The sequence below is a fragment of the Enhydra lutris genome, unplaced genomic scaffold (assembly GCF_002288905.1).
Source record: "Enhydra lutris kenyoni isolate GAN:26980312 unplaced genomic scaffold, ASM228890v2 scaffoldscaffold14, whole genome shotgun sequence".
Taxonomy (NCBI): Eukaryota; Metazoa; Chordata; class Mammalia; order Carnivora; family Mustelidae; genus Enhydra; species Enhydra lutris.
In genome coordinates this window covers 29,878,372-29,950,460 of record NW_019154098.1, presented here as the reverse complement: position 1 = coordinate 29,950,460, position 72,089 = coordinate 29,878,372, and the positions used below count along the sequence as shown (strand labels likewise).

The following is a 72,089-nucleotide window of genomic DNA, read 5'->3' as shown; positions in this document are numbered from 1 at the left end:
TGAACTGCATGGGTGCACTTACACACAGATTTTTTTTTTTATGGTAGTTCTATATATGGATTTTCCTTATGGCTTTCTTATTAATATTTTCTTTTCTCCAGCTTACTTTATGGTAAGAATACAGTGTATAATACATATGACAAACAAAATATGTATTAACTGCCTGTTTATGTTATTAGCAAGGCTTCTGGTCAACAGTACACTGTTAGTAGTTAAGTTTGGGGTGAGTCAAAAGTTATGGATTTTTCCAGGGCAAGTGCACAGAGGTTGGTGCCCTTAACTCCCAAGTTGTTCAAGAGTCAACTCTACTTGTAAAAATTCCATTGGCAAGTTCAGTTTAATTGTGAAAAACAGGATCTTTGCTCCAACCTTCATCAGATTCTCATAAATTACTCAGAGAAAAATATCCCATCTGTCTATAAACAATATTTCAAACATCACTGATCACTAACTTCCCTCCACTTGAAGCTTTTCCGTGCTCCTGCACTTTATATTACATGTTTGTACTGAGTTGAAAGAGGAGCATTCACACTTTGCCATGTTTATTTTCTTCAGCTTTTAATGTGAGTAATAAATATTTTCATTTATTTTTTAATTCAGTCTTGGTGACAACCCACCCAATGGCATGCTAATCTTTTCACGTGTTTTTCCCCCCAATGTAAACACATGGCCATTAAAACGAACAACTGTTGTTTTGCTTTCTTTTAAATCCTATAAACAATTAGATTTACAGATGGAAACCCACTAGTGCCAGTTTTCTGGGGACTTTCTAGATTTAAGCACTGGAAGTCCCATGTCCAGAGAACTCCTTTGATCCTGGACAAACCAGGACACTTGACTCATATTGGACAAATATATTGCAGTTGTCTTTAAAATATCCCAAACCATGGGGCGCCCGGGTGGCTGAGTCAGTTAAGTGTCTGACTCTTGATTTCAGCTCAGGTTGTGAGATCAGGGTCCTGGGATCGAGGCCCATGTCAAGCTTCATGCTCAGTAGGGAGTCTGCTTGAGGATTTTCTCCCTCTCCTTCAGCCCCTCCCCCATACACTCATGCGCATGTGCTCTCTCTCTCTCTCTCTCTCTCTCTCAAATAAAAATAAAGAAACTTATTAAAAAATTATCCAAAATCATTTAATAACAAAGCATAGTGAAAGTAGCACTGGACTTGGGACTCAGAATTGCTGGTTTCAAGAAAGTATGGGGTTTGGTTTTTTTTTTTTTTTAAGATTTTATTATTTATTTGACAGACAGAGATCACAAGTAGGCAGAGAGGGAGACAGAGAGAGAGGAGGAAGCAGGCTCCCTGCTGAGCAGAGAGCCTGATATGGGGCTCGATCCCAGGACCCTGGGACCATGACCTGAGCCGAAGGTAGAGGCTTTAACCCACTGAGCCACCCAGGTGCCCCGAAAGTACGGGTTTTGCCTTCCACTCTCTCTGTGACTTCAGCAAGTCAGTCCCAACATTCAAGGTTCTCATTAATAAAACGAAATTGGACTATTGGTCTTTGTTACAGTAGGACTGTTGTCAACGCTATCTTCATAATGGTCATGCACACAGAGTCTTGATGAAGAGTTGCACATGTTTTCTCACCTGATTTTAAAATTTAGTACAGAAGTTGCTAAATGGTATGAGGTAGCCTGTCTGTGGTGGTTACTAAAATTTAGAAGTTAAAGTGAGGTATTATACATGAAGTTTTAGTTCTTTTCTGTAGATATTTCATGTCTAAACATATCCATAAACAACTCCATTTTATGTCTAATCAATAATAAAAATTCACATCTCTTCTAGTATTCAAATATTTTTTGCTGTGGGAGTTTCCAAACCCTCCCTTTAACTTTTGTAGTTCAAATGTCTTCTTAGTTCAAAAAGAATTCATAAGAAAAGAACATTTTAAGTGCTTCTTTCATCAGTGAGCATTTTCATGTATAGTTCTACAGAAACTGTTTTTCTGGGATAACCCATTTCTTCATAACTACACAATATGCTTTTATACACCCAGCTTCAGAAAATAGACTTCTGCTCATCCCTTTACAAGCTTTCTGACCTTGAGCCAGTTGTATGGTCTCGTGGTGCCTATATCTTTACATTTGTAGAGCCCAAATAATAATAGCACCTACCACATTGGATTCTTGTTGTTGTTGTTGTTGTTGTTGTTTTAAAGATTTATTATTTATTTGTTTATTTATTTATTTATTTGTTTGAGAGAGAGAGAGAGAAAGTGGGGGGTAGGGGGAGGGTCAGAGGGAGAGGGAGAATCTTAAGCAGACTCTGCACTGAGGGCAACCATGTTTATTTTCTCAAGGAGCATTACAAATGCTTTGGGGGAAGAGATCCTGGGTCATGGGTCAAGCAAGGCTATCCTAGAGAACATTGTGTTTATTCTCTGCCTTTAATTTAGGAAAGGGACCTGACCTTTCTATGCATTCATTTCCTTATAAGCTTCACCTATGATCTGCTGTTGAAAACCTTAATCCCAAATCATTTCCAGATTTCAGATATGTTTAGTCTTTAATAACTTCTCTTCGCAAATAGGACATCAGAACTTTTAACATTTCAGGCACATACCAGGGTCAACAAAAACAGCTTCTGTCTCCATCTCAGTGCCTTCTATTTTGAATATTTGTGTTAATAATGTGCTTCTTTGGTGCTCTAAACCAAAAGATTGTTTTTATCCTAACCTTTTCATAGGTTGTCTTCAAAGAAATGTTGCCAAAACATCACTATTTTCTCCATTAGAAAACTGAAGAGTTGTTTTCCATGTAATTCAGTAAAAATGTGGGTATATATATTTTTTAAGATTTTATTTGTTTATTTGAGAGAGAGAGAAAATGACAGAGCAAGCATGAGAGCAGGGAAGGTCAGAAGGAGAAGGAGACTCCCCACTGAGTGGGAAGCCTGATGTGGGACTTGATCCTGGCACTCCAGGACCTGAGCTGAAGGCAGTCACTTAAGCAACTGAGCCACCCAGATGCCCAAATGTGGGTATAATTGAGGATATCTCAACCAGCTACACTGTGGTCAGGTGAGATCATGGTGACCATTTAACACAACACCCTCCACACACACACGTTCAAGTCCTGTCCCCCTGTCCCTGCTCTCCCACCCTCTCTTTAGTCCCTCCCAAATTCTGCAGTGTGAGTCACCTTTCACCCACAGGGGAGATGATTAGTAATGTACTGCTGGGTACAATCATTAAAAGTGCAATTTTTATTTACACTACACGTGCTGAAACAAAGCCCATCATATCTCACTTGGCTTTATTAGTTGCCAAACTTCTCCTTTAACACTCTCAACAACATGGTGCCTACTACTCAGTGTTCTTCATTGGAGAAACAAAAGTGTCTTAAAGAAGGTAATGAGATCTTTTCACTTTCTCCTACCTTGTGTATTTAATCATTAAGAGCAGATGGGGATGGCATCTAAGGAGCGAGCACTGGCTGCAGGGAAGCGTGCATGGCGTTTGCCAAGCTTGGAGCCCATTCCCAGAGCCACTGAGATGTACCATTAGCCACAGTGACCCATGATTCAGCTGAGTCCCACCACGACCCAGGCTATCTTCCTGATCTTCATGGTCCAGTTCCCATACCTGCAGAAGCATCATCCCAGAATCAGAAGATCATGGAGTTATACAGGCCTAGAGTTGGGTCCTCCAAACAAAACTGACTCAGGCTGTCAATTTTCACCTGTTTAAATTTCCTATTGGTGCACTTCAGGGATTCAAGTTCAGCAGTGTACCCTGGGTTTTGTCTTATGGACGGTTCATGTTCTTCCTCACGTTCATTTCCACATTTCTCTGCCACATTCCAGACTGCTTTATCTTGTTTGATTCTCCTACTTAATGAAGTTTTTCTTTTACTCTCTTACTAATATGGAGAACCATTTCTTTATTTTCTTTAAGTTCTTTGCATTCTGGAGGTTAGCATTCCTATCCCATTAATGCACCCTCTCTTAAGTAACAAGCATAATCAGTTACTGAGTTCTGATTCCTCTTCATGGGTTTTTATCACATCTCTCTCCCTTTTTTAATCCCTCTGGCACAGTCCTAACAAAAACAATAAAAACCCCAGTTTACAGAAGGACTATTCTGGGTCAGGCACTTGGCCTACATTTTCTCTAAATCCTTGCCATTACCATGTAATGAAGGGAGTTACTGTCTCTATGTGTTTCTTCTCTATTTCACTCATTATGATCTGATATAAACATATTTGCTTTATTTATATGTCTATTGGTTGCCTCAACCAACCAGAATATAAGCTCTATGATGACAGGGATATTTGCTTTGTTCATTGCTACATCACCAGTACCTAGAACTGGTACCAGGTAGACAAGAAGCCATCATTTTAATTTAGAACATTGCACAGTGTCTGACATTTATGTATCACCCAATAAATATTTGTTGAATTAATTAACAAATCAAGAATGACGTACAAGACTCCTTTTCTACTTCTGTCTGCTTATATTCTATTTTTTACTTTTCAGTACAAATTGGCCCATTCTGCATTTACTTACTTACTTACTTACTTATCGAAAGAGAGAGAAAATAGGAAGGTGCAGAGGGAAGGGAGAGAGAGAGAATCTTAAGTAGACTCCACACCCAGTATAGAGCCTGATTCAGGGCTTGATCTCACAACCCTGAAATCATGACCTGAGCCAAAATCAAGGTTTGGATGCTTACCCAACTAAGCCACCCATGCACCTCAAGGTCTATGTATTAAGCTTCTGCAATAGTGGCAGCTGGTTAAGTGGTCTCTGCAGGGTTTTTGTCTTTGCATCTTATGTTAGAGCTTAAAGTCCAGTCATTAGGCAGCCATTCCCAGGGAGGGAAGATGGGAATAAAGTAGGGGAAAGCAAGAAAAAGTTGGAACCCATGAATATGATCTAGAATCCACAAGGAAAGACTGAAACCTGTGTCATTTCCTATTGCATTTGACCTTGATGGTGTAGGTATCTGCAGAAAACAGGGCCTTTCTTCATGGAGTTAAATACACACAAGTGACCCAGGATTCAGAGATACTGAAGAAGGATCCAGAGGAAAGTGGAGTGCGTGCAGGCCTGACAGCTACCTCACGTGAATGATTCAGTCGTGTAAGTTACAAAGTGGCCCTCCGTATTGCCGACAAGGCTGTCCCTTATGGCCCACCCCATCTAGAAACATACAGAAAAGGGAATTCTAAGAAATGTAGTTCAGTCTAGCAACATTGATATATTACAAAGCTGCTTCTCATCTCTTCCAATTAATTGCTCATGATAGTTTTGAGTGGCATTTCCTATTTTGCCAGTGGTTAACAACCCACCCTAATAAAGACTAGAAGCTTTTCTTGTTCTTTTTTTTTTTTTAAGATTTTATTTATTTATTTGACAGACAGAGATCACAAGTAGGCAGAGAGGCAGGCAGAGAGAGAGAGGGAAGCAGGCTCCCTGCTAAGCAAAGAGCCCGATTCGAGGCTCGATCCCAGGACACTGGGATCATGACCTGAGATCATGACCTGAGCTGAAGGCAGAGGCTTTAACCCACTGAGCCACCCAGGTGCCCCTTTTCTTGTTCTTTTATAAAGATCATAAGGCATTCCTGAATTCCTATGTCTTGCCCCTACTATGCCACTTAAAATTTAATTGGACACTCATTAAATTAACTTAACTACTGGTTAGAATTGCATTTGTCTACAAAAAACATTAAAACAAAACAAACAAATAAAAAATAATGCCTTAAACAAAATAGAAAAGTATTCCTTTTTCACATAAAAGACATAGGAATTCTAGAACTGGTTTGTGTATGAACATTGGAAACTCAGTCTTTCTTTATCAATAAGATAAGGTGTAGCATCTTTTTTTTAAATCTTTTTAATTTTTTTTTAAGATTTTGTTTATTTATTTGACAGAGAGAGATCACAAGCAGGCAGAGAGGCAGGCAGAGAGAGGGGGAAGCAGGCTCCCCGCTGACCAGAGAGCCCTATGCACACCTCGATCCCAGGACCCTGAGATCATGACCTGAGCCAAAGGCACAGGCTTAACCCACTGAGCCAACCAGGCGCCCTCCCTTCCCAATTTCTTAAAGGTTTCCTGGAAATCCTGAAGAATAACTTCCACTTGCATCTCAGAGCTTCAAGAGGAACTGAAAATTATAGCCCAGAGCTATGTACATTGTTCAGGGAGAAATTAATATTTGGAAGGAAATAGCAACATCTGCCACAATTTCTAAGAAACGCTCCCCCCACAAGTCATACTTACCTAGATGAGATATTGCTTCCTTCCCTAGGAATGAGAAGAGTATTGAATATGAGGTGGGCTTTAAAACAGTTAATTTTGTGGCAGGAGACTTTATTCAGCTTTGTCCACAAACGCTTTTGAAGCTCTGCACTTACACTATGGGTCTTACAGAGAAAGTTCTGCAAACTCTTAAGCTGAAGCAGTGGAGATAATACAGAAACCCCAATTTTGCCGTCAAACATATGAAATGTGAATTACTGTAAAAGGTGTGCAGAGTGTTAGGAGACCTCGTGGGACACTGGGTGCACGTCAGAGGGCCGTGATCATTAGAGGAGCGGGAGGCTGATGCAGACAGGAGTGTGGGTGGGGCCAGGCTGCACTTTGAGATCTCCATGAAACCAACGTGGTTTAAACCAGCTGGTGGAGACTGCAAGGGTCAATCAGAGGGGTTCATTAGTTTACTGGAGGGCCTTTTCTCAGTTGCGGGGTGGAGGGGGCCCTGAGAAGAAAAACTTGATAAGGATCCAGAGGTCCTGCAGAAGTGGAGGAAGTAATGCAGAATTTACTCTGGACACAGAATTAATGTCTGTTTTATATCATAGCACGTGAGCTGGAGCTACCCACAATCCCTTGCAGGTATCACTTTAAAGTAGTTCTTCATTCACCTGATTGTACTATTGTCCAAACACTTTCCTGTCTTCATCATTAAGAGTGTTATTCCAGGCAAACAAACTATCTTTGTTTGTACTGCCTTCCCCCTTAGCATTAAAAAAAAGAAGTTGGTTTGTCAAAATTTGCTTGTCATTAGCCATGTTGATTTTATATAAGAAATATGACCACGCTCTAATGAGACTAATACCTTACAAATACAGTGGCATTTATGCGTCCTAGTGAATGCCAACTACTTCAAAGCGTCATGGAGGGAGAAAGCACAATTATGGATGCTGCTATAGTTGACCACACTTTGGGAGCCCCCGTTCTAGAATTCAACAGACAGTGTGGCATTTCGGGGGTGAGGGGGCACTCTCAGGTATGCTTCTTGTTTTCCATCCTGCTTGGGTCAAGGAGACCCAAGGAATGGGTCTGTTCAAATGGGAGGTGGTACAGAGGCCCAGAGCATATGGTTAAGAGCACGGGCTCCAAGGACAGAGTGCCCAAGTTCAAATCCTAGCCTTGCTCCACATGAGCTGGGCCACTCCAGGTGAGTTTCTTAAAAGTGGGGATACTAAAAATAGTTCTACACCAAAGGGTCTGGGGCAGACCTGAGGCTGCAGGTCAGGTTCAAGTTATTTTACCTGTGAGGATAAAGTCCCCGGGAACAACCAGAAGAGGAGTATGGTTCTGCTGAACAAAGAAGTATGAACATTAAACTTCTATTTTTTCCTCAACCAAATATTCTTAAGCAATTAAGTTAAATATGAACAACCAAGTACCTGCTTTAAAAAAAAAATAAAACAAAAATGGAGAACTTCTCGTAATTAATGTCTTAAATCATTTAAAAATAACAGATTCTCAATAATATAAAGAAAGAGCAGAACAAGGTGTTTCTAAATTAGCATTCCTGATTGGAAGACAAATTGAAAGTTGTTGAGAAACAAAAGGGCAGTCTCTAGTTCCTCATTTAGCTTGCCTCCAGGAGTGTGGAGTCTGAGCTCTAGGCTCTGGAATGGTTTTATGGCCTCCCCTCAGTTATCTAGGTACCTGGAGTTGGGTCAGCCTGACAAGTCAAATTTAGTTTGAGGGAACAAATTGTAAAAGTAGAACCAGTTACTGGTTAGTTTTAAAGACTTCAATTGCTTAATTACAGTCTTTACTGAATTTATCGAATCTATTTTTATTCCTCATTAAGAACTGAGTGGTTATCACCACACACAGAAACAGGACCGCCATCTGTGTAGTTAGAAGGCCCTAGCGCAGATGGATCCACTGGGCTCCATGACTCAGAGAGCAGGACAGCAGACCAATCCAGCATGCCAGCCAGCACTGAGTGGGTCTTGCTGTGAAACTGTTCGTATGCTCTAGAAATCTTCATGTGCATTTGGGGTTTGCATGAATATTTAAGTTCAGACGTGTGGGTGACTATGGAAACAATAGTTTTAGCCAAAAGTGTGTTTCTTTTTTCTCCGATAGACCCAGATTTGAAGAAGTCACAGGGGTCCTTGATTGTGTGTTTGAGTGCTTTGCAACTCATGGCCACCGGTAGAATATTCTATTTCTTGGCCATGGCTGTTTCCTTCATTCATCTTCAAAAGGATACATTTGTTTTCAGGCAGTGTATCCCTATTTATGCAACATGCATTCTCTGGTTGTGAGCATTGTACAAGCAGTACCTGAAAGTAATTGGTACAATGAGCTTGAATCAGATGGAGAGGAAAACTTTATTAATGCACAAAACAGAATTCTTTCAAATCGAGATGAAAGACTATTTTCAGAGTACACATTTGTAATGGATTTCAACTATCACTCTTCCTCTTTTCCTATTATTTGCTTTCCCCCCACCCCATTTCAAAATGTTAATCTGATGCTTCGAGAAAGTTTCCTTTAAAAACATTTTAAGATGCTCTTAGGAACTCACTGTAAGCAGTTCAAAGGAAAATCTCTAGGACTCCTGTAAGTTTCAGGAGATGTGAAGAACACCGTTATGTCTGGCATGGTATTATATTTTGACCATCAGAACACCAGCAGGAATGTCAGTAGGAGGTAGCAGACATATATGAGTATTATATGGGTGTATAAAAAGATAAAGCATAGTTTTCCAAAATTAGTTTTGCTGGACTTGGGCATGAAATACACACACACACACACACACACACATACACACACACACGGGGCAGGGATCAGGGAGAAGAGGGAATTCCATGATCAAATACATTGGGGAAATGCTATATACTCTATCCCTTCATAGAGACATCCAATACACTTATTATCTTAAACGGTATGAAATGCTCTGTAGAAAAGAAATCTGTTTAACCTAGAATTTGTCTACATGTTTGAATCACAGAATCCTTCTCATTTGGGATTAGCAGGACTTGAGTTTTCGGAAAACACTTTGGGAACCATTCTCTTAATAATCACCAGTTAAGGCCTATATTAATGATTAGCCAAGGCATTCATTTTAAAATTCATTTTCATTTAAACAATTCATTAAGCAATTAAATTCATTTTCATTTTAAACAATTCTCCTGGAAATATTTTTCCTGTGAGCTAAATATTTTATCTCTACAACAGTCATTTGTGTTGTTTGAATCTCTGTACATTTAGAACACCGGAATGTTGAAGTTTTTTCTGCAGAAGCCAGGAAGTAAGGCCTTATTTAAATCAAGAGATAATTTCTTTTCGAACCTGCGTACAGTTTGGCAATGGTCGTGGCCTCCTCCACTCCCAGCTAATAATTATGGTAGTTTCCACATGCCTCCCATGTGCCCATTGGGGAGTGAAATAATATTTCCCAGGAAGCAGACAGGTAAGATCCGCCCCAGTCCATGAAGAAGAAAATGGAGGGTGTCAGATGCTGAGGAACTTCACTAGGAAGAGCAAGGAGAAAGCCCAAAGCCAGGTCTGTTTGGCTTCATCAGTCCCCTCCAGAGCGGTCAGCCTCCCTCCACTGTGAGCTTACCTGCCTGCCTGTGAGCTGCTCCCTTAAACTAAACACTGCCGCCTGAGCACACCTCAGTCGTCACCATGGTCACACCATTGGTTGATTCATTCCCTTCTTTACCAGTCTGTGGAGTCTGCCATGTTGCCTCTTAGTGACAGCGTCTCTCATCTCAAAACACCCAGAATTTACCACAGGACCTTGGCAAATTACAAATATAATAATATAATAACAAATATAATAATAGTTAACACTGAGTAGGTAGTTACTTTGTGTCAGGACTTGATTTAGAGGCTTTAAATGTATTAACTCATTTTCTCAAGCACTGTTATGATCTTTGTGTTATAGATGAGAAGCCTGAGGCTCAGAGAGGGGAAGCAATGTGTCCAAGGCAACACCGCTGATAAATGGAAGGGGCCCAGGTCTGAGCACAGGAGGGACAGACGAACTCCCTGATGAATAGTAAATGAATAAAAAACAAACTATAGCATCTTTTGAATTCTTTCTCTGGGCTAGGCACCATTCTAAAGACTTTATATGAATTATGGCTTTTATTCCTTACAATTCTGTGTTTCTTTGAGAAGGTGGGTAATTCTTAGACCCCCTATTTTTTTTTTTTTACAGAGAAGGAAATTGAGCAGAGAGAGCTTAAATAACTTATTCAAAGCCACAAAGCCTAGTAAGTGATGAGACAGGAATTAGAACTGACTCCAGAGCCAAGGTTTTATGAATGAATAATTAAGTTTTTAAACGCCGCACTAATTACAACATAAGTCAATAGAGAATCACACGCCTAAAAATTTTTCATTTTTAAGAAGCAATAAAAAGTGTTGTCAGTGGCCTCCATTATGAAATTCTCCCAAATGACGCCTGGCTTTCCCCAAGCAAGAGAGTATTTTAGCCCAGCATTCCTTCTTGTAGCTTGTGTGTTTGCAACAAAATTAATTAAGATTCTGATTGGGACTCTCTTGGGAGAACGATTTGAAATCTTTGAAACCGATTATTGAAAAAGAAAGCAAATCATCAGGAGGATAGCCTCTAGATATTTCCAAAATTCATCTGCGTAAACATGCCTATACTATTCTATATACTTTACGCTCCCCCTCTAAAACAAACATTCCTCAGCTCTAAGCTGCCCCAAAGGAGGAGGAACCAGTTAAATGAGGAGAGAAAACAACAAGCATCATAAGAAAAACCTTGTATTTTCATATACAACTGTGAGAGGACAGTTGTAGGCTGCCTGACAGCTGTGTAATGTTCAGCAAAAATTTGCCTCTCTGGGTTTATGAAGTATAACAAAACAGGCATCATAAGATGTGAAAATGATGAGACCAGTCCTGAAATCACCGTGTCAACATTTAGAAAGTGCAGCGGGAGGGAAGTAAAAATGATAAAATTATGGGTGACAGAAGGTGCCGGCTCGCTGCACACAAACAGCCTTTTCCAGCGGGAAACAGTCATCGTCAGTGGGCTGGAGGGGGACGGGAGGTGGTGACCAGGGGCAGGCACCCAGGGCAGGGGGACGAAAGGAGTCCTCTACTACTTTGGCAACTGCTGAAGAAAGGTAGGACGGTCACATTCTCTTTCTACATCACCTGGTTCTTAGGTGACATCAGATCTGGCTACTTCGGTCTGGTCCCAATGATGACAGAGCTGTTCCCACAGTGTCCTGAGCCCTCCTGCGAGGTGATAATGATTCCTGTTTGGGAGCATTTCTTCTGCTAAGAACATACTTTATCTGTCCTCTTACTCGTTTTTGTTGTTACTTATTTATTTATTTGGCTTAACCAATCTTTATTGTCTCATGGTTCTGGTGGCCGCAAGGATGAAATCAAGGTGTCGGCGGCAAGATGTTGGCGGGTTGGTTTCTTCCGGTTTGTTTTTTTTTCCTTTATGGAAACCTTAAAGAGCTCCGTGAGTAGGTACCATCACCAACTTTGCTGTACACATAAGTAAACCAGATCGTGGAGAAATTAATTGTCCAAGGTAAAACAGGTAAAAAGGAAGAGACTAGAATTCAAAGTGAGACTGTCTCTCCCGAGATTCTGTCTTCTTAACATGCTATGCCGGAGTTCAGCCAACAGCAAACAGCCTGCTGGCCCGACAGGCTCCCCTGCCCGCTACTTCAGTGGCCCATGAGCTAAGAAGAGTTCTTGCATTTTTAAATGGCTGGGTTAAAAAAAAAAAAATCTAAAGAAGAATAGTACCGTGGAAAATCACAAGCGACTCAAATGTCATTGTTCGTCACCGAAGTTGGTTGCAACACAGGCTCAGTGTTCATTTCTCCATCATCTATACCCGCTTCTGTTAAAATGGCAGAGCTGAGCAGTTACAGCAGGCATGGAGTGGACTGCAAAGCCAAAAATATTTCTTCTCTGGCCCAGTACAGAAAAGGAAAAAGTCTCCCACTCAAAAACAGAACAAACAACAACAACAAACCTTTGAAGAAGGTTCCCAGTGCCCGGTCTATGCAATGCTGAGCACGGGCTGAGAAGGATTCTCCAGCTTTGTTATTCCCAAGGGATGATCGGCCTCACGGCTGTCCTGGCTGGCCTTCCGATCCAGCTACCCCCCAACTGTTCATGCTCAGATCGTTGCCGTGTGTGTGAACGTGACGACAAAGCACCAAGTTTCTGACCTACCGCCAACAGGCTAGCTTATTGTGTCTCAGAATGGGCGGATGGAAATACAAGCTTAGCCCACCAGCAACATGGGTTGAGGGCTTTCTACTAAATGGAACTAGATACAAAACCAAGTGTCCAGAGTACAGTTATTGTGACTTTAAAAAATACTGGGGTGGGGGGAGCTGGATGGCTCAGTGGGTTAAAGCCTCTGCCTTCGTGGCTCAGGTTATGATCCCAGGGTCCTGGGATCGAGCCCCGCTTCGCATCCAGCTCTCTGCTCAGCAGGGAGCCTGCTTCCTCCTCTCTCTGTGCCTGTTTCTCTGCCTACTTGTGATCTCCATCTGTCAAATAAATAAATAAAATCTTAAAAAAAAAATACTGGAGCCAGTGTTCAGATGAGTGGGGAAAGAAACATTTATGATCTCTTTTTAAGCAGAATCAGACCTAGAAATATAAAGAAAAGACTGGTGGTTGCCAGAGAGCAGGGGTGTGGGGAGATGGGTGAAATGGGTGAAGTGGAGTGGGAGGTACAGGCTTCTGGTTCTGGGGTGAGCAAGTTCCAGGGATGGAAGGTCCCACACGGGGAATAGAGTCGATGGTACTGTCATAGCTGCACGGTGACAGGGGACAGCTTTGCTTGTGCTGAGCCCAGCATAACCTGTAGCATTGCCGAATTACTGTGTTGTATGCCTGAAATGCAAGTGACATTGTGTGTCGACTGTACACAAATAAAAAGAAATAAAAGAAATAAAATCATAAAATAAAATAAAGCCTTTTTTAAACTAGAATGTTCCCATCAAAGAATAGGTTAAATGGTTGTCCATCGCTCAGCCGCCTTCACTGGGGCTCCGCGGTTCTCACCTGAGCCCAGGAGAACGCGGGCCGGCGCTGGCCCCGGCCGAAGATAGCTCCGTGCAGAAAGCAGCAGAGAGGAAGTAGCAAAGGTCATCGGGAAAGTAGTGCTTCAGCCTCCCTGATCGCTGGATTTCAAATATTTTAATAAATAAAACCCACGTTTAATCTAAACATGAATTGGATAAAAATTTCACCTGAATACTTCATGCTTGGCTTTTCTCTCTCAGGAATCGCTATGGCAACAGCCAGGAGAGGGGTTTGGCATTTCCCTCACCACAGTTACGGGAGTCACCGATAAAGGAGATGAACCTACAACAGAACAACCATAAAATATGCATCATTAGACCAGCAGAGCTCTGGTCCACTTTCTCTTGCATTAATATGCATTCCTTAAGAACAAAAAACAGGAAGGTAGATAACATTATTATCTCCAAAGAGGCCATCTCACCCTCTCTCTTCTCCAGGGGACTTATCTGCATATGTACAGTGGGTTTAAAGGTCCCCGAGAGCCCGATTCTATGACATCATGTGGGTTTTTCTGCTCTGTTCCCTTATGCAGCTCTCGCCTTCCGCAGACGCTATAAGCCAGTGGCATTAAGTCTATGATGCAGAAGGGCTTTGGGCCTTTTCCACCCTGGAGGGAAACCAACACAGGAGAGCCAAACAGAGCTGCGTGTCTACTGCCAGAAGCAGGCAATGCAGTGTTAGAGATGGGCTGAAATTCCAGAGGCACAACCAGAGGGTTCCACTTCCCCGGCTCGGTTCAGAAGGCAGCTTTGTTCAACTTCAGGGAGGAAGCTGAACTTCTTCCATTTTGGCTCCTTTGAGGTGATGGGGGTAAGGGAGATGCAATAGCAGGACTCTGAGCCGCCTGAACTTGAAACGTCTCTTGGTTCTCACGTAGCCTAGAATACTTAGCCTAGTATACTCTCAAAATCAGACTTTTAAAACTAGAACACATCAGTTATTCCCACACCTTTAATTTTTCTTAATTTCATTTATTATTTATTTATTTATTTATTTATTTACTTGAGAGAGAGAGAGAGCAGGAGGGAGAGGGAGAGAGATTCCGAAGCAGACTCCCCACTGAGTGTGGAGCCCAACTCAGGGCTTGATCCCACCACCTCGAGATCATGATCTGAGTCAAAACTGGGAGTCAGGGGCGCCTGGGTGGCTCAGGGGGTTAGGCCTCTGCCTTCGGCTCAGGTCATGATCTCAGGGTCCTGGGATCGAGCCCCGCATCGGGCTCTCTGCTCAGCGGGGAGCCTGCTTCCCCCTCTCCCTCTGCCTGCCTCTCTGCCTCCTTGTGATCTCTCTCTCTCTCTCTGTGTGTGTGTCAAATAAATAAATAAAATCTTTAAAAAAAAAAAAAACAAAAAAAAAACAAAAAAAAAAAAACTGGGAGTCAGAGGCTTAACTGACTGAGCCACCCAGATGTCCCCCCAAAACCTTTATTTTATTGACCAGGAAATTGAGGCTCAGAGAGCTGAAGCAAATTGCTGAAGGTCATCCAGCTGATTTATGGGATATTCAAATCCTTTCAGGACACTCAAGGCTTTCATTTCCACAGCACAAACCACCCTGCTTCCCTGTTCTTCCAAGCACAGACTGATTCTTTTGAAAAATGGCGCTGGATGACTACACTGTGCACTGAGCTCTGGGTTGCCAAAAGCTCATGTTCCTTGTTGAAACATGTTGTAAAAAGCATGTGTCTAGAATGAGGAGAAAATATTCTCATGGCTTGTTGTGCCCCGGAGAGGTGGTGAACACTTGCCATCATCTAACCGACATAAGCAAGAAGACTTTAAAGTTGCTGCAGGCAGCATCTCCCTTGAAAGGAGGACAATCAATCAGCAGAAAGTGTTTTGATCTCTGAAGTACGCTCAGCCCTTAGGTAAGCCAATTCAACCAGGATTTATCAGGGACAGGTATAATATTGTAGAAGCTGCACTAGTACTCCGTTACACATACTCAACAGAGCCGGGAGAATGCTGCTATCTTGGCAAGGTCTGTCATTTCGTCAATGATTAGGATGTTATAGAAAAATATAAAATGTTTATTCCCAAAGACATTCTCATGATGGTGAGGCAGATGAAACCACCCCTCGTTCTATAGACATGCTCCAGCCTTCATGCCTCTCCCCGCAGCCTGAAACCCCCTCCTCTTTCTACTCTCAAGAATCAGGACAGAGATTAGTTCCTCCTGGAGCCTTTTGAATCCCCTAGGTCAGGTTGGTGGCCACTCTCACGTACAACTGAAGAGCTCACTGCATTTCTTCACATTCTCTCGTTGAACTTACAAGGTAATATTGTAGCTCATATCTTATGTTTGTTTGTCTCTCCCATTGGACTGTAAGCTGCTTGAGAACAAGGGACCTTGTTTTACTTATCTTTGCTCCCCGTGGTGCTTGGAATAGGTTGGTGCACAGTAAACATTCATTTTCTGAAATACTGTTTCACAAACGATACTAACTGAATTTTTTAGGACTTGCACATTCTACTAGTTCACCATTTTCTCTCTCTGAAAGCACGCCCTTGAAGACTTGGATATCTTATTTGTTTGCATACACTTTCATTCCTCTTTCATTCTTAAGTTGATTAAGCCATCCAGCTAAAACTCAGAAGACACAGGAGCATTAGAGTGACTTTCAAGCCGGTAGAAGTTCTGCAAAGGCAAGACACTTCCCTAGGGATCCTGGGAGGGGGCAGCTACACATGTCTTTGTCATAATGGCTTCAAAACCACAGTAAGATGTACATTTTCTATTATACTCATGTACCTCATAGCTTCTAAGAGCCGGACTTCCAGGTCCGCACTCCAGGCTCTGAAATATATCAGCTCTGTCCTTATAAAGTTGGTTAGCCCCTTGGTTACCTCATCTGCAAAATGGAGTCGATAATAAGATCTCATAGGACGTATGCAAATTAACTGAGTAGACATCAAATTCTCACTATCATATATACAGTGTTCTCTGTTAGTGTCAGCCATGATGTTATTACCTATATGAATAAGAAGTTTATGAAATAATACCCATATTATCTGCAACCTAAAAATTTTTTTTCATGAAACTTTAAATTGATTTCACAACCAAATATTGGTCTCAACTGCAGTTTGAAAATAAAAATGCTTAGCAATTTCATTTTCCTTTTAGAAATTCATTTGCTGGAGTTTGGTAAGCTCCAATTGCTTTAAAAAAAATCCCTTGAGGGTGCCTGGGTGGCTCAGTGGGTTAAAACCTCTGCCTTCAGCTCAGGTCATGATCCCAGGGTCCTGAGATCGAGCCTCGCATCTGGCTCCCTGCTCAATGGGGAGTCTGCTTCTCCCTCTCCCTCTGCCTGCGAATCTCCCTGCTTGTGTAGGTATGCTCTCTTTCTATCAAATAAATAAATAAAATATTTAAAATATAAATAAATAAAATAAATAAAAAGTAATAAAAATCCCTTGACAACAGGCAGAAGAACCATAAGGCTTCTGTCAGAAGGAGTCATGAGAATGGACACTCTAGCCTCCATGACTTATTTCAAAATTATTTGTTCAGCACGAAAAACCTACACTATCCATTCCTTTCATCATTAAATAGACTTGAGTCCTGTGTTTTCTCTGGCATTACTCTGCAGTATAGATTAAGCATTCAGCTTCATAGCTGGCCCTGCCTCTTCTTGAAACCAATAAGTGTTAGCAGGGTACAACTTCGGAAGCCCATGCCTCAAAAACCAGTGGAATTAGAAGACAATATTTTTCTTATACTTTAAGGATGGATCTGTTAATGTTTACTCAGTATACTCTTTGTATGGGCATAGTTCTAATAAATTTAACTCATATTATTTCATGTAATCCTTACAAAGAACACAGGACCCTATGAGAGCGCTACTATTGTTATCCCTACTTGGCAAAGGAAAATATTGAGATGCAGAAAAATTCAAGGATTTGCCAAAGTCACACAAAGAACAAGTGAGTTCAGACCGAAGATGAGTCGGACTGAGGAGAGAACTCCAGGCTTAGCAGATGCCTTTGCTATAGGGCTCCACGTTCAAGGGTGAGGCAGTCAGGCCCTGCGTGTTACAGAATAACATTCACTGTGGGACATCCTCAGAGAGAGACCCGGTACCTGCTGGTCTCCAACTGAGAATATTTTAGATTCCAGACCTTCTGTAGTCCCTAGACTTTGGGCCAGGGGCTTTTTTTTTTTTTTTTTCTCCCCTTCTCCTGGCCCTGAGTCCTCTGTTCATCTTCTTGGCCTTTGAAATTGCTCCACACCTTTTCACATGGAATTAGTCTCTCCTAACACTGTACGTCTTAAAAATGTGTATATACGTCAATTATAGCAGCTAACAGAGTGCAGTATAATTAGCAGTTTATGGAAGTCACCCTGCCAGGCTGGGAGCTGCTCTGTGCCTTTCCTATTTACATTCCTATCTATAGTGTCTGGCACAGAGCCTGCCCAACAGGCGGCACATACTAAGTACCCACTTAACAAGCGTGAATGGAGAACAGACAGGAAAGTTCAAGAAAAAAATATAATAAAATATTTCAGAAACATCTTGCCTTAGGAGAGACTATGATGATGATTTCACAAACTAAAAATTCATTCCACATTAGTGCCTCCTTTTTATTTTTTTTGTTTTGTTTTTTAATCATTTCTAATGGTAGCGTGGCCTTTCATTCTCAAAGATTCTATACTTCTGATTTTGGCAGATCTCTCTTAACTCCTTCAAAGAAACCTCCATTCCTATTCTATCCTATCCTATTCTATTCTATTCATATCTATCCTAACTCCACCATGGCTTGGAGTCACCATGGGACTGTCACAAAACTTTTTCTCACGGAGACGTGATCCCTTCTGCACCTCAGTGCCAGGATGATCTTGTCAGTGACACCAAATATCCCACTGCAACTACCAACCTGATAATTAAGTGACCCAATCATTAAATAATAATTATTATATACAACTTCAATAATCTGTACTCTTCTTTCTGTCTTAGAATACTCTTTAAGCCAACAATTCCTAACAATGAAAACAAATTACTTTTCCAAAGTTTTCTATATCACAATCCTAATTTCAAAGGCATGAGTAAGAATTTCAACTCCCCAAATTCCCTAACTTGCTATGATGAATATAATTATGATGAATGAACAAATGTTTGTATTTTTGTTGGTAAGTTAATACAATTACTGAGGCATAAAAACATTCAATGTTATATTTTACATTAACTTGGTTTTAAAGAATAAAAATGATATGGCACTAGGATCTCCACAGAGACATAACTTAGTCAAACCCCTAAACATCTCCATTGGATGCGGCAAGATACCCTTTATCACTTAGATATTTTAAAGGCGCTATGTGATGTTTTTGTCAAGTTTAATAATACTAGTTTTATATTCCACAAAAACGTTGTGCTTACAGAGTAATAAATACACTAATCTTTTACTCTGTGCCAAGGACTGGACTGAATGTTTGATGTATTATGTCATTTCCTCAATCACCTCTATTCTATGAATTACATTTTAAGTCAATAATTTGAGGAAATTGGGACACCTGGTGACTCAGTGGGTTAAAACCTCTGCCTTCCGCTCAGGTCATGATCCCAGGGTCCTGGGATTAAGCCCCACATCGGGCTCTCTGCTCAGCGGGGAGCCTGTTTCCTCCTCTCTGTCTGCCTGCTTCTCTGCCTACTTGTGATCGCTGTCTGTCAAATAAATAAATAAAATCTTTAAAAAATAATTTGAGGAAATTAACTCATTCATGTATACACCCATTTGTGTTCCACACAAACTGCCTTCTCCAGGAGCTCTATATGTTCCGTCTGCTGCACACGAGTGCCTAAAACAGAGTTCACCCTTAACGCGTATGGTTACCCTCTGCTTTGAAGTTTTTGCATCCAGCCATTACGTCGATTTGTATGAAAACAAAATATTATGTAGCTTTGTATGAAAATGGTGCAATCATTTTTGGAAAACATTTTAGCAGTTTCTTAAAAAATAGAAACATATACTAAATTTATGTCTCAACAATTTCACTCTTGGGGAATTTGTTTATGCTTATCCAAGAGAAATGACAAAATATGGCCACAAAGGTTGTATTTGCATAGATATTAGTAAAAGTTTTATTCATAATAACCAAAGCCCAAAGACAATCAAATTATCGACAAATAGGTGAATGTATTAAAAAAAATATATCTCCATTTATCCTTACAATGAAACAGGATGCATCAATAAAAGGGAACAAACTACTGATTCATGCAACAAATGGATATTTATAAAAAATTATGCTGATTAAAGAAGCTAGACACAAAAGAGTACATATTGTATAATCCCACTTACGTGAAAGTCTTCGAATGATAAATATAATCTTGACATAGAAAGCTAAAGGACATTGACCTGAGCACAGAATTGTTCAGGGGATACAGATTTGGCTGGGAGAAAACAAGGAACATTTTAAGATGATGGAAGTTTCCTGTATCTTAATTGTAGTGGTATTTGTTTAAATTCATAAAACTGTATACTTAAAGTGATCTCCAGCTTATAAAAATTGTACCTCAATAAAACTGATTTTTTTTAATGATATATACACATCTGGGAAGCATTGTTTTGTGTCTGCATTTGTGTGTATGACATCGTAAGGAGAGAAGAACAAGAGGAACGGAAGGTCAAACAGTAAGTTGATAGATTTAGTAGACAAAAGAAAATTTTATTGGGATGCTCCTATACAACTATTTATGTAAGGATATGTATTTGGAATTGAGATCCCTAGCAGCCAGAAAGAAAGAATAAAACATGACCCGCTACAGTTGTAATTTTATAATAATTTAATTGAAGTACATTTTTGAATTATGCAAATGTTTAAAAATAAGCTTAGTGTTTCATAAAACTTGCAATAAATCAAGATTAAACACAGGCTCAGATGTTAGATGTTTTGATTACAATTCTTATTCTTAAGCCTTTCGTTTAGGTCATGCTTCCAAGTGACACTTTGGGGAACCTTATAAAGGGTGTTAGTTCTTCTTAGACATACTTCACCTGACCAGATTACAAATGGTACAGACTATGGAGAAGGAGCTATGTGTTTGTGTTTATACTTTTCATTTTTAGATATTTTCAGGTTGAGTTCTACTGCGCTTTGTTTTTAAACTAAGGTCCTATTTTCTCCCCAAATTTGGACATTAGGTGATATAAAAGTTTATATGATAGAGAAACAAAAAGGAAGGGCAGTTTATGCCCAAAAGACCCATTACCATCCCAACCTGCTTTACCATAAAGGGCACAAAGATTTCATGTCTTTTCCAATTAGCACAAACACAACTTCATAAACTCATTACGTAAAGTATTTCCTTTTGTTGATCAGCAGCCAACAATTTTCTGTAGCTAGTATTTAAATTACAGCAAAAATAAATTTGACATTTTCCAGAGTTTGCCAAATGCCTTCTCCAATTCAAGGCTCCAGGCTGAGCCTCATACCTGTGCACAGGAACCCAGGGAATCCTTACTGCAGTACTTAGGTTAACTCAGCACCAAATCCTGTTTTGACTTTGTTTCTTGCTCCCAGAACTCAGACCTTATATCTCAGTTCCAGTGACTAAGCCTTTGCCTTGGTTTTGTGTCTGAATCTTAACTTGATAGACTCTACCAGGTTCAGCAACGCTAAACCTAGAAACCAGCAGAATTGTACAGTTTCACTCAGGAACCCAAGTCCTGAGCCAGTGTCCTGTTGCCAAAATGTTCTGATGGCATCACCTTTCTGAATCATTGCACATTCTTTTCCTCCAGTTTATCTCATCCTCCCACCGCCTGGACCACCAAGGACCACCAATCCTTCATCCCTAGAGACCAACATCCATTGGTCTAGCTCAGTGATTCTTGACCATTGTTGCACCAACCAAGCTTAGGCTTTGCTCCCTGACCAATTAAATGAGAATATCTGGGAAAAAGACCTAAGTTTCTCATTTTTAAAAACCCTAGAGGATTCTGAAATTCAGACAGAGAAGAGAAGGCTGAGAATGGGCTAAGGCAAGGGAGAATGCCAAACTTAAGGGGCTCCAAGAAAACAGGAATCAATTAATTTAGGATTAATCTATTAAATCAAATTAATTATTTAATTTTTTATTTAGAAATAATTTATTTATAAATAATTATATTTAATTATTTAATGTATTAAATTAACTTAATCTTAAAAACCAAAAGGAGGAATGCGTGGGTGGTGGCTCAGTTGCTTAAGCATCCGACTCTTGATTTTGGCTCAGGTCACGATCACGGGGTCGTGAGACGGAACCCCCATCTGCTCCAACCTCCACAGAGTCTTCCTGTCCTCCCTCTGCTCTTCCCCCTCCCTCTGCTCTTCCCCCTCTGCTCTTGCACTCTCTCTCTTGCTCTCAAATAAATAAACAAATAAATAAAATCTTTTTAAAAAGGAAATGCAAAGTAATCCATAATATGCAAAGTATCAAAATTTTAAAATTTAAAAAAAGGCTCAGTACTCAGAGCCTGAGATGGAAGGGAAACATTTGTAATACTGACAGTGTCTTTATTTAAAATTTTGATATGTTATTCACCATTGACTTGTTGGCATTTATACTAATTTAAAAAATAGTCCATGAAAACATTGATTCTATTAATTACTGAGGTTTTGGGTGCTCCTTGAAGTGTTGCCTTCTGCTCACGCTGGTCTGGGTCCTACAAACCACTGACCTAATCACATGCTCTGCGTCATCTCTGACCCCAGGGCCAGCTGAATGTAGTGAGCACAGATATTCCCTTTCCCAACAATTTCCCACCTGCCAAGCCAAGCTCCAGTTATGACAATATAAGACAGAGAAACATACATATAACATATATGTTGTATGTAGTATACATTATACAATTGAAGAACAAGTCAATTGTTTTTGTCCAAAGTCCCAGTCTCTTTCCCAAACCTGAGCCCGATTTTAGGAATAGACCTATATGCAAAATATATAGGAGGACAAAGCTAGTATGTACATTTTAAAAATTCTGTCTAGGTGACTCTGATCTGTCTTTGCTCCCTACCTCCCACAGTAGCACCATTGAGCTAGGTCAGTGCTGCTCCAGGTGTGGGCCACAGACCAACAGCATCAGCATCACCTGGAAGTTTATAAGAAATGTTGATAAGAAATGCTCAGGTCCTATCCTTGAACTACTTAAGCAGAAGTTCGGGGATGAAACCAGGAATCTAGATTTTAATAAGCTCTCCAGGAGACGCAGATGCATGCTAAAGTTTGAGAAAGACTGATTGTATAAAGAATCATCCATCTACTCATGGATTCATGACAACCCATGGGCAGTCACCTCCTCCCCAGATAGCTGAGCTCACCTCCAGAGATAACAGTGGGACTTGGCCTAATTCCTCCTGTGCAGAGGCAGGCAGGTCAGGCAGGCATGATATCACATCAGCCAGCATGTCCCTGGAACGGAGAGTCACCAAGCGAATGGTTTCCCGGGGTACCCAAGAAAGGGAAAGCCAGATTCCGAGAGTAAGCTGTGACTGGAAATGCCGGGGGTCAGAAGCAGAAGTGCCAAATCTTTCCTCAAGCTCAAGGAGCAAGTCTGAGTCCAGACCAAAGAGAACGTGCCAGCTAGAAGTCCAAGGACATTCTTACAAAGGAGTCTGGGAAGTCTCGTGCTTGTTTCTATTGACTCTAGCCAAGTGGCCCATGAGAGAGAAGGCCTGACTAATGGCATCAGGTCAGAGAAAACAGGCTGGGACTGAAATGGCCCTGAGCAATGCGTGTGGCGTGTGGCGTGTGGGTTTGCCGTCTACACGGCTGTACTCAGGACTCAGCAGTCTTTTCCAAACAGATGCCACTGGACTGTTTTCAAAATTCTCTCTAGTCAGAAGTACTCAAAAGATATAAAAACTGTGGCTGGTTATAACGTAAGATGCTATTATGAGAAAAAAAATGAAAATGTAAGGTTTAACTGAACCCCATTTTTGTGCAGTTCTTTACCACAGAGAACATTTATTTGATATGATCAGATTGAGGTGTACAACTAAAAAGCCTAGTTTATGAAATCACAGCTACTTTGAAAATGTCATTTTGCAGAGAGCATGGAGTGGACTGAAAACAGACAGAACCACAATGAATAGGCAAGTCCAGGATGGTGAAGTCAGAAGTTTGGACTCTCCCGAGTTGGAAACAACAAGGTCAGGGGCAGGGGATGGGGGTGGGATGGGGAAGAATTGTCTGAGAACAGTGGAGAGGACTCCTTTCCATAAAGCCTGCGTGTAGGCATCAGTGGCTGTCTCATGATCAGCTCTAACTCCTCATGGCCAGAGCCAGATCATAAAATTGCCCGCTCCTTTCTCCGTCTGCCATTTCACACAGCTGGGCCTTATATACCCTGTCAACTCCAGGCAGAATATCTTGCCTTCTTCCACTTATCAAAAAGTACCTGTTCTTTTCTTCAGGAATGTCCTCCTGAGTCCCTCAGTCTAGGCCCTCACCACCGACAGATGCCTTTCCCTTCACACCTGAACCCTTTTAACATAAGCTATTAGTGCATTTATCCCTGTAACTAAGTCTGCTTCTCCCAACAGAAGATTAGAATTTATCTCCTAATTGAAGATAAAAACAGAATTTCACATACTAGGTGCCTGGTACATAGTCAGAATGTAACAATTACATGCTCAAAAACGAAGGGAGCCTCGGTGGCTCAGCCAGTTAAGGTTAAGCATCTGCCTTTGGCTCAGGTCATGATCCCAGGGTTCTGGGATTGAGCCCCACATCAGGTTCCCTGCTCAGCAGAGAGCCTCCTTCTTCCTCTACCTCTGCCCCTCTGCCCCACTTGTGTTCTCTCTCTCTTGCTCGGTCACTCTCTCTCTCTCTCTCTCAGATAAATAAATAAAATCTTTAAAAAATGAATAGAGATACAAAATGGAGACTCAGAATGATGACTTCACAGAAACAGTGAGGAATGTGAGAAGATCTGGTGAGGAGTTGGAATTGCCGGAGTGGAGAGCATTATGACTGTTCTCTCCCTCACCTTCATGACCTCAGAGTAAGACTTGCAGTAAAGCCTTCTCAGGAGTCCTGAAAGCTAAAATCCTGGGGTGGGGGGGGGTGGGAAGATGTACTTTCAAAGTATGACTTTTCAAGAGATATTCTGGGTTGGAGGTGATGGGGTTGGGGTGGAGAAGGGAGGCAGTGTCTCTCCTGGGAACCATTTTTTTTTTAATTCCAAAATGTAAAGGGCTAACTTATCAAGAAAAGGGGTGTTCAGAGTAATCTCTGTCCTCCAGCCCAGAGAGAGAGGCAGGAAGGGCGTCCGCCATCCAGTGTGCTAAGCCAGTTGGGGAGGAAGCTAGAAGAACTCCAGCAGAAATCCTACTCGGGGTGACAGACACTGTCTACTGTCTCTGAGGAACTTGCACGTGTTAAGGAACCAAGACTCAGATGGTTACAGAGGCCGGTTCCGTGTGATGACCAAGTAAAGCTGGCACATGTGACAGACAAAAGAGAGGAAGTAGAGGGTGAGGGAAATGGAAGAAGGCACATCCTCTGCGAAGGACCTCCACGTACTGCAGCCCACAACCACAACTCAACTTCAGGTGCTTATTTCTATTCAGGAATAAAGACCCAGGATTGCCCCCCATCTCTCTAATTTTTATGAGAGACAGAAATTCAGAGTTAGTATAAAATCTCCCAATTTTTGAAAAGCAGACAACCTTCAAATTATTTTAGATCACACTTGAGCCAGCATTGTACACACCAGAGAACAAATGTCTCAGAGCTGAATCTGGGTCGTGGGCCATTCATTTGTAATATGATGCTTTGAAAAGAGTAGATAGTCGAGGAGCCCTCTGGGGATTCAGAGGGTGGAATCACTCAGTGTGATCCAGAATTCACCTTCATCTTGTTGGTACCTAGCCTTTCACAGGGTTTTGATATCCCCATGATTTTAGGTACTCAAACTCTACACTTCCATCAACGTCTAGAAGGAAGAACGTCTAAACTTCTAAAAACAGAGAATCAAACTATTCACCATACAGAGAATTTGGTTCAGAGCTGTTTTTTGGCATCAGTTCATAAAATAAAAGTAGAAAAACATTAACATTCATTTGTTTGGTGCCTATGGAAGGGAGACAGGTTTTCTGAGCCTCTATAAAATGGTAAGGATTTGCCCATGAGCTACTTTAGAGTAATAAAAATCAAGCTAATTTTTAAATCTTTTTTTTAAGATTTAAGATTTTTAAATAATAAATTTTTAAATCTTTTCTAAAAAAGAAGCATCTATGACGTTTCCCTTCAGATATGTGGTACAGAGTGGCCCTGGCCTAGATTTCCATGGGATGTTTTCACCTAAAGATAAATATACACAAAACATTGCTGGGTTGGACCCGTGGCTCGTATACCAGACGTGGGGGAAGAGGGAAGAGGCATCCAGAACAGGTAGAGAGATTCTAGTAAGTGATGCAGAGCCAGAATTTAAAAACAAACTGAACAGATAATATGTAGATTTAAGTCAGTATTCCTAGCTCAAAGCGTTTTTAGAAAAATAATTTTATAAGCCTCAGAAGAGTGCAGCTGAAATGGTTTAAAATCAATTTTAACTCATTTTCCATTCATATACCATGAGAGGAAGGAGCGCGTGTCTGTGGCTCCCTGGAGAAATGGGTTTAAGGGTTTCCATAGTAGAGGAAGAAGTTGATTTCAGTTCAGACAGATATTTCAAGCTTCAAGGGCCGTGTCTGGACTGAGAAGGATTTGCTTTCCCCAAAGTCCTATCACACAGGGTGTGTAAATACTTATTTCAGGGCTGCTCAGGTCCTAGAGTTCCTGTAGGACTTAGACTAGAAGCAAGTGCCGTCCCCCACTGCTCTGGGGGATTCCTGCTTAGAATTTCAACCTTCCAGACTGAAGACGGTGTCTTGAGCACACTTAAAAGGAAATCCTTCAAGGCGAGAAGATAATGAATGAATCCGTGAGAAGGGACGGGCAGTTGTCAGTGGGGAGGTGGGGAGGGGGGACGGGCGGGGGGCGGTGATGGAGGGAGAGAGGGAGGGAGAGAAGGAGAGAGCGAGTTTGCTCATTAGGGGACGCTCTGTGATTTGACAGCCTCGCCGCGCTGCTCCCGCGCGGCTCCCCTCCAGGCTGCGGCTGTGCGGTCCCCCAGCACTTGCAAAGGGCCGCGAGGGTTCCGAGGAGCTGCGGGGCTAAGTGGTCTCCCCGTCCACAAAGTAGACGAGACCCTCCTGCGGGATTGGAAACTTGCACTTATTACTGCTTCATCCACCCGGGAAAAAGCAGGCAGCGCCACAGAAGAAAAGGTAAGAGAAGAAATTGGTTTCTATGGAGAAGGTAGGGCAGGGGGCAGAGGGCAATGGGGGCTCAAAGACTTGTTGTTTTGTAGCCTGGTGATCCCACTCTCTGAGAGCAAAGGAGGCAAATGCTAAATTCCTCCCAAGCTTCATCATTGAGCATCTCCACTCCCCCTACCCTCCTCCCCATTCCTTTTTCTTCTTTCCCCTTTTCCCAAGCATCTGAGAGGTGTCTGTATTTATTTTTCAGCTAGCAGATATCACTTAGTTTTTCCTACTGGGCACCCTCTCAAAGTAGGGAGCTTCCTCTGCTTCTCCTCCGCGTTTTTCACCAATAAGAGGAAACATATGCCTCTTATTAAGCTGGTCAAAAAACGGTACCTCCAACCTGCAGTAGAGTTGCAATAAGGAGTTTTCAGAAGTACACGTGAGCCCAGTTACTGGAGAAACACGGGAGGTGAAAGCAGAGGAAGAGAGAGCTGCCCGTCCAGGACTGGTTCCCTTTGAAACTGGGAGGCTGTGAATGAATTTGGACTGTAACTCTTCACAGGGGGAGAAAGCACGGAGATAAAGGCAGGCCACTGGGAAGAGGATGTTTTGAGAAGTGCTTCCGAGAAACATCAAGCCGGTGAAGATGGAAAACGAGACAGTGAGTGAACTGAACCAAACACAGCTTCAGCCAAGAGCGGTGGTGGCCCTCGAGTACCAAGTGGTCACCATCTTACTTGTGCTCGTTATCTGTGGTCTGGGCATCGTGGGCAACATCATGGTAGTGCTGGTGGTCATGAGAACCAAGCACATGAGGACCCCCACAAACTGCTACCTGGTGAGTCTGGCAGTGGCCGATCTCATGGTCTTGGTGGCTGCCGGCCTCCCCAACATCACGGAGAGTCTCTATGGCTCCTGGGTCTACGGCTATGTTGGCTGCCTCTGCATCACTTATCTCCAGTATTTGGGCATTAATGCATCCTCTTGTTCAATCACAGCCTTTACCATCGAGAGGTATATAGCCATCTGTCACCCCATCAAAGCCCAGTTTCTCTGCACATTTTCCAGAGCCAAAAAGATCATCATCTTCGTCTGGGCTTTCACATCCATTTACTGTATGCTCTGGTTCTTCTTGCTGGATCTCAATATTAGCACCTACAAAAATGCTATCGTGGTGTCCTGTGGCTACAAGATCTCCAGGAATTACTACTCACCTATTTACCTAATGGACTTCGGTGTCTTTTATGTTGTGCCGATGATACTGGCCACTGTCCTCTATGGATTCATAGCTAGGATCCTCTTCTTAAATCCTCTTCCTTCAGATCCTAAAGAAAACTCTAAGACATGGAAAAATGACTCAACCCATCAGAACAAGAATTTAAATACAAAGACCTCTAATAGATGTTTCAACAGCACAGTATCTTCAAGGAAGCAGGTAAGCAAACCTGAGGCACCAAGTCCAGGGGGAAAATGTGGGATAGAGTTCCTTGCAGGGTGGGATCAACTTTGCCCTACTTAGCTGTTGGCAAAACCAAAATACAATCATGCCAATGTTTCACAGTGTAAACTTCTGCTTTACCTATTAAATCCATCTCTTAAGTAACCAAAGATCTAAAAATAAGTGGGGAAAATGTGATAGCACACCAGCAGTTCTCAGTGTAGGTGCTGGGATGATACAAGGAAATATAAACAGAAACTCTAGAAATCCACTTTTAAAATGTGTGTGACTCTCTGGGAAATGTTCTCGAAGTACGTGCACTATTTGTGTCTTCTCTGGGGAGCAGCTGGATAGCTTTAAGTATTCTATGGCATGACAAAGATTTGATAAGATAGTTGGAGAAAAGATGAGTCAGAGCCGTAATGAAACTTTTCTACCATTCTACAGCTGCTCACTGAGATAGATAACTGAAAGGGGTCCCCGGTCCTGGACTTAGTGGTTTTAGTGGGGAACGAGTCTATCACCCTCTTCCCCAGCTCCCTACAAAGTGTCCCAGCATGCAGAAACTGAAAATGCGCTCTGCTCTGGAAGTATTCTGGTAAAAAGCCTAATACCAAGCTCAATTCTTTTGTCACAAAGAATGGTTACATTTTTTTTTTAAATGTGTTTCTCCTGGCAACCGTAACCGAAAATCTCTTTACACTTTCAGATGGCCAAATGTGGATGTGGTTACAGCTAGACAGTGGTTTTACTAGTGGATGAAGTATAACTTTGTTATAGTAGATACAGTTTATAAGACAATATAGGAATAAAACACTTCTATATCATATACATTTTCAGCTATATTGACACAATTGTCCCAAGTTCTTTAATGGACTTAGCTTCCAGTTCCTTTTTCTTCTTTGCAAAACAGAATAAACACATAGCAAACAATTAGTCTCATATCTGAGAAAGAAAACTTGAAATCAGCAAAACTGGCTTTTTCTCTTTTTTTTCCACTGCAGGGAATACAGTTCTTCTTGTGTGCACAGATAGAAACTGAGCATACTTTTTTAAAGTATGCATGTGGATTATATACATGTTATTACTTCCTGAACTCTAGATTAGCTGTTATATGAAGAATCTTAACTGTACTGGGTGTGGTGCATAAACAATGAATTTTGGAACACTGAAAAATAAATAAATAAAAATTTATTTTATTTATTTATTTTTTAAGATTTTATTTATTTGATAGACAGAGATCACAAGTAGGCAGAGAGGCAGGCAGAGAGAAAGGGGGAAGCAGGATCCCTGCTGAGCAGAGAGCCTGATGCAGGGTTCGATCCCAGGACCCTGAGATCATGACCTGAGCCGAAGGCAAAGGCTTAACCCACTGAGCCACCCAGGTGCCCCGATAATATTTCTTCTTCTTTTTTTTCCCGAATGCCAAAAAAGTCTAAATTTTATTTAAAATGTTGAAAATATATCATTAAATAAAATTTTTTAAAAAAGAATCTTAACTGGACATATGGGCACACACTGAAATGAGCTACTAATGAATGTGGGTGTTGTAGATATGCATGAAATGAATAAGAAACTATAACTTAAAGGGAGTATATAGACCATTTTAAATGATACTCTGAAGTCTGATTTAATAGGACATTTTTTATGAAAGATATCTCAATACTAGACAGGGAAGACCTGAGAACCATTGCCACCTCTTAGATTCCTATCACTTTGGGTCTAGCAGTGCTACCTAATACAAGGCACGTTTGGGCATCCATTACTCAAAACTTGATTAAGGAAAATTTAGAGAGAGCTGTTGACCATCTGCCAAGACAAACATTAACAAATACAGTAAGAAAGTAAAGAATATGTACATCTCAGAGATCAAACATGGGTTAATGTCTGCAGCAAAGAAGGTCAGTGAGTAAATTTGTTCATTAGACTCCAATTTATATTCTTGTTATAAATTCTAAAATAATTGTTGGTCTGGTCTAATGTCCTTCCTCTCAATTATCATCATTAGTACCTATCAGCATTAATAATGTGCTTTAAATTGGCAATTAGGTTACATGTTCAAAGGTTCCTGTTTCAAACCTGTTACAGATAGGCTGCCTTTAGAGAGGTTGGTGACAGAAGAAAAAGTCAAAGATTTGGCTCCAGACAATCCTGGGCTTACATGCGGGGGTTCCAGTCGAATAGTATGAGCTTGAACAGGTAGAACTCTCTGAGCCTCAGTTTCCTAATCTGGGAGAGGAAGATCAATAGCGGCATCCAGGGTCACTAGGAGGGCTCAGTGAGACATCTTATGAAATGGAGTGGTGATTGACACCTGACAATTAGCTCCCTTCCCAGTTTTACAGTGCGTCGGCAACTGTAAGAGAAATACAGGTTCATTCTTTGAAATACTATATACAGTCACCATTTAAACAGATTAGTTGTTGAACAGATGTGTACATGTTACAGTAACTTCTCTAAGGAACTTTTTAATAATTAAGGCATTTGGAAATGTATTCGGAGCATTTGGGTTTGTCCCCATAGCATCGCTGTCAGCATTCAAGAGGGAGGGGAGCCAAATGTCCTGAAATGAGCCAGTCAGCCCCGCCCTTTGAAGAAGTGCCCTGTGACACATGCCAATAACGCGCCCCCTGAGAGACACGGGCTGGTGTATAAATCAATGGAAATGCACTGAAGTAATATGTCATGAAATTCAGTCTTGATTACAGATGGGATAGGTGTTCAGAGAAGAGAAAGGAAATTGTGGGGCTAAAGGGATCGGGGAAGGCTTCATGGAAGAGGTGGCATTTGAGAAGGATCTGAACAGATGGAGCTAATTTGGAAAGTAAGAGTCACAGACAGAACCTGGCTGGAATGAGAATGTTACAGGTTTGGACAGGAGACAAGGAAGGGCCCTTGGGTGGGATTTTTATAGTGTCGAGTGATTTGGTTGACTACAATGAGTGATGTATTTGGGGGAGCAGTAAAAAGAAAGATTGGATTAATTAGGAGTGTGTGTGTGTGTGTGTGTGTGTGTGTGTGTGTGTGTGTGTGTGATGAGACAGAGAAGGGGCTGTGAAGGATCCCAACCATCAGGCAGAGAAAGGAATTTTTACTCGGTGTGGGGACAGCCGACAACAAGATGGTAAGCAGGAAGTAGTGAGCAAACTGGTTCGGGGGGTGATCAACATGGGGATGAGGCAGATTTGGAGGGCAGGAGACGGGGAGCGGAAAGGCCGCCTTGGACATTGTTGGTGGGTGATTCAGGCATGAGGTAGGAAGATTCTCTATCAGGAGGAGGACTTAAAGGAAGGTGTGAACCAGAGACATGTTTGAAAGAAAGAAAGGGTGAATTGTGAACGTAGCAGACACACCAGCTGAGACAGCACGGCTCCAGGGCTCAGAGCTCAGGAGACACAAGCGCCCCGCCTTGCCTTGTGAGTGCCAGTGAGAGCCACGCAAGGCGAGCACTTTTGTCCAAAATCAATGTGCCTTCACTTGGCCTTTTTCTCTTCTAAAATTGTTCTTTTCTCAAATCTTCAAAAGGTTCAAACCTCCACCTCCTAGAACCGAGGGCCTTTTATTTCACTATGTTCTCTGCATTTTTTTTTCTTCCAGGCAAGTTTAATTTACATTTTAATAAATATTCTCTGGGACAAGTCTTCCTAACCAAGTTAGTAAAGTCAAATGTGCACAGCCTAAGAGAACTCCATTTAAAAAAGGAAATAAAAGAGCATTTATATGTAAGGGACAAATGAGCATTTTTTGTTTGTTTTTAACTTTTATCCCCCATGCAGAAAATCCAGATCAGAGCTTTTTCTTTCCCTATTACTTAGAGATTCAATTATATTTTAGGAAACTGACTGAATATTTGGTAAATTGAATCAAGGAAATTACTCAAAACAGTGGCTTGGAACTGTGGAGATAAAGGATTTATCTGATTGACTAAACCTTTGGCTTTATAATTGATTGTTTTGATATCGAGGAGACCCAGAGTAAATGAGCCCACTTGCCCCATTTCAGCTCTCTTCACACAGTTGCAGAAGAGCTGTCGGTTTTGTCCATTCCAATGCAGAGTTGGGTGGATAAAATATTCAAATTATTGACTGTCTATTTCGAAGCAATTGATTGGGTCCTTTGGTATTTTGGAGGCACAAAAAAAATCTTGGTAATGGACTATACTACAGATACACACAGTCAATGCAAATATTTGCTTTCCACGGATCCCGGGGTGTGCAGAATATCGTACGGAGCAGACTACCGTTTTTCTTTTGCACCAAGTCTCCCTAGTTCATTACTTTTTTTCCTCTGGTGGGGGAACTGTGGAACAGAGTCCAAATACAAACTCCATGAGTTTATGGCAAGTTTTTCATTATACGTTTTATTTGACTGGGGAAGCCTTTAAACTATCAGTCTTTGTTTCCAGAAATTTCTTACAAGCCTTCTACCTTACCAGAGGCACACAGCATGCCCAAGAAACAAAAGACACTTTCCTTTCTAAAGCAACCCATGCCTTTGCTGCTGTTGCTGTTGTTACCGCTGATGACAATTTGAAAGCAATCATGTGTATTATGGAAAACTACAGAAAACCAGGAATAAGAAAAAAGGCCTCCTTTACCCCACCTCCCCAAACCACAGTTTATTAGCATGGGCTTATATTCTTTTTCTTATGGTTTCACTTGGTCTTTTTAATATGATTACAGTCATATATATATATATATACACACACACACATACACATACTATTTTCCTTGAGAATAGCAGAGTAAAAGAAGATGGGTAAGATTGTATCAGTTTCGCTTAGCCTTGATTTTCTCATTAATAAAAGGGGAATAACAATTACTCATAGACTCTTTGTTCAAATGCAATGAGATGCCTGTGACCAAATTCGCGTTTGCTCTCTTCCTGCCTGTCCCTGTCCCGTTCGTTACCCTTCCCTCTGGCCGGTCCTTCTCACTGATCCGAGACCCCCTCTGCAGCCCCCTAAGCATGTTCCACAGGTGCAATAGGCTCCTGGAAAATGAAGAATCCAGATCAAGAAAGGGCTTAAATGTGTCTTTTCTCTTCTCCCCCTGCCTCCCTCCAACTCCTGCCTCCAGTGCTGCTTGTTTTTCAAAGAAATCTTGAGCAAGGAAACCCCTCTGAGACAGGAGGGAAAGGAGGCATAACAGTGTAGTATCAGGCTGTAAGCTGGGATATGAGAGGAGAAAGTCCTTTATGTTGTATGGGGGGGTTTCATCAAATGGTTCATCTTACCGACAAATTAATGAAACTAAACTCTTCCTCATCGGCCTAAATCAGAGGTCTCTCGAGTTTACTGGGACTGTTTTCACAAATCCATTTTTCATTTCTAATGGTTTTTGTTTTGTTTTGTTTCATTTGCCTGGGTTCACCTGTATCCTTCCTAGTAATAAAGGTCACTAAGATGGAAAAAAAAATGTGATTTTTTTTTTCACTTAGCACACAGGTATCTAAGTGAGCCATCTTATCTTTATCGTCAAAGAACAGCTTTCCATGTTCCCTTTCCCATCCTGTGTAAGGAAAGACCCTGCACATACCCATAAACTAACTCAGCATAAAACCCCTGGAGTTATGAGCCTTGTGTCCCTTGGTTAGATGAACATTGTTTATTTCCAGTTTTATATTTGTAGCTTTGAGGCATAATTTCACCAGTACAGAAAAATACATTTTCCTACGTGCTTACAAAAAAGGAGAAGATGTACTCCTGTAGTATTCTTAATTTGGATACACACACACACACACACACACACACACACACACATCCCTTAAAATCAGCTAACCTTGAGGTGCAAGTGGGTGGCTCAGTCAGCTAAGCATCAGGCTCTTGGTCATAACCTCAGGGTTGTGAGTTCGAGCCTTTTGTCAGGCTCCGCACTCAGGAGGGAGTCTGCTTGAGATTCTCTCCCGTCTCGCTCTGCCCATCCCCCTGCTCAAGCTCTCTCTCAAATAAACAAATAAAGCTTTTTTAAAAAATCAGCTAACCCAGGGGTGCCTGGGTGGCTCAGCGGGTTAAGCCTCTGCCTTTGGCTCAGGTCATAATCTCAGGGTCCTGGGATCGAGCCCCACATCAGACTCTCTGCTCAGCAGGGAGCCTGTTTCCCCTCTCTCTCTGCCTGCCTCTCTGCCTACTTGTGATCTCTCTCTCTCTGTTAAATAAAGAAATAAAAATCTTTAAGAAAAGCTTAAAAAAAATCAGCTAACTTTGAAAATGACAAACCATATTTCTTTACATAGCTTTTTGCGCATTCTTCAAATAACGAGCAGATATCCCGGGTTCCAGACAGAGGACGGCTTGCGTGGCTCCCTGTCTTTAGGCTCCTTTATGAGCTGGGGGAAGGGTGAGAGATATGAAGCTAGAGTGAGGTCAACGTTAAGCAAAATTGGGCAGTAGGCATTTTATATTCAATATCCTCCTCAACTTAATGAAACGTCCACTCACAATCCCGAAAAAGCACCTAGCACTGCCGTAAGTGTGGGGGCTGCAGGGACACGGAGAGACGAACTCTTCATCTTCCAGGGAGCTCACCGTTGGTGAAGTGCACAAATAATCCTGAGCTGCCCACTGTGTTCTGGATAGAGGACAGGGCTTTGGGAGGGAGAAGCAAAATGGAGGAGAGGGGAGGGAGGCTTCATGGAGTCCCTGACGTTGAGCTGAGCCGGTAAAGATCGACAGAACATCTCAAAGCAGCACTGAGAAGACACAGGGAGAGGGGGGAGCAGAGCTCCAAAGAGGAGAGGCTGGGAGATGACGGGGCAGGCTCAGGGTCAGAGCAGTCTAGTCTCCTCACAGCGGGCCCACGAAAGGCAACAGTCCAGTGAAGGCCGTCTACGCCTGCTGCATCCGACTCCCTTCTCGCTTCTGCAGCTGCGCCCTTTGTCATCCACCTGCTCTGTGTCCAGACCCGCGTACGAGTCTCTAGCACAGGGCTCTAGCAAACACTTCATTGCTTTTTGGACATCACATAAGCACATCAAACCCAATGTGTCTAAAACTAAACCCGTTATTTTTCTTTGTAAATCCCGACTTTCCTCTTTCTTATCTGATAGTCCCAAGTCAAAAATCTGGGAGTCTCTCTAAGGTGCCTTCCACCTTATATAGCCAAATACGAGTGATCCTAGCTCATCACTGTCCTGTTCGTTTACCCCACTCACACCACCATGGGCCTCACGCCCCACTTCTCCCCCGCTCTCATCCAGCACACACCTCACCAGCCTCTTGGGCTCCAATTCCAATCTCCCCAAATCATTCTGTACATTGTTCACTAGGGGCTCCCTCTCCCAGAGATATATTATCCAAGTGATTTGTATGGTTCCCTGAGGCCTACAGTTGAAACATCTTAGCATTAGCAAATAGGATCTTGCCTCCTTCCTGTGTGTTCAGCTTACTCTCCTGTGGCTCTTCTCACTTACACTTCATGCTGCAGTGATCCTGAATTATTTGTAGTTCTCTCAACTTGTTGTGTTCTCTCAGCCAGAATGCCCTTCATCTGGCCAACTCTCAGTGATCTTCTGAGTCTCAGGTCAGATGATGCCCCATGCACCCCCCAAGCCTTCCCTGAATTTCTCGGGCAGACTTATATAACTAAATGCCTAGCTATAGCTATGAATGTTAGGTGTTCTACCTATGTTTCCATAATATATAATATATGTTCGCATATACTGCTAGTTTAGTAGTCCTTAAGTTTCATAATTGGTGGTCTGTCTACCTCCCTACCACCATTAATATCCTTAAGAGCAGAACCGTGTGTCCTCAGTGAGCTCAGCACAGTGTCTAGCACATAGCAGGCTTCCAAAAGTGGGTACACACAGTCGTGTGTTGCAGCCAGAAAGCACAGGCTTTGGAAGAGTGGGTTGTTCGCATCTCTTCCTAACTCTGTGTTCAGTGATGACACATTAGTTGCTTACAATTGGCCATGGGTGGAGTTTTGTAATCTATGGAAATCAGCAAATATGACAGTTCAGTGCCTTTCTCCTTTTGGTGGAGAGCCAGTGGTTAAATATTTGTCAGCACGTTCCTATGTGTGTGTGAGAGAAAGAGAGAGAGAGAGACAGAGCGAGGGAATTTTACACGTATAATGAATGAAGGTATAAGAAAGTACATGCCTGGCTTCCTTTGGGGCTCAGTCAATTCCAATACTATTTTGCTCTGTGGAAATACTGTTGTTGATTTATGACCTATACTTCTCTGATTTTAAATAAAATTCTCTTGTCCTTTATTAAATCTCTCTTTTAACCCCTTTAAAAAAAAGATTTTATTTCATTTTATTTCAAGTAATCTCCACACCTAACATGGGGCTTGAACCCACAACCCCGAGATCAAGAGTCCTGTGCTCCACTGACTGAGCCAGCCAGGTGTCCTTGTTGAATCCCTTTTTTATGCCAAAGTAGCCAAACTAGCAACTACCCAATATAACAGTGACTATGTAAGTAGGAAAGACTTTTTATGGAGATTTCCTTCTCCCAGACAGGACAGGCTAACTTAGAAATATGGCAGAACCAAAAAATAATTCACTTTTTATACAAAATCCTGTTGGCTTTCCAATGAGCCTTTAAAATACTGTCTGTAATGAGAGAGCTGCACGGGACAGGATGGAGAGAGAGGCAGAGTGATGGCAACTCAGAAAAGGAAAACAACATGAGCAGAAGTATAAAAATGAGGGCTCCTGGGTAGCTCAGTTGGTTAAGTGACTACCTTTGGCTCAGGTAGAGATCCTGGAGTCCTGGGATTGAGTCCAGCATCAGGCTTCCTGCTTGGCAGGGAATCTGCTTCTCCCTCTGACCCTCCCTCAAATAAATAAATAAATAAATAAATAAAATCCTTTAAAAAGGTATAAAAATGAGAATAAATCTATCTGAGTACCCCTATGTGACTCATTTTCCTAAAACAATTTGTACACATCATCTTCTTTCAAAAGGAATATCCCCAATCTCCTCTGACTCGCTTTTCAAACTGTCTAACATCTGACCCTTTCGTTATTATTTTGGCTTTGTTTATACATTATTTCTTTAATTCAATAAACATTTATTGAGTGCCAATTTCAAGCCAGGCATTGCTCTGGAAAACCAGTGAGAGTCACTGTCTTTCAGTGCAATATGAAACATTGCTGTTAAAAACAGAGGGCACCTCAGTGGCTCCGTTGGTTAAATGTCTGCCCTCACTTGTGTCATGACATCGGGGTCCTGGGATTGAGGCCTATGTCAGGCTCCCTCTTCAGTGGGGAGTCTGCTTCTCCTCCCTCTGCCCCTCCCCCTACTTATGCAAGCTCTCGCTCTCTCTCTCAAATAAATAAAATCCTTTAAAAAAATGAAAAAAATGTTGGGCTGTACAGTGTGCAGAAGAGGCAACGGGGAGGGGCAAACACTGTACTTAAAGCCTCCAACACAGTAAGAATCGCTTCTACTCTGCAACGATGAGTGGGCGTTCACTAGCCCAACAAGAAAAATGAGAAAACCTTCAGACCAGCAGAAGTAGTCATTTATGTAACCAAGCTGAGCCCAAGGCAAGACCACAGAAGTTCTGGTGTGTCAACCGAAGGTGTCTGAACTTGATTCTGTGGCATTGGGGAACCACCGAAGGCCTTGACCTTGGGAACTTGGCTCATAAAATTGTACAACAGAGACAGCCAAGAACTAGGGAGAAGGAGATGAAGCTTTTGCTATCCAGACAAGAAGCAAAAAAGGCTTCAGTTAGGGGGTAACAGCAGGGATGGGTAGGAAGAGACGTGTATGAGAAATATTTAGGAGGAAAAATCAGTAGGATTTAATGAGTAATTTTACCAATGAAGAAAAGAGAAGTTCCTGAGTGGAGTCCCAGATCCTCGGCTGGGGTGACTGGACAGGTCGCAGCCTTAGTAAGCACAGCACCTAGCAGAGAGGAAGAGGGGGCTTACCTGTATGTATTCCTTCCCCATAGAGTCAGGCACGTCAAACCACATTTCTCCACACCTACCAGGCTCATGTACATTTTGCAACGTTGCTCATGTAATTTTCCCCACCTGTAAAGCCTCCCCATCTTGATGCTTCCACACCTCTCTGTGAAAAGTCCCCAGCCCAGGCAGCAGCTGGATCGCAAGGTCCCCTACACTGGACATGTATTGGAAGGCAGGGGAGCACGAGCTCTAGAGTCCGAAAAACCCAAGTCCCAGCTCTTTCACATTTACTCTTGGTTTCCGCAAACCGATCTTCTCCCTGTCCCCAGCACACCGTCCCACGGAGAGTTTCCTAAACTCGCCCCACTTTACCCTGCGTCCAAGGCAGGGTGCACACGCCCCCAGCTGCCTGCGCCCTGCAGCCGCCCTTGGACCCGGACCTGTTCCAACCCGCGCGTCCTGACTCACCGCTCAGCGCAGGCTTCCCCGAGCCGCCCTGGCCACCGCGCTGGGGCTTCTCCCTCCTCACCAGCACTTTGTTCCCACAGCCTGCGGCACGCCCTGTGGCCGCAGTACTTTGTTCAAGGGTCTCTCCCACCGGCTCGTGCCTCCGCCAACCCCAGCGACATCATCCCATTCGTTTCTGTGTCCAAGTGCCTCCCACGGTGCTAGGGACACACTGATACATAACGAGGAAACACCGGGTGTGAGGAGTGAGGAAGACAGGAGGGTCCAGTGTGACTCCTGCAGTTCCCTCCAGAAGACCCGCAAGGGATGCTTGAGGGAAACCTCAAGGGAGGGACAGATGTCAAAAGCACCATCAGAAACCTTCAGGTTAAGGAGAGGATTTGGACATTGTAGATTGTAAGTCTTCAGCATTGGGAAAAACTTACATTGTAAGCTGGATCAGATCAGATATGGGCCTTTAGGGATCATTAAGATAATGGAAAGAAGGTATAATTAGGATTAAATGTAAAGAGAGGGAAGGAGAGGTGGACAAAAATCGCGCTCTGGAGGAATCTCTGATTAGGAGGCTGGAAGAGGACCAGGGTCTTTGCTGGAGACAGAAAGACCTATTTTCCCCTCTTGGAACACGGCCAGAGGGCCAAAGACGGAGTCTTAGTGGCTGCTTTCCCTCCAGGTGGGAGGGAAAATAAAAAAGGAAGAATAAGCCGGGAAGAGAGAGAAGGTTCAGGGAGAGAGAAATTTCGGTGAAAAGAATAAGTGGATTTCTCTAAAACTGGGAAGTCACGGCCTGGCGAACCAGAGTCAAACGCGGCTCTCCGTAGCTGCGTGTGAGGCGCACGAGAACTTAAACTACGAATTAAATTTGCTCTGAAAATTACACAAGGCTAAATGTGCACGCAAAATAGAATGGATAATGCAAAACACCTGACAGCCCTGTTTCATTGCAATAAAAATAGATAAAATCATCTTGGAAAAGAGAATCCTGCAACCTTTCCTTTCGTGGACAGCCCTGGTGACTTTGGGCTGTCCCCCTAGGATAGCTGGCCTGAGCAGAATTATCCAGTAATTGCAAGTAGGCAAAGTGTCCTGTGCCTCTCCGTCCTGTGCCTTCATCGTTTTGAGTTTTAAATGGAATTTATGGCTCCGGGAGAACTCAGCAGATTTTCTGCAAGCCAGCCGCTCTTAGCTTAGAGAAGGAGACTGTGGCTCAGAGAGGCAGCCCCATCGTGAGGGTGAGAGAGAACAGAGGCAGGGTAAACGCAGAGCACCCCACGAATTTTTAAAGATCATTTGTAAAGTCAAGTAACTGGAGCCTCCAGCAATGGCTGGGACTGATACTCTGCCACGTTTCCTCTGACAGGAGTTCTGCTTAGTGACTGATTCTACTTGGCAAACCTTTGAAAGATGACGCATGTAGAAAATTAGGGTGGGGGAGAGCAGGAGAAAAAAAAATGTGCATGGATATATTTTCTGCTCTACAAAGAAAGATAGGAATAGGCTCCGATTCTGGGTGAATTTATAGGAGAAATAGAAACTAGAGATTATGAAGTGCTAAGTGGATCTCCAGCTATTTCTCTGTTAATCAATTAGAAGCAATCAAATCAATACTTTTGTATAAACCAACTGTAGCACAGTTGTTCAATAATTCCAGTCCCTTCCAGGGTGTTATTATATGGAATGGGAAAACAGCGGTAAGGACAAATTTGCACCTACTTGTCTATCGCTTAATTGAAAACCTTCTGTGTATCAGGCACAGTGTTAGGTACGAGGATACAAACATGAGTAAGTTAGAACTCCTACTCACAAAAAGTTCACAGTCTAATAGGAAACACAGGAAAGTAAACTGATACTTACAGCCATAAAGGACTAAGTGTTATCTATCAGAAGAAGCTCAGAGTGGTGTAGTTCTAGTTCTACTGACCTAGATGGCTCAGGGCCAGATGGACATCAGAAAGGCTTACTGGAAGAGGACTCCCAAGCTGCACCTTGCAAATTAGTAGAAATTTTGTAGGTGAAGAAGGGAAGGAAGATGGCTTATGCACGGGGAACTCTACTGGGGAAGGCCAGGAGTCCAGAAAGAGCACCATCAGTCTGGAGAAGGTCCCATAGCCCATTAAGACTAGACAACAAAAGCTGAGACCGATGGACAGGCAGGGACCAGGAAACGAAGACTTCAGTTAGGATACAGAAGTATTTGGACAATATTCTAAGGTCTGTGTAAAGTCACAGAAAGATTGCAAGGGAAGCATATTATGCTCAGATCTGTGCTTGAGGAAGATCCCTGTCTTCGTGTAGGTGAAGGGTTGGACCAAATTAAGGGCATTAGCTAGGAGGGGCCCACAACAATAGGGACAGAATAACTGGATGGTTCGGCAAAGGCCTCCCATGATAAGGTAGACAGCAGTAAGAATAGAAAGAAATAGATACATTTGGAATTTAATCAATAGACTTGGTCTGAGTAGATATGCAGAAAGGTGGGGAGAAGGGAATGAAAGGTAAGTCACTTGAGCCATTGAGAAAGTTGTGTGACCATTGAGAATCTGCATTCTGGAATCTCATGCCCCACAGCAGAGCCAGGGTTGGCCACTGACGATGTGCATGAGCCTGTAAATTTGTCTCACTTTGCTTATCTGTAAGAGCAATGCTAACAGTGGACCTATCTCGCAAGATAATTACTAGGATTTGGTGCAAAAATCCACACAAAGCATTGTGCACGGTGCCTGAAACAAAGAAATGACAAATGCTAGGTATTATTATTAATTGGGTAGTATAATTTGCCTGAATGAGGACAATTAGTAAAGGAACATTTTTCAGGGCAGTGAGCATATTAAGTTCGGTCTTGCCCATGTTGCATTCGAAATGTCTAGAGAATCAAGGGCACGGTTTGAAATACAGACTTGAGCTCAGAAAGACACCTGGCCTGGAGATACAGATTTGGACAATCAGAGTCCAGATGGTTGGCTGGGACTCTGGGGTAGACATGATTATTGGGGGAAATTTTGTGGAATAGACAAGAAACCCTGGAGTAGCCAGAATTCTGGGGAGAATGGGATGAAGAGCCCATAAAATAAACAAACATAGGAAATAAATAAAATAATAAAATAAATAAAAGGAATTGCCAGAGAGGGAGGAAGAAAGCCAGGAGGAAGTAGAGTCACAAAGGCCAAAGGAAGAGACTTTCCATGGAGGTCAGTAGAAAGAGGTAACGATAACTGAAAAAGCACCCCAAGCAGTCACTGGCAGCCTCTGTGAGTACAATTCCCATAGAGTGCTCGGGGGACTACACTAGCTTCCATGAAGTAGCGAATGAATGGATTGGCGGCGGCGGCGGGGGCCGGGGTGAGCGGATGGAGCACCAGGAAACTTAACAGAGAGCAAGAGAGACAACATTTAACAAATCTGATTGTGAGAGAAGGGGAGTGCACAGTAATGGCAGGGAGAAAAAAGGCAGAGTATTTTTGTCTATTTTATTCTATTTCCTGCTTAGGACAGGAGAAACCTAAAGCTTTTATTTATTCATTTTTAAAGATTTTATTTATTTACTTGAGAGAGAGAGAGGGAGGGAAAGCATGAGCAGGGGGAAGGGCAGAGGGAGAAGTAGGCTCCCCGCTGAGCAGGGAGCCGCTGTGGGACTCTATCTCTGGACTCCAGGATAATGACCTGAGCAGACACTCAACCAACTGAGCCTCCCAGGTGCCCCAACCTGAAGCCTTTAACTCCTGATGGGAAAGAGCGAAGCAGAGTGGGAGGAATTACTTGCAGAGACAAGAGCCAGACTCACCGTTGCTAGGGCTGCGTTCCTGGGGAGGCACAAAGGGGTGCCAGCAAGAGCACAGACAAAGCCATTACCTTGGAGAGGGGAAGGCAACGGCTCTCTCCTTTTCTTCAGCGGGGATTGCATCTAACTCCCCGACTCATTTGCAGCCCCTAGCCCCATGTCTGGCACGCAGAAGTTATCAGTGAATGTCAAATGAATGGATAATGAGTGACTTAATGAGAATGAACGATACAGGAAAAGAGATCAGGGTGATCCCAGTTGCAGATTATTTTTAGGTTATGGAGTAGGAGACGGCTCGTTCTCATAGTCCTGTCTCTCTTTTCTTGGTGACAGGGAATGGGAAAGCAAGGATTAAGCATGCAGAGCCTGGTAGAGGGAGGAGTCGTGAGCAGAAGCATGGCGGTTCGTTGTGGGAAGTGAGAGATCTATGATGGGGGGAATGATGACAGGAAGAAGTCCCACTCACGTTTAGAAACAAGGAGCTGATGTGCTAGTAAATGACAGACGATCTGAATTTTTTAACGATATCTAAATACTTTGCAGTGGGCCTGTTCTGGGATTCATTCCCAATAAACATCTTAAGCAAATTAGGAAAATTCATCCCTCTGTTCGGACAAGCAAAGGCACTAATCCTGAAGGTCTTTAGGGGTGTGATGCCATATTTAGATGAGTCATTTCATTGTCCTCAAGGTTGTCTCCTTTTCTGCAACAAAGCATGACACCCCCACAACCAGTACAATTGATACTTAGCACTTCATTCCCTTACACTGCGGCAAGGATCTTACGATAAAGAGAGATAGGATTTGATGCATTACCAAGGGCAGAGATTCCTGCATTTGCCAGAGAGTTCCATCCAAAGCCCTGCTCCAAATCAACAGAAGCCAGGTGCCTCAATAAATTCCTTCCACAAAAATATCGTGAACAGGACCAGTTCAGGGGCTATAACTCCTTCCTCGCAATCTCGAGCCGGGTCTCTGCTTCACTGGCATCCTCAGCGGGCATGTCTGGGGTTCGCACTCCTTTGCCTTCCCCTCAAACATCCTGGCTCTTTCCAATTCATCAGTGAAGCTTGCCGGGAACACACTTAAAAGCAATTAGCCTTTTGATAAAAGGAACACTGCTCCATTCTGCAGACAGTTCTTGCCTTGACATTGCCGCTGACTTTATCTCTAGGAAGGGGGCATTGTGAAGTGCAAATACTCTTAATAAACAAAGATGGGTAGAATCAAGGGCGCTTGTCCCTTCCCGTGTGCGAGCAAGCCCACTGAGCCTCTGTGCCTTGCCACGGCCCTGAGACAGGAAAGGCAAAAGCAGAGAGGTTCCATGTACTGACCCTTTCTGTATCACACGTGCCCTTTGCTTATTCCTGAGGGAGCTCTCCCAACTCAAGGAGTCGGAGCCGGCTGCTCAAAATCCAGTACAGACCCAAACTCAGAACGGTAGAAAACTGTCGTTATGGACTGTGGTTTTTAAGCTAATGAACGGTTTCTGTTACTGGCTGCTTCCCAACTCTGCTTATTTCCTTAGAATAATTAAGAATGGTTATTAAATTACATCAGGCTCATTGTACTCATCCTAAGCATGTTTTGCTAGAGACAGTTATCCATGCATAGACCACAGGTAGAAAAGGCCATCTTGGATTTATTTTTTTAATCACGAACATTGAGGTACTCAAAGAAAACTCATGTTCCCATGAGGCCCAGTGAGTCAAAAGACGGAAAATTTTGGGCTGTGACAGTGTGAATTAATCTGTCAAATAATTTTTAATGGTCATTAAGAAGTTCTTGGTACCATTGAAGGAAGGAACTCTAATTCTTACAAATGGGTACTGAAATTTAAGTGCACTTTTGGATAATTCTGCTATCTTTCATAAAGAGGAAAGTAAAACTGTCATAATTAAAATTCTATTTATTCAAGGTTACCTTTCTGCCTCAGCTAAACCCACCCAATATGATCTCAGGATTAAGGATGGAGTCAAGGTCTTTAGTCACACTGAGGAATATAAAGAATTCTTTGAAAAACAAAGATTAATCATAAAGATGACTTGAATCATGGTAATTAACAATGATAAAATTCATGAAAGCATTTTTCCCTAAAGAGCCATAGAAACATCCTCATTCAGAAGGAAAACATCTGGGTGAGCTGTTACACAGTCATGCTAGGGAAATTCTGTGCAGGAAAGCCTCGATGGTGAACAGTGATTCCCTCCCTTGTGTGCTAACCAGCCACTGTTTCATGCATATGCCGCATTTGCAGTCATCAGAAAGATTTGAACATATTACACCTTAGTTATATACTTTAAATTTGTTATCAACTTTTATTTTACTCCAAAACCCCGAGGAATAGGACATGTTCCCTTCAGTCCAGAAGCACATCGCCGCACAAATTATAAAGAGAGGCAATGTTACCAACTCCCCAGGAACATGGAGAGCTTTGAAAATTTCCCCCAAGGGATCTTCAAAACCTCTGCATCCCAGTTTGAGTCGCTGCCTTAATATTCTATCTTACATTCTGCAGTGAATGTCATGCCCCAGGTTATGTGTGTCCTCTCCCTCCCACCTAACGTAACCCGGAAAGGAGTGTGGCCCACCTACATGGCTGTCAGTCATTTACTCGCCTTTCAGGTGACCAGGACTCCTGGGCTTGGAGCGTGTGCTAGGTGTGGTGCTCGGGGATGTTTGTACAGCATCCTGTTTCTACCTAGGACGTGGGTATAACTTATCATCTCAGTTTTCAAGACGAGGAGTCTGAGATTCAGCAACATGAACCTCAAGGTCATCCAATAAGAGATGGCAGAACCAGGGATCGAATCCTATGTAGAATCCAAAGCCTCTGATTATATAACCTTATACTCTACTTCCTTACGCACTTGCCCACAGTATTAGTATCTCAGAGATGAGGTATGTGTCTTAGACCATATCTGCCTAAGAAAAAGGGCACTTCTTGTATAGATGACAATTGCATTGATTTATGTGTTCTACAAACGGTGCTGAACACCTCCTTGAGTGCTCCCGGCACTGCGTGAGACGTTAGGAACACAGTAGCGAACAAATGAGACAAAAACCCTTGTCCCATGACACTTATATTCTAAGGAGGAAGGGGAAACCGTATACAAACTTATGCACAGTATATAAACATATACACATAGTATATCAGATGTTGGAGAAAAATGAAGCAGATGAGGAGGCTGCTGAAGTAGGAGGGAGACGATCTTCAGAGATATAAAATAAACAGCTGATTTTCAGACGGCACTGTTATTTTGATTCAAGATATAGACATGAGTAAATGCATTTATTTATTTTTTTTTAAAGATTTTATTTATTTATTTGACAGAGAGAGAGGGAACACAAGCAGCTGGGATGGGAGAGGGAGAGGCAGGCTTCCCACCGAGCAGGGAGCCTGATGTGGGGCTTGATCCCAGGACCCTGGGATCATTACCTGAGCCAGAGGCAGATGCTTAATGACTGAGCCACCAGGTGCCCAGCAAATGTCATTTATAAACCAATGCCTGAAACAACAGGATTTTTCCATTAATGAAATGTTAAAACACCAGGCCGGTCTACATAAGTCATTTACCTTTTATGCATAATAAGTGTAGCAGTGATACTTTTCAGATCTTTCATAAACTTTTTTTTTCAAATTTTCTTATTTTTTAAAAGATTTGTATTTATTTATTTGCCAGAGAAAGAAAGAGAGCACATGTAGGGGGTGCGGCAGGCAGAGCAGGTTTTTCTGCTTCTCCCTCTCTCTCAGCAGAGAGCCTGATGCGGGGCTCAATCCCACGAACCCAGATTCATGACCTGAGATGCCCAACCAACTGAGCCACCCAGGCATCCCTTTCATAAGCTTTTATAACACTCATTCTAGAAGAAAAGGCATTCTCCATTCTTTTTTTAAATTTTATTTTAAAGATTTTATTTATTTATTTGACAGACAGAGATCACAAATAGGCAGAGAGGCAGGCAGAGAGAGAGAAAGGGAAGCAGGCTCCCCACTGAGCAGAGAGCCTGACGTGGGGCTCAATCCCACCCAGAGATCATGACCTGAGCCGAAGGCAGAGGCTTAACCCACTGAGCCACCCAGGTGTCCCAGCATTCTCCATTCTAATTCAGAACTGAAACATTTCCACTGGTAGGGATGGAGACCTCTAAGTAGGTCAGAGGTTGAGAGAGGTTCTTGGTCAATGTTCCTTTACCTACACACAGTGCTGGTTCTCTTCATTTTTGTAAGAGAAAACGTGACATCTACCTAGTTCCACCTGGGCAATAAGAAGTAGTTGCCTTTTTAGGGACAGATAGAACTAGTGGCTTCTATCTTCTCAGTGGCAGCCAGAGTGGTTGAAGCACAGGCAGGGGCAAGCTGGATGAAATCCCAGCTTTGCCACTTGTAAGTGTAGATGGGTTCCCTTGCTGGTAGCACTTTCTTCAGATGTTATTGTAGATATTGGAAGAGCTGATATACAAATGAAACACTCAGAACAGGGTCTGATGCACAGTAAGTAATGAGTGATTTTTATTTTAGGTTTTAAAATTAGCTTTGCTTTTCTTGCATTTACTGTGTTCCAAACACTACATAAGCCCTTGATCGACATCATCGCATTTATCCACACAACCACTCTGGGAGGGAGGTATAATGTCTTTCACCACCTTTACTGAAGAGAAAATGGAGACTCAGAAATAGAAACGGGCCCCAAGTCCAACAGCTGGATTCCGGCACAGCTTAGGAGAGTCTGATAGCAGAACCAAGGGACTGGCTCGCTCGGGCCCAGCAGGGCCCGCCACCATCAGTCGGGAAATGTGTCCGCTCCAGTGGGATCCAGTACTGGTTTCGGCACCCCTGCCTGAATCCAACATCCGTAGGAGGGCACACCTTCTGGGAAAGTAGGTCCCAGGATTATTAAAAGTACCGTATCAGCAGGATATTGTTTTAGGTGGCATTTGTTTAGAGCAGTAATGCTCATCATGATTCTTTCCTGAGAGGATCAAATTTTCAATCAAAACCCTGCTCCCCATGCTGATAGCCAGCCTTATTCGGTTTGTATTTCTCATAAGATCTGTTGATAATTAGATGAATAATTTGAAAAAGTTAGCCGTAAATCACAAGACTAGTTCGAAATAAATTATATGCCATTTATCTGCTTTACTGGAAGTACTGGGCTAGTTCAATGGTTGGCAAACTACAGTCATGGGCCAAATCCAGCTCCGTGGCTTGTTTTTCGAAGTAACGTTCATACCCATGCCTGTTCGCCCGTGTGTTGTTCGTGGCTGCTCTCACAGCAGCAGAGGTGAATAGTTATGACAGAGACTCTAAGAGCCCATAAAGTCTAGAATACTTACTGTCTGGCTCCTTATAATAAAGGTTTGCTGACCCTTGAACTATTCCTATTTAAAAGTTTATTTGTGAAAATATTATATATTTAGTGCAGGTACATGAGAGGTGCTCAAGAAATAAATTATAGATATTAAACAAATATTATCAAAACAAAAATTACCAAAACATTACCCAAAACAAGAAAATTCAAGCTTATCATGAGCAGCCTAAATTAGCAGCTGGTGTAGCCCCAACCAGCATCTTGACTCATATCCCCTGAAGAAAATGCTTTGCCCATCATATGGGAAATCTTTGATTTCATTGGGCTCTAAAAGTACAAATTTAAGGTGCAGAGTGACTTCCAGAGAAATAGTTTTCTACAGCTTCAGGAGGGACAGAGAAACCACAGATGATTAGATGTGACAGCAGACAGAGAAGACAGCGCAAGAATGACTGTCAAAGTGGGTTTGTATCTTTGAAGGCCAAACCCGCTCTCGTATGTATTAATACATCAGTATCAATCAACGTCAGTATCAATCAACATCAGTAAGGGGAAGTGACTTAAACATAAATCCTATTGACTTAGCATCTCATTAGTTCACATTTCCTATGTTCTTCATAACATTATATCCAACAATTGCTTATTTCTACAGAATAACAGGCTGTTCCCCGATAATCTTCTTCACCATAATTCCAGTCTGATCTATCATGCCCCCTTTTGGAGACTGAATCTTTACACATTGATTTTAATTGTTAATTCCAAGCATTTTTTTTTTTAATGCCAAACCTTGACTCAAGGGCTAGAGATAAAAATATGCAGTCCACCCTATTCCTGCCATCAAGATCTTACATATCAGAAAAGAAATCAGACCCCAAACAATGATGACATTTGTGATTAGGACTGGAAGTACCAAGACAACATCTGGAACTCCACAGAAGAAACAATAGAGTAGCATTAGTGAATTGTTCATTCATTCATTTCCTGGCTACTTTTGGCACCTACTAAGTGCCAGACCTTTGTGTTGCCCTTTGTGTGCAGGGATAGGTAGAAGCCATCATTCTAGAGATGAAAAAGAGACAAGAAACAAACGAACAAATGAGGCAACAGCATCCTCTCAGAATGGATCTGTTAGTTCACAGAAATAAGCAGGGAGATGAGAGAGAAAGCAACCCGGGAAAAAGTTACTACCTGCCACTGTCTCTAGAAAGATAACATTCTCTTCTCTGGATCTTTCTCTGCATCTGTAAAATGAAAAGAATACCTACTTCATAAATACTGCAATGATTGAATAATTCCATAAAGTCCCTGGTGTTACGTTTAAAATATATTGAGTATGGTAAGGAATTATTATTGTCATGGTGGTGGTGGTTGTCAGCCTTCTCTGCTATTTAGTTAAATTCTCCACATTTTCCCAGAGACGGTTTAAATGATATGTTGCTTACGGAAGCCCAGACTCTATGCAGATGCTTTACATACATCACATCATGTATTCTTTTTTTTTAAATTTTATTTATTTATTTGATAGAAAGAGATCACAAGTAGGCAGAGAGGCAGGCGGGGGCGGTGGGGGGAGGTGGCGGGAAGCAGACTCCCCGCTGAGCAGAGAGCCCGATGCACATCATGTATTCTTTACACTTACTCCCATTTCACAGATGAGTACACTGAGGCTTACAGGCATGGTATATCCTGCCCAATTGTATACAGCTATAGAGAAGCAGACCTAGAATTAGAATCCAGCCTGTTCCCTCAACCACTACTAATACGGCCTGGATAATACCTTTGAAAAGAAACTCTAATGACTTATTAATCTATGGTAAAAGCTTGGACTTCATAGCACAGGCCCAGCTTGCTGTGGTTTGCATCTTATACCTTGTAGACTCGTGCAGGTTTTTTAGTCAAACTCCTAAAAGCAGGTAAATGCAAAGTAGCTCCATTCAGTCTGTTAGGTGAACAAGGCGTGATAGAGGCAGCACCCCTCAGCAAGGAGGCCGACTTCAAGATAGGATCAGAAATATAAGAGCACCTCATATTAGGAAGCTATAGTATATGTGTCAGTGTATTTTCACGTCCTCCTTAGAATTAATCCTTAAATACATTATATTCACATATCATGTTAACTGAGACATCAAGGCTCAGAAAGCTTTGAGAAGTAATGACGGGCAAAGCTGATATTGCAAACCAAGTCTTCTGATCCTGAGTCCCATGGTGAGTCATCAGACAGCTAAAAATCAATGAAAAGTGCTGAGTTTACGACTTGCTGACGGAAAGAAACATATTTTCCCCATTTAGCTGTTGTCGTGAGTTTTGGGACAGCTAGAAAATTCACTCTGTAACTCCAGATAGACCCAAGCGTGTTGTAGTTGGTCTCTCCTGGGGTTGACACGGATAGAGAAGGAGTTGGCTTCCTTCCAGGTGCTCTTAGCCCCATGATGAGGTATTTTGTCCAAGATCTTTAGGAGCAAGACCACTAAATGCCCACTAAAACTTTGACAGCCCTGAGAGCTTTACTTCTGTTTGGAGATTACCTCTCTTCCCCTCCGTCACTGACATTTTACATTTTAAAACATTCTCATTGATTTCCCATCCCCTGCTGCCGTGAGCTGAGGGATTGTGTGTCTGGATCATTGTCTACAGTGTTACCCTCACCGGGCTACAGGGCCAGAGAGGCAAATATCTCCCTTAGAAAGGATGGATATCTTCATAGAAGTGTTAGAGCCAGCAACTGAATGCCTCTCTCACAGCCAGTCAAGATGCCTCATTCAATTTTTTCTAAGGTCTGGGTCCAAAGAGAAAAATGGTCAGAAGTAAACACATCCTTGAGAGCACAGGAAAGAAAACCCACTGCAAGGTGGTAGGACAGGCTTTTCCACTTGCGTAGTCATTCACCAGTAATTTACCTGGAATAGAACATTTAGAAAAGGTGAAGTAGCACACAACCCACAGCAGATACACTGTAGCATTGTTCCGTGGCTCATGAAAGAAATTGGAATGACATTTTATTTTCTACAAGGGAGATGTTATTGTAATTTGAATCCCAACTCTGACAGCTGAGTTGTCTCCTTCCCAGCTTGGTTCCAAACATCGGCCTCCTGTGAACAAGAAAACATCAAAGCAACAAGAGAGGAGACAGGCTTTCATCCCCCACAACTACCAGACTGTAACCAATCCCTAAACCTCCACATCACAATAGTTGCTAGTGTTGGGGGAAATTTTGTAGCAAATCCTCAAGTCTAGCTGCCAACTTTACCTAGCCCTAGGCTGTTTTCCACTGTTAACTGGAAGCCCACAGAACCGGAAACTGAAAAACCACGTTCCTTCAGAGCTTAGTGGAGGGAACAGGATAGTTCTGGTAGGTGCTAAGGCATTACCTTTGGGTGGGACTAGGAATTCATCTTTCATTTTCCCTGTTCCACTCTGACAGTCTTTACCATTTCTAAACTTTCAACCCACCTTTGTTTTTTGGTTTTTGTAAACTTCAAAAAAAAATTTTTTGCCCCACAGTTAAGGTATTATAGTGAAGAGAAGAGGGAAATTTTGCCATCAAATATACATACCTTTAAAATGTGGCTTCCATTCATCAGCATAGGACTTTCTCAGCACCAGTTTGTTGTTGTTGTTGTTTAAGACTTTATTTATTTATTTGACAAAGAGAGATCACAACTAGGCAGAGCGGAAAGCAGAGAGAGGGGGGGAAGCAGGCTCCCTGCTGAGCAGAGAGCCTGCTGCGGACCGGGATGCTGAGATCATGACCTGAGCCTAAGGCAGAAGCTTAACCCACTGAGCCACCCAGGTGCCCCTCTCAGCATCAGTCTTATCCTCTGTAAAATGCAGGTAAAGTAGGGCTGATGTGAAGAAAATGCTAAGCACGCAGTGGGCACACAAGAGGCATTGCATCTCTCTGAACACTCTGACTCCCTGTCATATGCTCATTCCTAAACGGGAATAACTCAGTGTCGCATCCCTTTTTCCACTCTTCATGTGTTTGTACCTCTCTCTATCTTTGCTCTTGAAAGAAAGTATGGCTTTGAAGGTTCATCCCACATCAGACTTGGGTGCAGAACTCTGTTTCCTATGAGTGTCCTCACACTTGGTGTTTGGTGATTCTGGTTAAGTATCTGGGGGTGTCATGGAGGACGGGTCACATGGTGTTCTATATGGAAATACATCCTTCTACAGCTCCATGTCTCAGCTGTGCTCATGCGACCTACCAAGAGCAGTGCCATCTTGTGACTGCCCTGGTGCCTGTGGCCCCCCTGGGATGAGGAGCCCAATTTCCAGTCCCAACAAATGTCTCACTCAGGAAATAGCTCTGCCTGATAAGTCTGCTTTCTCAGCACCCCTACAATTGTGGAGACTTTTTTTTTCCAATTTCACTGGATGCACCCCACTTACAAATTTATACTTAAAAATCTTTATCACTATTTCCTTAATCCCTACTTCTTCCCCAAGCATCGCCAATACCACCAAAACTTCTCTATTGTGAATCTCAGCTACTATTTTCATGGACATTTTTAATCAGAATAGAGTCCAGAAAATACTCTGTAATTCTAGCCAGAATGGCTCTAAGTTCTTAATTTTTAGATTTAGTTATGGTACTTGATATTTAGATATAGTACTTGACAGGTGGAGCCAAGAACCCATACATTAGCATTCCTAGGTGGCTTCTTGCCAAGGAATGTATAAGTAATCCACAAGGCAGGATTTGACAGTCCATGATCTCCCCACCATCAATCACCACTCAGACCTTATTCACTTCTAGTATTCTTAAACTGACTTTGAGTTGGTTCCAAGCCCTTTGGTGGCCCCATCATTCAATTTTTAAAACCCACCAATGATCTCACTCCATAGTAAAAAGCACCCCACATTGATTATAACTGTGTTTTAAAAACTGCATTGCCAGACTCTAAGTCAAAACAAAGCAGAACACCTCTGGAAGAGGAAAATCCCGGAGCTCCAATCAGTGTAGAAGCTTACCTACAATCAGATTTATATAACGGTCTCTTCAAGTGTATTCTTCAACCGGCTTAATTAATGTAACAAAATGCAAAGGGTCATTGATCACTTTGTTGAAGGCCATCTGAGAGCAAAATATCCCCAGGAACAGAACACTCTGTTAAAATTCAGTAGTGCAAGAGAATATGGAAAGGAGTCCAACACAGAACGTATTGTTACTCTTCAACTAATGGCATTAGACAATTAAAGCTAAGTGTTTTCTATTCATTAACCAAGAGAATGTTTCCAGAAGGAAGTACACTTTTGAAATTTTTTTCCCAAAATTTTCAGTCAGAAGTACAAGAACTAGAACACTTTGCTAATTTAAAGAGTCCCAAACTTACACATACTTCCACAGTTATATTTTAACATTTGTGAAAAACAAATTTTTGCTCACTAATAATTCAACCGTGCATTGAGTGCTTTTGTGTGGCAGGTATATTTACTAAAGACTTCTCCCAACTTCTATGTACTAGAGATCCAATAAAAGTTTGTTGATTTACTCTGGTCATGAAGCCAAAAACAGAACTTTGGTGTTATACAATGTGGGATCCAAAACAAATAAAGAGACTATGATCCACAAATTAAAGCTACTGCTTTGACGCTTTTGAAGATGATTCATTATAAGAATGGTAATAATCTTCCAACACAAATTATTGATATGGCTGTCATCTCCTGTTACATGGCTTTGTCCTTTTAATTTAAAGAAAGCTTTTCCACAGTATTTAAGATTGCCCTGAAATCTTTATATTGTGCCACTGAATTCCAGCCAAATGTTTTAATGGACCCTGGTATTAAATAATTTTTATTTCAGCATTCCTTTAAAACTTCTGAATCAACAGATTCAGTCTTTAAATTGACAGGACTCTTAAAAGAGGATTCAATTGTTTGCTTTCTTCTCAAGGTGATGCTCTAATACATTCCAATGACTCAATTTCTTCAACAATATTTCAGTTATAATAAACTTTAAAAGAGAAAATAATAAAAGGTTAGGAAGCCAGCCTTCTGGGTCTAGAGATGCACCATGTCCTAACTAGCTACAGGAAGTTAAAATGAATTCTAGTAATTTCTTCAGCACCTCAGGAAACTGTATCATCCCTGTGAACACAGCAATTAAGATGATTACTGACAATCACCGTTATTAGGAATTGGATCTATTCCTATAGCTTATCAGCACATTGAGGGATATGTGGGCTCCAGGTACTATTTCCCCTATGACTGGCCTTACAACCCCCAAATAACAGAACCCAATTATGTGAAAATGATCACAGGCATGTCTGAATATTGTGTTACCATGAGTAACCTGTAAGTTAGATTTTATTAGAACGCTGGAACTGGAGAGACTTTGGGGAAAATATAAATTGTACATTTACTGACTCTGGAAAATGAGTTTCAAGCATAAGTCATGTGATCTGCCCAATCTCTTAGATTCAGAGAGGGATTGTGAAACAGTGCTACATGCCAGTTCCAACTCTTTCTTCCATACTCACTAGACTTTGCCACTCACTGATAGACAGGGGTATGCCAAGGGCTTTCTCCCCCAAGGAAGAATGTCTAGACAATAGCACGACCCATGACCATGCTCAGAATCTCTTCTGAATTATACATGAAATCAAAAGTCAGAATTTTTTTCTGAATCAAGAGGAAGAAAGAATTCTAAAAATCTTCCAGAGAACTGAGGAATCAATCAACTCCCTGTATGACTTCCTGGACAGACTAATAAACTAATCTCTGATGATTAATCAAAATGTCCCCAAATCCCATGTAACCAGATCCTCACAAATGACATGCTACTAATTGAACTGTGACCCCCCAAGATAGAAGTTTCCATTTTATCTTTTATTCCATTTTATTACTTTTGCATTTTAAATTTTATTGTTTATTTTTTTCCCCTAGGAAATAGATAGGTATGCAGCATCCCTATCTGCCTTGTTATGACAACTTTCTTCTCCCTAGTCAGTACTTTCTAAATGGAGCACTCTGATTTGGGGCAAAAAACCCCACAAGTAATCCCAGGGCTACTGATGATTCCTACCAACAATATTAGCCTTTCCAAGTATTCCATAAACATTCTTTATAACAACTAGAAGTCTTCAACTCAGGATATATGTTGATTTCTGTAATTATCTAGAAAGAAAACTAGATGTAGTATCAAAAGAACTTAATCCAATAACTACCTTTGCTGCTTATATGTATATATGAGTTGTATGACCTTGTTTCTCTGCTTCTCTTATCTCAGTGTACATCCCTCATCAATGAACTGGGAACAATAACACCTGTCCTACAGATTTCATAGGGATATGAACACAAAGTGGCTTGATGACAATGAAAGTACTTTGTTAATACCAAGGATATAAAAACAATTAGCTGATATTAGGACTCCATTCAGGATCCAGGGTATTGACAAGAATGGTGGAATTTTCTCCTGCATTATCTTGATATCTCAGATCAAGTGTGGCTAAGAAAAAGGGGATGATATTGAAAAAGTGGTTTTTGTGTATACGACCCAGAAGAAGCCAACCTTACCACGTGTGCACCCCATACTATTCCCTATTCAAGAACATAGTTCTTCCAATTGTCTTTCTTTCTCTCCTGGATCACAAATTTTCCCCTCTGTGGGATTGCTCCCTGGCTAACAAAGATATGATATTTTCCATTTTTTTTTCAAAGATTTTATTTATTTATTTGAGAAAGAGAATGAGTGAGAGAGCCTGAGAGGAGAGAGGTCAGTGGGAGAGGCAGACTCCCTGCTGAGCAGGGACCCTGATGTGGGACTCAATCCCGGGACTCCAGGATCATGACCTGAGCCGAAAGCAGTTGCTTAACCAACTGAGTCACCCAGGTGCCCCTCTTCCATTTTTGAAAAACATAAATTGACTCTGCATCTCTGTCTGGCAATTCTTCTATTTTACCAGTCCCTTTTCCAGCAAATAGTAGAATATTATTCAGCAATAAAAGAAAGGAAGTACTAATACAGACTTCAACATGGATGAGCCTTAAAACATTATGCTAAGTAAAAGAAGCCAGTCACACCACAAAAGACTAATTCCATTCATGTGAGATGTTCAGAATAGGCAAATCTATGGGGCCATGAATATATTAACAGTTGCCTAGGGCAATCTAGCTCTGTGGAAGGTGACCGTGACTTCTAAAGTGTATGGGGCTTCTTTTTAGGATGACTGAAGATGTTCTAAAAGTAGAGTGTGGTAATGGTTGCACAACTCTGGGAATACACTAAGAACTCTTGAATTATACACATTAAGTGGGCAAATTTAATTATATATATATTATATTTCAATAAAGAACTATATGAGGTTAATAGTAGTCATAAATCAAGTTGACAAAATGCACTCTTGACATATTGTGTTGAGAATGGCCGTTCACCTCTGTGGCCTTTCTCCCCCAAATCCATAACTTCATTCTAAGCATGAGAAAAACATCAGCCAAGTTCAAATTGAGGGATATTCTATTAAACACCAAACTGGTACTCCTCAAAACTATCAAGGCCATCAAAATTATGGAATGTTAGAGAAACTGTCACATCCTGTCACTGGAGGAGACGTGATGACTAAGTGTCACACAGTATCCTGGGTAAGATCCTGGAACAGAAAAAGTGCACCAGGAAAAAACTAAGGAAATTTGAATAAAGTATGACATTAACTAACTTCATAGAAAAACTATCCATGTTGGTTTGTTAATTATGACAAATTCACCACACTAATGTAAGGTGTTAATAATAGGGGGACTTTGATGTAAAGTGAATGGAAACTCTGTATTATCTTTGCAACTTTCCCATAAATCTAACACTTTTTTTAAAAAGCAATATACAAACATTAGCTAATAGTTCTAAAACTTGTATTAAAATTGTAGTACTAGTAATAGGGATAGTAGTTAGTAATACAAGGATCCTTAGCAGGCTGAACTAGAGAACTTAATTATCCTGGTTTTTCACATGCAGCACGTATATGCCAAGTTGAACTAGTGCCTCCTGGAGGAACCATAAACTTCAACAATCAGAAGATAGAAATCTGTCCAGTTCACATTAAAAAAAAGAAGGGGGAGGGGAATAAATCCTTAGTAGGGTCTTCATCTAGAGGCTTTATAATGATTACAAAAGGATGTGTTGAGAAGGACTAAATCCAAACTCTTTTATGAGAACTATATGCTACTATTCTGCATAATTAAATATAATGAAAAGTAGAATATATATAGTATGGCTTCATTTAACATTTTCTAGTGGATCCTCATGAGAGAGATAACCCTTCCCCATGGTGGCCAAGGACAGAGGCCCTGGCTTATCTCTTCCTTAGTTCCCACCTTGCTCTTCTCAACCATCTCTGTATGGAATCTCTCTCTCTCAACACCATGTTTTAAATAACTGATTAAATTTTATCAATTTAATCAGTCTCCTTTCTTACCCTCACTATACTGTGCAAAAGTGGCTGCTTACCTCCTCATTATGAAAATGGCCTCGTGGAGCTGACGTTTTCAGAACACGACGCTGTATCTCCTTTGACAGCTGCATCTCTCCTTCTGTCTTAGCAACGGGAGGCCAAGCATCCCACAGACTGTGACATCACCTCATCAGATAACAATGATGACTTTTGATGGTTTCCACAAGCTTCCTAGAGAAAGAGATAGAGCTCCACTTAGTCACATGATCTGCAAGTGGAACTTGCATACTAATTTTTTTTTTTTAAAGATTTATTTATTTAGTTGGGAGAGAGAGAGAGAGAGAGAGAGAGCACGAGCAAGAGGAGCAGAGGGAGAGAGAATATGAAGCAGACTCAGTGCTGAGCCTGGAGCCCAACATGGGGCTCCATCCCATGACCCTGAGATCAGACCCAAGCTGAAACCAAGAGTCAGACGCTCAACAGACGGCACCACCCAGGCATCCCAGAACTTGCGTACTAAATTACCGCTGGTCCGCATGATAGGTCTCGCTATCTCACACCTCCAGAATGCCACACACATCTGCAGGAACATTCTTCCTGTCTGTCTTTACCTCCAGATTTTGGCTTAGATGTCACTGAGACCAGAAAGCCCTCACAAAACGCCCTTTGACCTCAACTCCAGATCAGGTGCTCTCATAGAACCAAAACTTTTCTGTCTTCTGAGTCATCACAATGTATTATGACTACCCATCAGATTATAAGGTACATGATGCCACTGGCAATGTCTCTCTGGATCATTGTCGAATTCTCAAGGGCCAGGACGTTGACTGGTACATAGGAGGGATGCAAATGAATGTCCTAAGTGAATGAATAAATTCCTTCCCAATCAAAACATATTGTAAAATCACTTTCCCCTGAAGATTGTGTCATACTCTTTCTCAAGGAACTTTACGTCCTGGTACAGAGGCTTGTAAAGAAGCAATCTTCATCTCATCTCATATCTCATGCATTGCCTTAGCAAAATTGTCAAGGCTTAAGAACAATGGCCCAGAGATATTTTCAGATTTGTCTCTTTGTCACTTTACTTGGGATAAGGAATAGCAACAGAAATAAAACTTTAGCAATGGTGTATGAAAGATGATCTCCAGAACATTTTTTTCTATAGGTTTGCTTCTATACCGAATAACAGCTGTTAGAATCCAAACTATGGTTACACTAAAAACTTGTGAATATTTTAGAAAGTGATTAAACTCAATCTAAGATATTGGGAGTTAACTAAAAATAATTACAAGTGGGATTAAATATATTCTCTATTATCCCACTGGAGATGTATTTTCCACTTGATTAATTTTAGAAACATCATTATATTTGTTTTACTCCACACTTTGTTAAATTTTTAAAAATATATTTATTTCAACAAAAAGCTGAAATGTATTGGAGACTCATTTTGTTAATTAACCAATCTCCACTTAAAAGAGATTTTTTAATATTAAAGAGTAAAATGTTTGCAAAAATCTTCTAACAAAATTTTGTAGTATTAAAAACTAGAAAAGGATCATGGCTACATATTTTGAAGTAATTATTTCCATGCCTGAATTTATTCAACATTTACTGGGGGCTATCTTATATTACACACTGTACTACATCCCTGGAGGACAAAGAAATTAATAAACTTACCCATCCCCTGAAGAAGCTTACCATGTATTAGAGAGATGGACAAATATAGATCATCGCAATAAAAAGTTTTAGTAGTGATGGCAAAGCTTGCCTGGGGGACTGTGGAAGCTCATGTCAGAGATATTAACCTTGAAACATGCGGCTTTTCTTAAAGACAGTGCTTCCTCACTGACATTAAGTGAAAAGAGGTCAGTTGATATTAAATGTGGATTCAGTGCTCCACCTGACAATTGTAGAGAAAAGCACAAAGACAGATGAAATTCAAACTTTAAGTTTGGAAATTTAGCAGCAATATATATGTTGGGTTTATGCTTAGAAGAAGTTAAATGTTTAAGTGACCACAATGGGATAACACAGTAGAAATCTCAACAATGGAAAGGCAAGACTTTCACAGGGAGAAAGAGCAAAGTGTAAAGGAAAGAACATGGGCTTTGACTTAAGTAGACAGGTTGAATCACAACTTTGTCACTTACTACTCACATATCTTTAGACAAATCACATATATTCTCTAAATCCCAATTTCCCCATATGCAAAATGGAGCTAATATTAGCTTACACATGGAGTTATTATAAGCGTTAAATAAGATAATATTTACATATCTTTACGAGTCATCATAAAGAACTTGGATGTGATGGTAGCAATGTCATTGTGTAGCAAGCAGAGATTCAACTATAGGTTGCTTAGTCCTTGGTGAGGAGTGGGAGGTTGTTGGCAGGTCTGAAGCAGTGACTAGAGGTCAGAGAACCTGGAGTACTAGACAGGAGACAAAGACAAGGATGTAAGTGATGATGACGATGAAGACGATACTACTGTAGCTCCTTCCAAAGCTCAGAATATTTATCACTAAATTAAGTCTTTGATTTCCTAGGACTGATTAAAATATTTACTCATAATCTTAAAAGTCTGCTCAGAAAAAAATTGGGCTTCAGTCAACCTCTGGACTGAGTAAATCCTTCTTATCTCTGTAAGAAGTCAGAATCTCTGGAATAATACTTTACCTGGTATTTTATGAACCTATGTGAAAATTACACCTTCTCCCACAGAACAACTTCTTAACCCCAGTGAGCAAAATATGAAATATAACTACCCTCCATGCACTGAATCCAAAGAGAAGCTCAGGGAACAGTGAGTGAGGCAGAACAGGGGACTTGGGCACATTCTTGGAGGGCAGGGAGACCTTCAAGAAAGTGATCAAATGACCCTAGAAGGGAGGGAAAGAGTAACTTGAGAGTAGGCGGATAGATCATAGGTGGCACTGCAAGAAAGCAGTAAGAGTTGTTCAAAAAGAGATAGTAATGGTTAAAAAAAAAAAAAAAAAAAGACAAAGGCTATTTGTGCCCTTGGATGCAAAGTCTTACAGCTAACATTTGGAGAGCCAAGGAAAGAGGTAGTTAACTATAGATCCGAGAAGAATAACAGTAAGAGAGTAGCATTACTCCCACAATGTAGGCTACAAGGGGCATTCCTAGCTGAGGTAGAAGAGAGATGGCTAAGAGTAAGACAGAGCCCCAGGATCAGACAACAAAAAATGCCAGGAAGAAAAGGGAAGTTTTACAACACAGGAAACCAAGATGGAGTCTATCACCAGGATTAGGAACAAGGTTGGGCAATGAATTTATACTAGATTCTGATGACGGAGTACGTGTCTAGATGTAGAATCTTTATTTCTACACTGAAGACCCTTAAATAGCCCTCTCTCAAAACAGGATCCCCCTGAAGGCCAGAACTAGATAGAGGCTGTTAGCCCTAGCTTTGGTAAAACAGCCAGAAGGTCAAAAGGGATGAGGGCGAAGAATCTGTTCCTTCCATTTTGGGTAGTTTTCAAGTTCAGAACATCTAGAAAGTTTGGGCCAAGGAAGCTGAAATTTCTCAAAATCTGTGAGAGACTAAAGGTAACTGAAAATTTCTTTTATTTTTTTATTTATTTTTAAAGATTTTTTTTACTTTTATTTTTAAGTAATCTCTACACTCAACATGGAGCTTGAACTTATGACCCCAAGATCAAGTCGCATGCTCCATTGACTGAGCCAGCCAGCTGCCCCTGAAAACTTATTTCAAGATATGTAAAGTGTTGTTTTTGAAGAAAAGCAATCAATTATTATCTTCTCTACCCAAAGATAACCATGGCTACAGTTTTAATATGTCCTTCATAAAATTAAAATATTATGGTCTCTTTATATAGTCACTAATCAAAGGGTAATATTTCCATAGTGCTTTAAAGTTTCAAAGCCCTTATCATGTTCATTATTTTTAAATTTTATTTTCTCAATATCTCTGTGAAGTAAATGAATGAAATATGAATATGAAGTAAATGAATGAAAATATGATCAGGCATATTTTCAGATATAGAAATGGATGTATTAAGGTCTTAAAACCACTTAACATAGACAAAACCAAATGATGTAACTCTGAGTCCAGGACAATCTCCAGAATCTGCAAAATTGTGCTCTTTGATAATCTTGTCCCTGGGCAATCTTGGATATTAATTTCATCCTACCTATTGTCCTGGTTCCCATGAATTGCTTGTTCTTAGGAGCAGGGTCAGCTCTACGTAAAATTTCCAAGTTTGTTTTCTCTGTCCTGCATCTCCCTTTACCCTGAAGGAAAGCTGGACAATGGGAAGGGCAAAACTTGGGATCCAGGCTGACTTGGCTTCCAGTCCCAGCTCTAAGACTCTACCACGTCCGCCAAAGTACTTACCAGCACCTACGCTTCATTTTCTAATTTGAAAAATGAAAGATGCAATACTATTTTGGAGGACTTTTGGCCTTTTAAATATGATAATGTATGTCAAGCAGCTAGTGTAGTAGTGTCTGGAGCATAGTAGACATCCAATAACCATCAGCTTTTTTAAAAGACATTTTATCCTTTTCAAAATATTACATTACCTCATTTGATTGAGGGGAGCAATATTGGCTCCATTTTACAGATTAAACTATAAGCTTAAGATCATTTCTCAGGGCCACATATAAGGTAAGTAGAGACGAGATCAGACCCTAGGTCTCCTAACACTTGTCACAGACATCTTTGGTGGCCCATGTCACAATCTCTTAGCTGGCCTCTGATTTCAGCCATTGCTACAGTGGATGGTTCATTCCTATTTGCAGAAAACATCCTGCTTCTGCTATCCATTGTGCCTGGACTGTCTATCTTCTCTGCCTCAAGTTTCTCTCTAAAGCCCCCCATGTAATTCCATGCACGAGAATCGTGGAAGTGTGGACCATTAAGGACCCTAAGGACACTCCTCAACAAAGGCGAGATTGGCCACCAGGGGATCAATGCCCTGCCTCTCTTTCCCTGGACGGATAATCCTGAAATGCGTGACTTGATCCACAGTTGCCTACAGGGGGATCCACTGCAATAATACGCCCTATTTTAGCTTTTCTTCTATCACACTCTCTCTCTTTCCCTAATACTGCTTCCTGGGATGATCTCACAAATTAACTGCCTGCATTGAAGTCCTTATCTCAGACTACATCTTGAGAGCTAATGATTAGGGGTTCGGCATTGGGGGGGCTGTTTTACTTTCATTGGTTTGTTTGTTTTCTTTTCGTTTGTGTTTGCACTGCATTTCTCTTAATTTCTCCGTAGGTCACCAAGATGCTGGCGGTGGTTGTAATTCTGTTTGCCCTTTTATGGATGCCCTACAGGACTCTTGTGGTTGTCAACTCATTTCTCTCTAGCCCTTTCCAAGAAAATTGGTTCTTGCTCTTTTGCAGAATTTGCATTTATCTCAACAGTGCCATCAACCCAGTGATTTACAATCTCATGTCCCAGAAATTCCGTGCCGCCTTCAGAAACCTCTGCAACTGCAAGCAGAAGCCGGTGGAGAAACCCGCTAACTACAGCGTGGCCCTGAATTACAGTGTCATCAAGGAGTCAGATCATTTCAGCACAGAGCTGGATGATATCACTGTCACGGACACTTATTTATCAGCCACCAAAGTATCTTTTGATGATACCTGCTTGGCTTCGGAAATAACCTTTAGCCAAAGCTGATTCATGAATGAGAAGAAAAGGGACCACAGAGTAAATGAGAATCTGTGCCGTCATCAGCCCAAGAGGAAACAGCCAGTGCTTGTACCTGAAGACAGCGCAGATAAAATCTTTGCCAATGCTCTAATAAATCCTGGCCTAAGATAGTTTAACCCATAAGTACGCTTCATATTTTCCTTCTAGCATCACAAAAATGTGTCCCCCCACAAGTGGAGCAGATTGTGAAAGAACCAAATGATAGAAAGAGAAGTGTGGCTCTTTCCGTTTAATCTGAGAAATTTGCTATATTTTCTGGGGCTGTGAAGCGTAGATATAATATAGACTTTAACTAAACATTATTCATAATAAATGTAATTTCTCAAACTCCCTCAAATTATTTGTACATTTGGTAATTTGGCCACATGGAAATGTTTAAATGTTTGCATTTAGCATTTCATTTTAACCCAGAATAAGTGCTCTTTCATGTCTATCTGAAACTACAGGGGAAAAAAATAGAAAAAGATTTTATTTATTGAGTAAACATGAGATTCCAAATATATTCACTAAGTGAAAAACAAAAACAAATGTCATAATCCTCGTAAAATTCTGAGATGATTTTTTAAACTCAAGGATGGTTGGCACACAGTGTTACACTAGTTTCGGCATAAAACATAGTGATTTGACAGCTGTACACATTCTGCTATGCTCATCGCAAGTAGTAGTTGCCATCTGTCACCATGTAACACTGTTACAATATCAGCGACCATATTCCCTCAGCTGCTCCTTTCATCCCCTGAGACAATTTTTATGTCTTACAAAGTAGATGTCATCATTCAACTCTAATGTAAGATAAACCTCAAAATACCCAGAATTACAACTTGAGAAGACATGTAGATGTGATTTTTAGATGAATTCATCTCTTAACTCTTCAAGCCTCCTACCTGATGGCTGAGACAGGAGAAATAACAGATTAAGTAACTATGAAGATACAAGCCAACAATGTTAAGTCATTATTGAGAAGTAGAGCCAAGACAAGACCCAGTATTTAGAATAAGGCTTTATTTCTTCTGTAAGATTTTTAAGGAAGAAAATCCTTTATGAGCATTCTTGTGTAAAAACTACTGAGCCATGTCAAGTGAATTCTTCTAGCAAATCTAGCTCTAAAAGTCTGAAACATGAGAGACTACGGATTCCAAGAAACAAACTGAGGGTTTTAGAGGAGAAGGTGGGTGGGGGGATGACTGAGCCTGGTGGTTAGTATTAAGGAGGGCACGGATGGCATGGAGCACTGGGTATTATACGCAGTGAATCATGGAACACTACATCAAAAACGAATGATGTACTGTATGGTGACTAACATAACACAATAAAAAAGAGAGAGAGAGAGAAAAATTCCGAAACATTTTCAAAAGCTTAGTTGCTATTCTAAGTCAGTGAGAGTTTGACTATTAAACTTCCAGATGAAGACTCCCCGTGGAGCATTGCAGTCTATGGATTTTTCACTTGTTTGCAATTGCCTTTCCTTCCTGCCTGCTTGTCATTTGTAGGTTTAGGGTTTGTTTTTTGTTTTGTTTTGTTTTTTTGTTTTTAATACTAGTGATGGTTTGTTTACAGATTCTAAGTCAAAGCAATGCAGAATTCCGTTGGCTCTACTTTCATTAGAGCTAACGCTGATTTCATCTCATCATTATTGTCTTTATTAGGTATGATTTATACCTGCTCTTCTATGGCAGTGATTATGAGAGGGCTGTGAATGCGAATCTCTGTAAGACATAGGGTCAAGGTCTAATTTAATCCCTCATTTTTAATGATGGGGTCAGAAAGTACTGGGTGCTGGCATTTGCCTTCTCCAGTCTCTATTTCTGTTTCATGGATTTTTGGGGAACCTAATCACTAATGATAATTACCCCTCCCCACCTTCTTTATGAAGAGTACATCATTTCTGTCTTGGAAACTTCAGTTTTGAAATGCTGCTATGTGAAGGCTCTGCCATCCAGAACATCAGACCAGAATATGCTTTTGAGAAAACTGGCCTCATCTCCTCCAGGAAGACATTCTTATCCTGTCACTGCCTCAGTCAACAAATGCAAGCAAATGTTTAGGGGAAAGACACTAAGAGTCTATCTGCATGACACCAAGAAATCTATTCTAACTGATTTTTCATCCTGGATTAAATATTAATCTTGGAATCACATGGATAGAAGCACTAGAGGGACCTCCACCCCAAATCCCACAGGCATGAGTGCAGCCGTATACAAACACACACAAGAGCATCAACTGTTTAACAGAGGCAATTAGAATATATTCGCTTTGTTGTTAGGGAGAGGAGCTGATATCATCATATCAAGCTATGTCTCAGGCTTGCCGGTAGGTACTTAAACCCCATTATCTTCATCATGGTCTCACTACAGCTGTGATTTCTCTGATGATAAAATCAGGGATCAGAGATCAGGGATCAATGCAGTGTCTCTAAATTGTGTAGATACTGAAGAGAGAAAATTTGTCTTTTTTTTTGGTTTGTTTCTCTTTTTTTAAGCCAACATTCTGATGACGGCTTATGACCTGATGGGATAAATAACTAAAGAAACATAAACATTTTGCTGAGTGGTAATATTAGATGTTGAAAAAATTGCAATTAATTTTACATGTTATAGTACATGAACACAATGTACTCTTCTCACCATTGGAAATTTAATTTAGGGGCTCAGTTTTTCCATTTCCACTTTTAAGGAGTTATTTGCTAATAACCTGTTAGTTTTAGACCACATGGGAAATTCAAGAGAACATAGTTCATAGTGTTTCAAAGCTAAAGCAAATGCCATTATGAAATTAAATGTTCCCATACAATGTCCAATAGATAGTTGGGTTTACACACAAGAGATATGAATTTCTAAAGTATTCTTTACCACAGTGTACTAAATCACAAAGTATTTCCTTAAATCGTCAAAACTTAATACAACCATCAAATGAAAAATAAAGAACTTGAAAAAAATTGCTGATGGAGTAGAGCAATATTAAGGGCCTCCCTTAAGAAAATCCCTTGGGTTACTTTATTACTTCCAATTTCATTAATTGCTGAGTGTCTTTGGCTAGATTTTGCACCGAGGTAATTAGGTAAAGGTCATGGATCACAAATAAAACAAGCAAATGTAAATTACCCTTAAAACTTCTTCCATCAGTATTGTGAGTGTATTTATAGAGTTTCACTCCACCACAAATATGCTGAAGAGAAATGAGGAAAGTCCAAACCATATTCATTATTAAATAAGCTAAGTGTACAGAACAATACACTTTGAAAATATTTCAGAACAAATGGCTTGTTTGAGCTAAACAACTAGTAAAGTAAAAGGAAAACTCTGGCCTTAAGGTTTAGTGTAGCTGAATCTTAAACTTGGATTGTATCATTTTCAGAAGAATGCGTTGGAATACTAAGGACAGTATATCTTAGTAAAGCTGAGTCATACAATTTTGGTCTCTTCTTAAAGATTAAAAGAGTTACATCATTCTAAACTACGTTAAATCCTGTAAACTTGATAGAAGAGAGACAATATTAACTTTTTAGAGAAGGAGGTTTTAAATAGTCTACCCATGATTCTGTGAGTTCTATAAATACTATATTCAACATTATTTTTTTTTTTTCAACATTATTTTTGATACCATGTTGTATCTGTTTTCCTTTTTTGGAAAGTCAATCAATAACTCACAAAGGGGTTGGAATATTCGTCCACGGAATAAGGAAACTAGGTTTGAAAGAGCCTCCAGAAACAAGTGGTCAGTCCCAGGTCCAAAGAAAATGTTTTTCAAATGTTTGGAATCACTCATTTCTCTTAGAAGAAGTAGAGGATGAAAATCTCTGGCAATTTGTTTTCGGTTTATCTTTAGTTGTCTACAGAAGTAGCCATCAATACCAAGATTTGGCTGAGGGACTGTGTTTAGAGAAATACTCATAAAGAAGTCTTACAGAGCTCTGTAATAACAAATACATTTTTCTCTCCTCCTCCCCTCCCCTCCCCACATCACCTCCTTAATCAAACTCTTATCCCTCCTAAAACATGGCTTTCCTTAAAGCAGGCCATTTCATCTGACTTCATTCAAGACTAAACCTGGACATGAACTATCTTAAGGAAAAATGTAAATATTCTTCAAATATATTTATATGTAAGAAAATATTTTGTTGTTCTGAACACTTTCATGTTTTCATAAAATCATGTTTCAAGTGTGAAAAAATGGATGTTTCTGATATTTCTATTTAACTTAAGTCCCCATTTTCATGGGGGGGCTCGGCTGTAGAGTTGAGCCACTCGATGTGGCTTTGTCTTCACAGAACCAGGCAGAGGTTTTGCATCTCAGAGCCTCAATGAGAAGCCAAGAGAAGAACACTTCATATGTGAAAAACTACTGCAGAAATGTATTTAAGGGAACAAAAGGCTCTTCCCATTCTTCAGGATCTCATGGTCCAATGAGGAAAACCAAAAACCAATGTGATACCATTTCAAGATATAACTGTTGGCAATATTTAGAATACAAATTAGAGGTGTCAGAAATGTTTTAAAGGAACAATTGTTAAGACAACTTATGTATTATGATTCTATTTTGTGAACTATAATTAGAAATACCAATTGATTTAATCATTATTTTCATTGATTACACAGGGGAAAAAAGGTCAGATAAGGCCCTATGATATTTTTATTGTATGTTCAGTCTGTAAGTATAATCTCAAATCACTCAGCAGAAAATCTCATTTACAAAGTTGCACACTAGGGAATAGTTTTGTTGCTGAGATGGTTAGCACCAAATGAGCTATGCTGACATTAACTAAATCTTGGTGGTTCTAATTTTGATATTCAAATAATCTCTCTTGAGAAGAGTTGCCATGAATGTTTGTATACAATGTTGTGAGGCATGTTTACATTCTTCTACACCAAACACATGCATGGAAAAAGCCAATCTGGGGTGATTGATTTATGCTGTAGAAATCTGGTCTAGGAAAAATAAAGGGGCTCAATGAAATGGTACAGCTGGGACAGCACATTGTTGGAACTGTCAAATCTGGATTCAGCAAGAAAACAAAAGGCAGTTTTGTGGCCAATAAAAAACAAATTCACATAATGATCATCTGCATGTCCTTCCTCACGGAGGAGCATCTGGGTCAAGTCCATACTGCAGGCTTTCCAGTAGAGTAATGGAAATGAAAGCACTTTGAAAATTATGAAAGAAGGATGGGATAAGCAGCAGAGTTGGCTGGAGCTCCTGCAACTTATTTGAGCCCCAGAGCAACACTCTTAAGTGATTATTTGGTTCCTCTCGGAATAATGGACTTAACTTTTGTGCACGAGACTGTTCTTTGACTTGTAACAAAGAGAAAGCTGGAGTGTTATGGACTGATGCTGATAAAGATTGAGACTTTCCAAAAAAGGAAAACAGATACAACATGGAATCAGAATAAGAATCCACCTAACCAGATGTCTGAATTCAGCAGTCAGTAAGAACAGTTTTTGAATTCCTGGAATGTCATCAGATGTTCTAGTAAAAAGGCCAAGTGTTCACTTCTTAGCCAGCAATAATAAACCACTCCCCCCTTGGTACACATAAGAATGACCTGGAAACTTATCTTCCAAGGTACTTGATGTGGCCCTGCCCCCAAGAGATTCTCCCTGTTTCGATGATTTCGATGCCTGTAGTCCCCTGACGGCACCTTGAAAACTACTGACTCCTAGTCCCTGCTGTAGAGCCTTTAAGGCTCTTGTTTATGGCTCAATTCTTTTTTTTTTTTAAGATTTTATTTATTTATTTGACAGAGAGAGACAGCCAGAGAGGGAACACAAGCAGGGGGAGTAGGAGAGGGAGAAGCAGGCTTTCCAATGAGCAGGGAGCCCCATGCGGGGCTCGATTCCAGCACCCCAGGATCATGACCTGAGCTGAAGGCAGACGCCCAACAACTGAGCCACCCGGGTGCTCCAATTGCCCAATTCTTGATAAGCAGCCACATGGAGAACCTCTTGTGAGTCAACTTATTTCATCTTTGTAGTCCACAAATTATTTAAACTTAAACAACGTCCGTAAGTATCTGTTAAATTAATGAAAAAAAATCAATCCCAGATTAAGGAATAGATTTTAAAGTTTTCTGGTGATGCCCAATTTGCCTGTAGATCTATCCTCATAATAAGATAATTAGTTCTATTTGGGTTTTTTTTTTTTAATAGTTTTCAGCTCAGGGAAAAAATTGCAGTAAGTATACTGGATCATGGTTAGAACTATCCCTTGTATATCACACTGCTTGAAATTTCAGTGACACTTTCACGTCCTAAATTACTAATTCTCCTAATTTAATAACAAAAAAATAAAGAAGACTGACACATTGTTTCTGCCCTCAGGAGATTATAATTTAGTGACAACATATTAACAGAGAAACATGCGAGAAATACAAAATACATAATTAGAGTACATAATTGGGAGCCAAGCTGTATGATTTCAGACTAGATACTGAATGCTTCAGAGGAAAAGGGGCATTAGTGGGACTGGAGTAATTAAGGAGGACTTTGAAGAAAAGATAGAACTTCTTTCAATGTTACATTTGATTTAGATATTTAAAGGAAAAAGAACATATGTGAGAGAAATAAGATGAGTGGGGACAGGGAGACACAAAAGATCTTAGAGAAGGTCTCTGGATGTTAAAGGTAGATATCCAAAGCATGTCCGTTTCATGAGGGATTAATTAAGGAAGGCAGCTAGTCCTTTAATATTTGCCACCACCAATAAAGCCCCAAGTAAGGAAAAAGGGAATGAAGTCAACTTATAGTTGGTGAGAAAATATTCCACCCATACACTCTGAGTGTAAATATGAAAGGAAAAAAAGCTTCTGGGTCAGCATGTTTGTTTTCTAAACTTCGTGAATTTCAAAACTTCGTGAATTTTTCATTTCATTTCATTTATCTATAGAAAAGATACCACACGATTGGTCTTATAGATGTTATAATTCTAAAAGTGTTCTTATAGTTTTGATTTTCCAAGTGAAAAAATATATTTGTATACATATATATATATATATATATATATATATATATATATCTTTGTTTCTATATTATATTGTCACCATATATTTAAAAGTATTTATACCCATATATATTGTTCAGGGGTCCTTACCAACTCTGGACTTAGCAAATTATGCGAACCATAGAAATCAGAGCTAGCTCAGGGACCTAGGCCCTTCATGAACTTAGGCTTCAAGATTAAATAGAAAATCGAAAAGCATGTAAGCGCTTAGCTTTAGATTACTTCTGACAACATCATAGACTTGCATGTTGCTTCTGCTGTGCTTCTGAATGCATTGGCTTCCTTCTGTCAGGTTTAGAGAGTTGTATGCTGACTTGCTTCATCACTTGGGAATTAACTGTTGTGTCCTTGTGGGACAAAGACTCTTCTACAAGAAAGTGCAGTATTACATGCATTGCTGTGGGAAACGATGTGTCTGTTCCAATACGTGTACTGTGAGCAATAAAGAATCAAACTGAAAGATTTGGCTCTTCAGCTTTCCTTTTCTTCCTAATTATTTAGTTTTTGGTGTAATTTAACCCTAAATCACTTACCTAGAAAACTTCTTTTTAATCCAGTGACACCCAACATGATCCACTGTGGGTTGGTTTATTGGTTGGTTGAAATGATTATAAGTAATACACAGATGGACATTTCCCTTTTTTTTTTTTAAAGATTTTATTTATTTATTTGACAGACAGAGATCACAAGTAGGCAGAGAGGCAGGCAGAGAGAGAGGAAGGGAAGCAGGCTCCCTGCTGAGCAGAGAGCCCGACGCGGGGCTCGATCCCAGGACCCTGGGATCATGACCTGGGCCGAAGGCAGAGGCTTTAACCCACTGAGCCACCCAGGTGCCCCATGGACATTTCCCTTTTTAATAACAAATTTAATGTGTACTGGATGGAAAAATATAACTATCCCATCAAATTCATGATGTCATTGATATTAATGAATTCCCTTAATGTTGACATTAGATAAGACAAAAGCCATGAGGGTTAAATATGCTGAAGTTTCCGCAGGACTAAAGTAATTCTTTTAAATGTCTTTAACTGTCCCTTTTTGAACAATAGTAAAGAAACTCAAATACTTGTGTGTTCCTGTAAAGCAGATTGCCCTGTTACCTTTAATTCCAAGTAATCTCCAACATACCTGGAATAGACAGGCAAAAATATACAGACTATAAGGCCTGGCTCTGTGTGAGTGTGTTTAGTTAGTCCCTGGGGTCACCACTCTAGTTAACAGACTCCGTTTGATAAAGTTCATTTCACGTGGAAAAGGAAATGCTTGCTTAAGTAAATCTCAAGCTTAGCTTGAACGACCTCATTCTTTCACACTTGGAAAACATGGGGGAAATAAAATAAAAAATATACTTGAAGCACTGTAACATTAAGTGAACAAGAGAGGATTCTTTAATTAAGAATAAAACAATCTGGCCACCACTAACGCTATCTATATTTCAGAGTATTTGTTCTTATATTATGATGTATAGCACTTCCAGCCTATGTAAATTTTTCTAATTTCCCCCAGGTAAATAGTTTAGTGGTATTATACAAAGTAGCATATTCTTCTTCCCCAGAACTCCTGAAAATGGTGTAAAAATCAATGAGGACACGTTTCATACTCACTGCGGTTAGCAAAGCACAGTGACTAACTCGGTGCCCAGCATACAATGAATCCTCCAGAAATATCTATTAATGGATGTAAACGAATGTGTTTACTAAAGAATGTAATGAAAAGAAAGAACTTACACCACAGATAAGAACTGTTAAGAGTGTACATTGCATATAGACACTGAAAAGTCCTAGACCTCCTAAATCTCAGACATCATCCACCTTTTCATCTTAACCTTAAAATATGTTCAGCTTCAAGATTGAGTACTATTTCTTCTGGCCTGAAAATCCACTCAAGGTTCAATGTGACCACCCTGTCTGCTCCACAAAACGGCCAGCTCTGCTGCTAGGTTTGTCATGAAAGCTGAGATAATGTAGATGAATCTGTGCAAATAAATTTGCATGGCGGTAGCAAGCCACTTGTGGAGCTGTGGGCTCCATCTCCTCGTTAGCCCCCAAGATTTCAGCACAGCCGTGGTGGACAGTTCCTCACGCACGGCTATTCTCCTATCTCCAGCAAACCAAAGTGACTGCTTTTCTTTCTCCTGGTTTTCTCCAAAGCTGTGGAAACTACTCAGCTGGAGCATAAGTAGCCAAGAATTAGGAGGTAAATGCCCCTTGGGTGAGGGACAAGAACTAAAGAGGGAAAAGGGAGGGAAACAGTGAGGGAAAAAACTGATGGACAAATGTTCCACCCTTTCTTTTGGTGGAATATTTCTGAGGCATCTTCAAAATGGTTCTTTAGGGTCAGCATGATCGAGCCCCCATTCTACACATTGGTAACTAACTCAAAAGCATACCCTCCATTCACTTTCCTTTCTTCCTTATCTCACTCTCCCAATGTTCTCACTTCTGCTTCCCGAATTCACCTCCAAAATGTAGTATGTCCTCCCAAATCCTTGTCTGAGGCTTTGTTTCAGGTACCATTCAATGCTACAATTTTTTTTAAGTAGATATCTAATGAATGGTGGATTAGATGCCATCACTAGAAAGAGACACCAAGAATAG

At 41.1% G+C, this 72,089-nt stretch overlaps 1 protein-coding gene across 1 annotated transcript; it reads left to right on the top strand.

Annotated features, from left to right (window-relative positions):
• The first annotated feature begins 27,182 nt into the window (after window positions 1-27,182).
• Window positions 27,183-62,463, top strand: LOC111146814 (thyrotropin releasing hormone receptor). The gene is made up of 2 exons (XM_022502509.1): window positions 27,183-27,971; window positions 62,056-62,463. The coding sequence occupies exons 1-2, from the start codon at window positions 27,183-27,185 to the stop codon at window positions 62,461-62,463; spliced, it is 1,197 nt and encodes a 398-aa protein (XP_022358217.1).
• Window positions 62,464-72,089: the final 9,626 nt, after the last annotated feature.

Bases quoted from the DNA above. Each gene is read 5' to 3' on its own strand.
- LOC111146814 (XM_022502509.1), top strand. From the start codon at position 27,183: ATGGAAAACGAGACAGTGAGTGAACTGAACCAAACACAGCTTCAGCCA. The intron at 27,972-62,055 runs GTAAGCAAACCT...ATTTCTCCGTAG, and splicing joins CAGTATCTTCAAGGAAGCAG to GTCACCAAGATGCTGGCGGT.